We start from the raw sequence: 72089 nt of genomic DNA, 5'->3' as shown, positions 1-72089 counted from the left end.
TGCCATTTGCCCCTAGGGTAACAAAATCTGCCCTGCACCACACACCCCGCCACCACAGTACTAAACTGGGCTAGTTGAATTGTGGTATTTTCTCACTGCAATGTGCCGTATCCATCAGTTATATATCAGGGTAGTATACTACTATTTTTTGGTGCCTGAAAATTGAGAGGAACCTTTGTTTTTCCTCCTGGAAATGTAGAACTAAGGCAAAGTTCATATGGCTGTTCATGTTTGATTTTTTTTGCACCAAATAGAGCCTAAACAGGTTTAAAGCACAGCTGACACCGCTGGGTGCTGACTGATCCTCATGACTTAAATGGGGTCTGTCAGGTGTCCAGTATTTCACAGAATTTACAGCAGAGAAAATATAATAGGACATGCACTTTTTTCTCTTCTCAGCTCCCGTCCTTTTTGACCGAAGGAGCTTCCTTTACTGGAGCCCGCCAGCAGAGTGAACGATCCCATAATTGACATCTAGGGTTTATGGTTCTTTTTGTGCAATGAAGGGACACATTCCATTGAAGAGAATAATGGTAACATTAATAATACATTTGCAGAAGGAATAACAGACCAACATCACAATACAGAATAAAGAAAAAATGCTGTAAAGAAAAAGCAAGTACTGTATATGCTATACCAGACATGTTCAGGGACCCAGCAGATCCTTGATAACAGTGGCCTGTTAAAAAAAAAAAAAATAATAATAATATTTAACATTTTGTGCATTAAACAACACAATGTAAAACTAGGGAAAACATTTATATATGCATATATAAAGTCCAAATTGAAGCAGCACATCCAAAAGAGTAAAAAAAAATCAGAAACATAATGAAGAGGGGTGCACACATGCATAGGACTGCAGTTACCAAGTCCAACACAATAATAAATGGATAAATGCAGCACACCGAGTGGATGAAATAAAAAATTATGGTTCATTCCATGATGTAAGGACAATATTTCAGTAAAAAAAAAAGTATGTATATATATATATATATATATGTATATATATATATATATATATATATATATATATATATATACACAGTGGGGCAAAAAAGTATTTAGTCAGCCACCAATGTTCAAGTGTGCAAGTTCTCCCACTTAAAAAGATGAGAGGCCTGTAATTTTCATCATAAGTATACCTCAACTATGAGAGACAGAATGAGAAAAAAAATCCATAAAAGCACATTGTCTGATTTTATAAAGAATGTATTTGCAAATTATGGTGGAAAATAAGTATTTGGTCAATAACAAAAGTTTATCTCAATACTTTGTTATATACCCTTTGTTGGCAATGACAGAGGTCATTAGTTTTCTGTATCTTCGCAAGGTTTTTACACACTTTTTCTGGTATTTTGGACCATTCATCCATGCAGATCTCCTCTAGAGCAGTGATGTTTTGGGGCTGTCGCTGGGCAACACGGACTTTCATCTCCCTCAAAAGGTTTTCTATGGTGTTGAGTTCTGGAGACTAGCTAGGCCACTCCAGGACCTTGAAATGCTTCTTACGAAGCCACTCCTTCGTTGCCCGGGCGGTGTGTTTGGGATCATTGTAATGCTGAAAGACCCAGCCACATTCCATCTTCAATGTCCTTGCTGAGGAAGGAGGTCAAAATCTCACGATACATGGCCCCATTCATTCTTTCCTTTACACGGATCAGTTGTCCTGGTCCCTTTGCTGAAAAACAGCCCCAAAGCATGATGTTTCCACCCCCATGCTTCACAGTAGGTATGGTGTTCTTTGGATGCATAGTGTGTTACTGATGGTAGCCTTTGTTACTTTGGTCACAGCTCTCTGCAGGTCATTTACTAGATACCACCGTGTGGTTTTGGGATTTTTGCTCACCGTTCTTGCGATCATTTTGACACCACAGGGTGAGATCTTGCATGGAGCCCCAGATTGAGGGAGATTATCAGTGGTCTTGTATGTCTTCCATTTTCTAATAATTGCTCCCACATTTGATTTCTTCACACCATGCTGCTTGCCTATTGCAGATTCAGTCTTCCCAACCTGGTGTAGGTCTACAATTTTGTTTCTGGTGTCCTCCGACAACTCTTTGTTCTTGGCCATAGTGGAGTTTGGAGTGTGACTGTTTGAGGTTGTGGACAGGTGTCTTTTACACTGTTAAGTTCAAACAGGTGCCATTAATACAGGTAATGAGTGGAGGACAGAGGAGACTCTTAAAGAAGAAGTTACAGGTCTGTGAGAGACAGAAATCTTGCTTGTGAAAGTGTAAATTATGTAAATGAAATCTAGCTTTTGTTGACATTTTATAAGAATGTCTAATCTGTAATTTGATGCCTTTTGGAGATTTTTCCATCTTTCCTTGGCTTCTTTATGCACATTAATACAAATTTTTACCTGGAGTGCCCAAACTTTTGATCCCCACTGTATGCCCGGGCCTATTTTTGGTCCCAGTCCGGCCCTGTATATATTTACACAGTATATACATATATATTTGAAGTTCTCATAACAAACACTAGAGGGCAGTTGTACAATACTAAAGTTTAGCTTAGACAGCCGGAGTAGATCACAGCCCACACTGTCAAGTAACATTCGTGCTGTATATTGCGCACGAGAGACGAGGCTGTTGGCCTTTGGTAGTTTTGTAAATGTATTTGAAGCTTCTATCTTACAACTATTATAATTTGAAGGGAATATTTCTTCTTAGCACTGATCTTATCTTAGCATTATACTCACTGGTTGGATCTGTACTTAATAAAGTGTGGGTAGTTATATCCTGAAGCTGCCTCATCGCCTCTTCAAAATAATAATCTCGGGAAAGTAAAACAATATTGTCCCCCTTGAATTGAAAAAGTAACTAGAATAAAAAGAATTGTAAAAGAACTAAATTGTAAAAAAGAATTGTAAAAAGAACTAGTAAAAAGAATTGAAGAAGTAACTAGGGAAAAACTATTGTCCCATAATTTCTGCGAATTGGTTCATGTTAGAAAAAGATACAGATTTGAAGGACATCACATGCCAGAAACCAATTGTGACAGACGAAACAAAACTATAAAAGATAATTTGAAACATAACCGGAACCTGGCTTGTGGGGAATTTCTGTTGTGACTCCTGCTCTTTTTGCGAAATGAATGTGAAGACTAGCATTATAAAATTGGGGAGTTACACTGTATTTGTGAAGCAGCCGGTGACATGTAGCTCATCCTATGTGGTGTCCTGCATGATTTGTCCAGGCAAGTTCTTCTACATTGGAAAGACTAAGCGCCCTCTGTTTCACCGGATTAGGGAACATGTTAGATCTATTACAACCAAAAAAGGTTCCCAACGTTTCATTAATCATATGAGTACCTGTCATGGAGGTGAAATCACAGGGTTAAAATTTGGAGCCATTGAGAGGGTAGAGTACCCCAGCAGATGGAAGGATAGGCATCAAGTGTTATTACAGAAGGAATCCAGATGGATCCTAAGGTTGAACGCAACAGGACCGTTGGGTTTAAATGACAAAACCGAGTTTGGTGCCCTATTGTAACCCTTTTCCTCTTCTTTCTTTCTTTTCCTTCCTTTTCCCTTCCTTCCTGCTCTTTGTCCAAACCCCCCCCCCCCTTTTTCCTCTCTCCCCCTTCTTCTTTTTCTTTCCCCTCTCTCCCCCCACCCTCTTTTTTCCTTCCTTTTCCTTCTCTTTCTTTTTTTCTTCCCTTCTATCCCTAGCTCACAGTATTATGCTGGTTTGCATGAGCTTTGTTTTTAATACTCTTTTTTCGTATTTAGTGGGTTAATACTCACTGTTTATCCACTTTTCATGGTTTTTATTGTCACCGCAATGGTGGAAATGGGAAGAAGTATAAAGACAAGGAGGATGCATGATGACGTCTAAGCAGCCTGACGAAAGCCTAGGGGCGTGATACAGTCCGTGGCCCGACGTCTGAGACTCCCCCGTATCCAGCTTCCGCCTCCCTGCTTGAGACCGAATTGGTCCATGGGCCTAGTATCCTGTGCCTGATCTACCTTCCAAAGGGTGAGCGCTCCGTTTTTTTTCTCTTTTCGTGACAGTCAGTCACATTAACACAGTTCTTTACATGGGGGGGGAGTACTCTGTTAATGGTGGCAACAGCTGTAGACACACACCCGTATCCTGTTCGTAAGACGCCAAAAAGCTATGTGGTGAGCTTGTGGGGATGTAGGGTAGGTAGGGTGTAGCTGTGCAGTGATGAAATGGTGCTTGATTAACCCTTAACTGTCGTGAAGCCAGGGTGCGGGTTCTTCCTCAGTATATGTATATCCTACCGCCACCCGTCCCAGGAATGATGGGGAGGAATAAAGGATTGTCCACAGCCGGAGGTTTAGTAAACTGGAAATAACTTTACTGCAACTTTTCATGCAGGTTAACAGTAGTAACAGTCTATACAGAGGACCGGACTTTAGGTTCCTCACAGTTGGTTGGGACCTTGTAGGGAAATAAGCTCTGAATTTAGGGTTTGGTTTTAGGTTCAGTAGTCACGTAGATTTAGGATTGAGTTTAGTTGAACTCACGGTTTTGTATTCAGCAGAAGTTAGCAGGCTTCAGGCCTAGATTTGTCTTGAAGGTATACACGGAACTCCTCTCTCTCTGATAGTCCGGAACCCAAGAGAGCATGGGGAGAAGAGCGCGATCATTGAATACAGCGCCCTTATATAGCAAGGGGGCAGGCTCATAGCTTATTGGTTCCACCAACTGTCAGTCCTTTCACAAAGCATTGTGGTACATCATGTGACCCACTCACGTGACCTGGAAGGTCCTTAAAGGGGTTGTCCAGGAACAAACTTTTTTTTTATATTTCAACTGGCTCCAGAAAGTTAAACAAATTTGTAAATTACTTCAATTGAAAAATCTTAATCCTTTCAGTACTTATGAGCTTCTGAAGTTGAGTTGTTCTTTTCTGTCTAAGTTCTCTCTGATGACACGTGTCTCGGGAACCGCCCTGTTTAGAAGCAAATCCCCATAGCAAACCTCTTCTACTCTGTGCAGTTCCCGAGACAAGCAGAGATATCAGCAGAGAGCACTGTTGCCAGACAGAAAACAACAACTCAACTTCAGCAGCTGATAATTATTGGAAGGATTAAGATTTTTTAATAGAAGTAATTTACAAATCTGCTACATTCAACATAAGTCTATCACGCCCCCTTCCCATAGACTTATGTTGAGGGGGGCGGTCGTGAGGTCACAAGGGGGCAGCCGTGACATCACAAGGGGCGGCCCTGAACACGGAAGCCTGCACACAGCCGTTTGGAACAATATACTTCCGGACGCTGGGGAACGGAGCTCCAGAAGCAGGGCAGCAGAGTACCCCTTTACATGGGGTTTATGTTGGAAAAACTATAAGGCTAGGTTCACACTATGGAATTTCCGCCTGCAATTCCGCTTTGAAATTGCAGGCAGAAATTCCACTTACTAAAATGTATAGTGTAGTGAATGGGTTTCCGTTCACAAATTCACACTTCGGAATTTGTGAAGCGGAATTTGTGAACGGAAAATCCGCTTGGAAATTTCCGCCTGAAGAATTGGAGACTGCAGTGTCCCCGCGGTCCTAGTGCCGACTGATTCATCTGGCCGCACTCAGAATCTCCGGGCGGAAATTTTCTGCCCGGAGATTCCGTAGTCTGAACCTAGTCTAAGATCTTTAAATGTGAGATTTTCAGAACACATTCGATCAATCTCGACAGGAAAAGGGGCTCCTAGACTTATAAAACATATCTGTGAGGTTCATGGTGGCGACACTTCTGTTTTGTCATTTTCGGGATTAATACAGATTGATTCGATCCCCGGAGGGGGATATATTAATATGGTGCTGTTACAAAAAGAAACATCCATTATATTAAAAATGGAAGCTCTGGGCCAGCTGAGACTGAATGATCATAAGGACATCCACATATTCTCTAGTTGATGTATCTGTTTCAATTGTGTTTCTCCTTTACACGCCACCAAGGACTTGTACATATGCACGATGCTGATATGATTTTTGTAAATTTTATTAATAATTTGTACATACGGAAACGCATAATGTGTATGGGCTGTTGCAACACATCTATTTGCACCTGCTCATTGTGATGTGAGGGTTAACCGCCCTAGTGAACAGGTGTAATGATCATGTGATGTTAAAAGGTATGGAGGAAGTAGAAGTGACGTAGGGACCAGCAGAAGTAGCGTGCAGCCGCGAAACGGTCGTCGTCCCGTCTCTTCTCCCCCTCCCGACATGTGAACTTACCTCTTGTGGGAATTGTATGGATGAAGCATGAACATCGAGTGCCGTGAGTTTTTCTTCAAGTCTCTATGCAAGTTTTTTTTTATTATATGTTGTAGTACTTATGTACTACAACATATTTCTAATATAGATTCATTATTATTATTATTATATTTTATTAAAACAGTGTATTTTACATTTGAAAACCGACCTCTAGGGGTCTCCCTCCTAGTGGCCGGCTGCAGCCTGCCGTGACGTCACGACTGAATTAGGACCGATGCTGGCCGGGCAATCGGTCCTAATTCAGTCACCCTGCACCCGCTCCCTTCCTGTCAATCAGACAGGCGGGAGCGAGCGCTGTGAACGCCGGGTCTGCACTCATTGGCTGCCTGGCCTCACAGCTGCCTCATTGGCTACCTGCCCCTGGCCTGTACAGTCTGGAGCAGGGCTGGCCTTAGGTGTTCAGGCGCCCTGTGCGAGCCTATTACCCCATAAACATACACAGAAAGGATAAAAATCTTTGTAACAAATATTTTTTTTTAATTACAGATAATTTAAGTGCAAGTGCAAACAAGTACAATAATAAATAACTGGATTGACTGGTAACAATCATGTATATCAATGTATACATAAGTTATACATAAGTTTATGTATTGTAGAAACAAGAGCTATGTTGTCAGAACACTATATCTAACTATTTTACAACACTAAGCATAGACTTTCCCTCATTTCTTCAACCATTGTTTTAGTTTGGCACCCTCTAGACAATTTGAAGCACACAATGTGCCACCTTCATTCCCATCACCAAAACCCTTTCAATAAAACACTTGCCTCCCCTTAATCAGTCCCCTGCCCCCCTTCACCAGTCCCCTGTCCCCCTTAATCAGTCCCCTGTCCCTTTAATCATTCCCCTGTCCCCCCTTAATCAGTCCCCTGCCCCCTTAATCAGTCCCATGTCCCCCTTCATCAGTCCCCTGTCCCCTTAATCAGTCCCCTGTCCCCCTTAATCAGACCCCTGCCCCCTGTCCCCCTTAATCAGTCCCCTGCCCCCTTAATCAGTCCCATGTCCCCCTTAATCAGTCCCCTGTCCCTTTAATTAGTCCCATGTCCCCCTTAATCAGTCCCCTGTCCCCCTTAATCAGTCCCCTGCCCCCTTAATCAGTCCCCTGCCCCCTTAATCAGTCCCATGTCCCCCTTCATCAGTCCCCTGTCCCCTTAATCAGTCCCCTGCCCCCTTAATCAGTCCCCTGCCCCTGTCCCCCTTAATCAGTCCCCTGTCCCCCTTCACAGTCCACTTCTCTGTCCCCATTAATCAGACCCTCTCTCTTTATTCCATAATTAAACGGACGGACCCTAGGAAGGGGGTTCATATATCCTATGCCCTGTTTAAAAAATAAATTAATTAAAAAAGCACAAAATAAAACAATTATTTAGAACAGCCAGGTACTTACTTTTGAAGGCTGCTGCGCTGCTCCCTGGAATCAGCTTGTAGAGCACCGGCCATCACCTTCACACTGCACACAGGGATCCTTCCGTGGCTCTCTGTGAAGGCGCACGCAGCACTTGGACGCGGCCCGCGCCCCCAAGCTCCTCCTCCATGCTCCGGACCTTGCTTCCTGCTTCAAAGCAGCTGCAGCCTGCAGCTTGCTTCTCCCCATCTTCGGCCGGCCTGTTACACTGCGAGCCCGGCGCCCCTGTTGCTATGGCGCCCTGTGCGGCCGCATAGCTCGCACACCCCAAAAGCCGTCCCTGGTCTTTAGGCAGCGTGGCACTGAATCTCAGTGCTGCGCTGAAGCTCCAGGACTGTACATGTCCTGTACGGGTAAATGAGGTCTTATTTCACTTACCTGTACTTTGTTTCGGTCCTGGGTCTCGGCGGTAAGCACGGCAGGTGGGCGATGCTCCTATTCTCCTCCTCCCTGGATAACACTACACTGCTAAACAGGGAGGAGGAGACCCCGGAGCAGCCTGCCGTGCTATTGGCTGCTCATCTATGCGCGCTCCTGACAGGCGTGCAGCATAGATGAGGTGAGGGCGGAAGTCGGCACCCAGCAGGTGTCAGTGATGTTGCGCCTGCTGGGGAAGTCGGCTTCCGGCAGAGGTAAAGCTACGAGCAGAAGATGAGCCATTTGTAAGGTAGAAAACATTTTTTTAAAAGGCAGGGAGGGGGTTAGGGATAGATCAGCAATAGGTAGGGGCAGAAAAAAATACAGATGGTGGGAGCTACTCTTTAACACTCTGCATAAGACTCAGTGTAATACATTGGAACGCCAAAAAAAAACCACTTATAGGCCTCAACATTATATTATTAGGCCTCAACATTATAGGCCTCAACATTTTAGGCAAGGACTTTTGACTGTCCAGCACTACAGCTACACGAACTAAGTTCAGCAAAGCAATGGGTGCAGCTGAGCTGTGCTACCACACTACCATTAAAAGGGGTACTCCGCCCCTACACATGTTATCCCCTATCCAAAGGATAGGGGATAAGATGTCTGATCGCGGGGGTCCCGCTGCTGGGGACCCCCGTGATCTTTTGCTGCGGCACCCCGCTGTCATTACTGCACAGAGCGAGATCGCTCTGCACGTAATGACGGGCGATACAGGGGCCGGAGCATCGTGACGTTATGGCACTCCCCCTCCCATAGACTTGCATTAAGGGGGCGGAGCTGTGACGTCACGATGCTCCAGCTCCTGTATCACCCGTCATTAAGCACAGAGCGAGTTTGCTCTGTACAGTGATGACAGCGGGGTGCCACAGCCGAGATCACGGGGGTACCCAGTGGCGGGACCCCTACGATCAGACATCTTATCCCCTATCCTCTGGATAGGGGATAAGATGTCTAGGGCCGGAATACCCCTTTATGCCAAAAAACACCACAAAAGGTGGGAAAAAACACTTTAAAAATAAAACCGGCACGTGGGTCTGGCACTTCATTCTGGATGTGAATAAAGATGAAAACATTATATCACAACAATATCAAGGTCTGATCTTGAGAAGTTATGCAAATAATTTTTAAACATTCTATTTGTGAAGCCTGAGATGTGTTGTAAGATGTTATAAAAAGTGAACTTCCCCTTTAACCTTATGTTGTGTTTTATTTTTTTTAAGCTTCCTATAGTTTTTCCATTGCAGCTGCAAATGAGAGAGAATTCTAAGTAGAAATGCTGACATTTCACCAGGAAGGCATTTGTCTGGGTTGGTACTTCCAGGCAGGACGTGTCTGTTATATGTCAGCGTTGGCATTTACAATCTATCTCAGTGTTTCCCAACCAGCGTGCCTCCAGCTGTTGCAAAACTACAACTTCTAGCATGCCTGGACAGCCTTCGGCTGTCCGGGCATGCTGGAAGTTGTAGTTTTGCAACAGCTGGAGGCACACTGGTTGGGAAACACTGATCTATCTTCATCTTCATACTCTGCTGTGAGTCATTACCTTCCAAATGGTCCTCTCCTGCCACCACCATCATTTTGACTCGTTTTGACAATGATATATTAAAGGGGGTATTCGCTTGATTTCTATTTGTTAGCAGGGTATAAATGAAGCATTTAAAAGCACCCTTTAAAGGGGTATATCAACTGGCTTCAGAAAGTTAAACAAATTTGTAAATTACTTCTATGCATTTTTTTATCCTACCAGTACTTATCAGCTGCTGAAGTTGTTCTTTTTTGTCTGACAACAGTGCTCTCTGCTGACACCTCTGTCTGTCTCAGGAACTGTACAGAACAGGAGAGGGATGGGGATTTGCTTGTACTCTGGACAGTTCCTGAGACAGACAGAGGTGTCAGCAGAGAGGACTGTTGTCAGACAGAAAAGAACAACTCAACTTTAGCAGCTGATAAATACTCGAAGGACTAAGATTTTTTTATTAGAAGTAATTTACAAATCTGTTTAACTTTCTGGAGCCAGTTGATATATATATATATATATATATATATATATATATATATATATATCACGTTTTTTCATGAAATATACCTTTAACCCCTTAACCTCTTAAGGACTCAGGGCGTACCTGTACGGCCTGAGCCCTGTGTTTAAAACCGGGTCGGTCCTGGCTGCTATTCATAGCCGGGACCCTGGGCTAACAGCGCTGATCGTTGTGCCGCGCGCTATTAACCCTTCAGAAGCGGCGACCAAAGTTGACCGCCGCGTCTGAAAGTGAAAGTAAACGCTTCCCGGCAACTCAGTCGGGCTGATCGTCCCGATCCGTTAGGACGCGAGTGGAGACCCCCCCATGTCGGCGATCAATTCAGACTGCTGAGACACAATTAGCTCCTAGCAGGCTATAACTACCCCTCCCCCTTATTACAATAATTAATTAAATAATAACTGATACAACAACAATTTAACTTTTCCGTGGGTGGGAATCGGCCACAGCTTTATTTATAAAATTACTTATATAAATAACAATTTAACTGTAACAAAGACACCGATTGGCTTCTTACCAACCCGAGAGGTGCTGCCACACTGTCCTGTGTGGAGGTCTACCCCGGGTTGACCCCGCTTTCACCGTCTTCTTACCGCCACGGAGGAGACCAGTTAGCCCTACACTGGGCTCCGACCCCCACCCAAGAGAAACTGGATAGCCAACACCTGGGGCCACCTCAGCCCCCCGGCACACCCAAAACATTTCCTCTCCAGGAAATCCGCCCAACACATTTCCTCTCCAGGAAATCCGCTCAACACATTTCCTCTCCAGGAAATCCGCCCAACACATTTCCTCTCCAGGAAATCCGCTCAACACATTTCCTCTCCAGGAAATCCGAGGTACCTGCCACCAGGACCATTTTTTTAATTTTTAATTTTTTTAATTTTTTTTTTATTTTTAATTTTAAATAACCCGTGTGAACTTCTCTCTCAGACTCGCCCATACACCGAAGAGTGCTGCAGCACTCGCACCACCTTGCGGAAAGCCGCTCTTAAAACAAAAACACACATGGGAAAGATCAAACTGGGCGAAAATAGCAACATAACATGCAGAACGCCCGCGCCCCACGTGCAGCGCTACCCTCTCCGGAAACCCCATCCACCTCCGCCGGCCCCGATACAAAAAGAGAGCAAACCCCGAACTCACAAAACAGTCATGGAGCACGAGCTGCGTCTCCCGGATCGCCTAAACAGTCTCGGACCGACGGGCCTTTTTTTTTTTTTTTTTTATTTTAAACTTTTTCCATGAAACGCAAAAAATAGGCACCCAAAAACACGGACACCCAAGTCCCATGGAAGGAGACGAGGAGAAAGAAAAAGTGCCCCAACCACATAGCCCTGAAAAAAGCTAGCGCAAAATCTCGGATCAGAAAAATTACGCAAAACGAAAACCAAAAACCCGACCCGCAGCCGCCACCAAGCGACCCAAAAATGATAGGAGAAAACCGGTCGCCGACAGCAAGGCCACCCACTCGTGGGCCCAGCCCCTAGGTATACACCACCTGCAAAGCAGAAAGAAAATCACCCCCTGCCATGTGCCGTGCGCCAACCGCACCCCACTGGATCGCAGCACAGCGGGAAAGCCAACCAACTTTTTTATTTTTTTAATTTTTTAATTTTTTTATTTATTTATTTATTTTTTTTTTTTTTTTTTTTTATAGGTGATTCACATTAACAGGTGAAGATCCCAGCATCACATACTCAGAATGTTATTTGGATACACTGAGAACACTGCCCAAATCTCGAAACTCCTAGGAGAGGTGACACAGCAGATAACTTCCGTTATCACATCCTATTAAAACGAAACAGTAAATCAAACATCAGAGCCTTACAAGGTTACATCAAGGGGCATTCCAGGTATGGAAACCAAAATTTTTAATTTTTTTTATTTTTTTTAAGTTTTTATCCGCCGTCCACAGACCCTCTGGAACCTCCGGGACCCTCCTCGACTGTAGACATCCCTGCCTCCACACCAACACTAACCACTCGCAAGCGCCGTACCGTGAGTGCGACCAAACCGCAGGAGCCACCAAAGCGGACCAAGAATTACACCACTCTCCCCAAGGACCCACGGGCCGGCCGCACAAGCAAACCTCCGGAACTACAGCCAGAGAAAACGGGACAAAACGTCAACACCCAATACCGACCCCAGGGAGCGTAGCCCTGAAAGAAATCGTAACTCCAAACAGCGAAGCACTAGATGCAACAGGCAGAGCACAGGAAGAAGACACGCCCCCTGATCACTCAAATCACACACCAGAAAAGAAGAAAAGCATCACAAAAGTAGCGCGCAACCAAGCACAGGGGCCATGCCAACCCACACAGTAACGTTACAAGTCTAAAACATGAGCTGCCGAAGCAAGCACCCAAAGTCCCACAACCAACACCAAGGGAAAAGCTCAAACAAAACCCCAAGCATGGCAGAAACCCACCGCAGCACCACTGGAAAACCAAACACCACACCAACAACCGACCCAACCAGCCACAACAGAGAACAGAGCGAGCTCCCCGTGCGCTGCAATGGGGAACTGAAAGCAGGCCAGTCCACTGCCCAACTCCTGAAAAAACCCCAACCAACCGAAATGTCAGCCCATAGCGTACCAGGGGCACATATGCGGGGGCACAAATACCAGACACCCTCGGTGGCCAGAGACAACCTGCAGGAAAAAACTCCGCCCAGAACCATAATCCATGCGGAACATACAGTAAACCAGCAAGGACCGGAACAGGGGCACCTAGCGAGCCCCGAGGAAACCAAAACAGAGAACATGCAAACACTCCCCGTACACAGGAAAACTGCAGACCAACGCCACACGGCATGCGGAAGACTACAACAAACCACACCCCAACAAGCGTAGAGCACAGGAGAATCCCCCTCTGGAAAAACCACCACAAACAGAAGAACCCACAAGGAAAGACAAACTGAAACCCAAGCAAAACCTACCCACCGCCACATCAGCTAAAGCACCCAGCACGACATACAGGAGTCCCATGCCTACCAGAGATCGGGAGCAAAACAGGAGAAAACATCAGACAATACACTAGGACAAACAGAGCAGCGGAGAGGGACTACAACTAGTGACGGAGAGAAACACCAAACCAAGGGGGGAGAAAACCAAAAGAAACAAAACCGTAACTGGGTGCCACCGATTCAGGATAAGGAACAAGCCTCAGGAGCTAAGTCCACAAAACCCGGTCATCCAGCCACACCAAAGCACCCCGTCAAGAAGAGACGTACCCAACTCACAACCAGAGACCAACATAGACATACACCTATATCCGAGACCCAAACCCACCAAACACACAAGAACAAAAGGCGGATACTACCCTGAACAGCCATAAGCACACTAACCAGGGAAGGAGAGGGCACCAACCCAGCCTAGCCAGCTGAAGACAACTGGCCTGCCAAAACCCCAAGAGCAGGCACGAAAATAGAGCCACCACTGCCCCCCGCAACAGAACGCTCACTAAGTCCAGAAGATGGAGAAGGCACAAAAGATGGAGGAACCACTTCACCACCGCAGGCGCGGGACAAGGCACGCTGGAGACCACCTGGTTGCGGGTACTCTGCCGCCACCCGGAATGGCGCCGGGAAACCAGCAGCAGAGGAGAGGTGATGGAGGGTTTGGGGTGCAGTGGCTGCAAGAACCATGCGCCGTGATCTGAAGTTTACAGCGGTACCATTGTCGTGTCAATTAGAGTTGTGATTATTTATTCTTTTTTTTTTTTTTATTTTTTTTTTTTTATGTATAAAAAGCGACCAAAATACGCTATATGGAACTGTAGAATATATATATGTAATTATTAATTTGCGCTTACACCGCAAACCATGCAATCAAATGAGGATGTATAACTTGATAGTTCGGACATTGACGCACGTGGCCTTTGATACCACATGCGTATGTGCATTGAAATCTATATAGTTTGTACTTTTTCATATCATTGTAATTTATTATTTATAATTTTTTATTTATGTATTTATTTATACATTTTTTTTTTTTTTTTTTAATTCATTTATTTATTCATGAATTTTTATTTATTTATTTATTTATTTTTTTTTTTTTTTTGGCGCGTACGCCATTGAAGGAGTACTGCAATCGAAGATATATTTAAATAGTACGGACATGTACGCAAGCAGCGATACCGTATAGGTGTATATGCTTGATGTAATACAGATATTTATATTTTATTTAATCATTTTATTTTATTTATTCAGTTATTTAGTAATTTATTTATTTATTCATTTTTATATTATTTATTTATTTATTTTTTATTTATTTTTTATGTACGGGGGGGGGGGGGGAGTAGTGATCCAACGTTTAATGGCAAGGGTTAAATTGATCTTCATAATTTTTTTTTTTTTTTTTTTTGTGTGTGTGTGTGCAATGCTATAGCTCCCATAGGGAGCCACAACACTGCACACACAGTACCTAACACAGATCACTTGCCATGTGTTAACATGGCAATGATCTGGGTCATCGGTGATTGATTGCTCAAGCCTGAATTTCAGGCTTGGAGCAATCAATCCACGAGCGGACGCGCAGGAGGCAGGTAAGTGACCCTCCTGCTGCGTTCCAGCTGATCGGGACATCGCGATTAATCGCGATGGTCCCGATCAGCCCGACTGAGCAGCCGGGACTCCCATACACACATTCAGATGCGGCGATCAACTTTGATCGCCGCATCCAAAAAGGTAATGCCGGACATCTGCCCGATCGGCGATGTCCGGCATTAGCATGGGTCCTGGTTGCTAATAGCAACCGGGACCCCGCGGCTATGATGCGCGCTCAACTTGTGATCGCGCATAATAGCTAGGGACACGCAAATGGACGTTAATAAACGTCCATTTGCGCAAGCCCGCAAAAAAACAGCAGCAGCCACCCAGGGGGCCGCCACTGCAGCGGAGGGGACTGTAACGGGGGAAAGAGGCAAAGCGCGCTCAAAAGGAGCACGCATGGGAAGGGGGCTCAGGGCCAGGTAAGAGGACTGAAGGAACGGGCAGAGAAAAGGATGAAAGGAAGGGACAGGAGATTAACGGAACGGGCAGGAGATTAACGGAACGGGCAGGAGATTAACGGAACGGGCAGGAGATGAAAGGAACGGGACAGGGAAGGGGATTAAAGGAACGGGCAGGACAGGGGGAAGGAGAGCGGGACTGTGAGAGGTCCGCCAGCCTCCCGAACCCAACGCCAGGGTGCAACAGCCAGGGTGCAACAGGAGGGGAGGCCAGCTCAGCCACAAGGGAGCATGCCAGCCCTCACCCTCCTGCTCCATCCAGGCCATAAATAAGGGGAAGCCACATACCAGCCAGCAGTCAAAACTCCGGGTCCTGGGCAGATTGAGGGGGGAAGGGAGGCACCACAGCTATAAATACCCAGGGGAGGGCCTCTGAAAGCCCGGGAAACTATTTAAACCCCTGATTGGTGCACTCCTTCCCCCCTACCCATGGGACATACCACTGTAGCCACTGGGAAGTTTTACAGGCGGGGGAGGGGGCTAAAAAACTTTGCCTGTACATTTCTTAACCCCTTAACTGCTCACCAGTCAGGGGGCAAGCTAGTTATGCACAGCTTGCCCCTCCAGACCAACGATTTGTGGCTTTTCCGGGTCAATCCGGTCTCTGGTGACCCGGTGATCCGGAACAAAAGGGTGAATGGGGCTGTCCGAGACAACCCCATTCACCCTTACCCAGCAGGGTGCCGCCTCACGATCACGTGATTGATCGGTCGGAACAACCGACCAATCACGACCCTGGTGGGCGGCCATCGGGACGGCGAAGATGGCGGAGATCGGCGCCGGCGGGGGTCTCCTACCTTGCCCTGGTCAGGTGGGGCTCCCCTCAGGATTGGTGGCGGCGTCAGGAGCAGCAGAATCAGCAGCAGCAGCGGCAGGATACAGCAGGATGTGAGGCCTGTTCACCTCCTGCTGTTGCATAGAAACAACTTGCAGCATGCACAGCCAAAGGGCATGCTGGGAGTTGTAGTTTTGCAACAGCTGGAGTTCCAACTACAACTCCCAGCATGCCCTTTGGCAGTTGTAGTTATGCAACAGCTGGAAAAAGTGTGCAGCCAGCTGTTGCACAACTACAACTCCCAGCATGCACAGACTACCAAAGGGCATGCTGGGAGTTGTAGCAGTGTGCCTCCAGCTGTTGCAAAACTACAACTCCCAGCATGCCCATTCGACTGTCAATGCATGCTGATTGTTGCAGTTTTGCAACAGCTGGAGACACATTGGTTGTGAAACCGAGTTTGTTACCTAACTCAGTGTTTCGCAACCAGTGTGCCTCCAGCTGTTGCAAAAATACAACTCCCAGCATGCACTGAGAGACTGTACGTACTGGGAGTTCTAGTTTTGCAACAGCTGGAGGCACACTGGTTGCGAAACACTGAGATAAGTAACAAACTCTGTGTTTCGCAACCAATGTGCCTCCAGCTGTTGCATAACTACAACTCCCAGCATGTATGGTCTGTCAGTGCATGCTGGGAGTTGTAGTTTTGCAACAGCTGGAGGTTTGCCCCCCCCATTTGAATGTACAGGGTACATTCACACGGGCGGGTTTACAGTGAGTTCTGCTGCAAGTTTTAGATGCAGCAAATTTTCAGCTGCAGCTCAAACTCCCAGCGAGAAACTCATTGTAAACCTCCTCCCGTATGAATGTACCCTAAAAACACTACACTTCACTACATTAAGACATAATAAAGGGTAAATCACTACATATACACATACCCCTACACATTCCCCCCCCCCCCCCTCCAATAAAAAATACAAAAAAACGTATTGTATGGCTGTTTCCAAAACGGAGCCTCCAGCTGTTGAAAAACAACAACTCACAGTATTGTCGGACAGCCACTGACGGTCAAGGCATGCCGAGAGTTGTGCAACAGCTGGAGACACTGCCGTATTTTTGTGGCGGATTCAAATCCCCAATTTAGTCCTCAAATACGCATGGTGCTCTATCACTTCGGAGCCCTGTCGTATTTCGAGGAAACAGTTTAGGGCCACATATGCGATATCTCCGTACTTGGGAGAAATTGCATTACAAATTTTGGGGGGCATTTTCTCCTTTTACCCCTTCTAAACCAGCATGTTAGTGTAAAAAAAAAAAATTTTTACACTAACATGCTGGTGTTGCCCCATACTTTTAATTTTCACAAGCGATAAAAGGAAAAAAAGACCCCTAAAATGTGTAATGCAATTTCTCCTGAGTACAGAACTACCCCATTTGTGGGCGTAAAGTGCTCTGCGGGCGCACAACAAGGCTCAGGAGTGAGAGAGCGCCATGTACATTTGAGGTCTAAATTGGTAATTTGCACAGGGGTGGCTGATTTTACAGCGGTTCTGACATAAACGCAAAACAATAAATACCAAGATGTGACCCCATTTTGGAAACTACACCCCTCACGGAATGTAACAAGGGGTAAAGTGAGCCTTAACACCCCACAGGTGTTTGACAAACTTCCATTAAAGTTGGATGTGAAAATGAAAAAAAAAAATTTTCACTAAAATGCTGGTCTTACCCTACATTTTTCCTTTTCACAAGGGAAAATAGGAAAAAAAAGCCCCCCAAAATGTGTAGCCCAATTCCTCTGAGTAAGAACATAGCCCGATATGTGGATGTAAAGTGCTCTGCGGGCGAACTACAATGCTCAGAAGAGAAGGAGCATCATTGGGCTTCTGGAGAGAGAATGTGTCCGAAATTGAAGGCCATGTGTGTTTACAAAGCCCCCATAGTGGCAGAAAAGTGAACCCTCCCACATGTGACCCCATTGTGGAAACTACACCCCTCTTGTAATATAAGGGGTACAGTGAGCATTTACACCACACAGGTGTCTGACAGATTTTTGGAACAGTGGTCCGTGAAAATGAAAAATTTAATTTTTCATTTGCACAGCCCACTGTTCCAAAGATCTGTCAAACGCTAGTGGGGTGTAAATGTTCACTGCACCCATTATTAAATTCTGTGAGGGGTGCAGTTTCCAAAATGGGGTCACATGTGGAGGGGTCCACTGTTCAGGCACCACGGGGGGCTTTGTAAACGTACATGGCCCCTGACTTCCATTCCAAACAAATTCTCTCGCGATAAGCTCAATGGCGCTCCTTCTCTTCTGAGCACTGTAGTTTGCCTGCAGAACACTTTAGATCCATATATGGGGTATTTCCATACTCAGAAGAAATGGGGTTACAAATTTTGGGAGGCTTTTCCTCCAATTACCCCTGGTGAAAATGAAAAATTTGGGGTAAAAACAGCATTTTAGTGAAGAAAAATCAAATTTTTGATTTTCACGTCCAACTTTAGTGGAAATGTGTCAAGCACCTGTGAGGTGTTAAGGCTCACTGTACCCCTTGTTACGTTCCTTGAGGGGTGTAGTTTCCAAAATAGTATGCCATGTGTTTTTTTTTTTTTTTGCTGTTCTGGCACCATAGGGGCTTCCTAAATGCGACATGCCCCCCAAAAACCATGGGATGGGGATACAAATCTTGGGGGGCATTTTCTCCTATAACCCCTTGTAAAAATGTAAAATTTTGGGGGAAAAACAGCATTTTAGTAAAAAAATGAATTAATAAATTTACACATCCAACTTTAACGAGAAGTTGTCAAACACCTGTGGGGTGTTAAGGCTCAGCTGAGCCCTTGTTACGTTCCTTGAGGGGTGTAGTTTCCAAAATGGTATGCCATTTTTTTTTATTATTTTTTTTTTTGCTGTTCTGGCACCACAGGGGCTTCCTAAATGGGACATGCCCCCCCAAAAAGCCATTTCAGAAAAACTCACTCTCCAAAATCCCATTGTCCCTCCTTCCCTTCTGAGGCCTCTAGTGCACCCACAGAGCACTTGACATACACATATGAGGTATTTCCTTACTCGAGAGAAATTGGGTTACGCATTTTGGGGGGCTTTTTCTTCTTTTACCCCTTGTAAAATTTCAAAAATTGGGTCTACAAGTGTAAAAAATGAAGATTTTGATTTTTCTCCTTCACCTTGCTGCTATTCCTAAAGGGTTAACACACTTTCTGAATGTCATTTTGAATACTTGGGGGGGGGGGGGGGTGCAATTTTTATAATGGGGTCATTTATGGGGTATTTCTAATACGAATACCCCTCAAATCCATTTAAAAACTGAACTGGTCCCTGAAAAATTCCGATTTTGAAAATTTTGTGAAAAATTGGAGAATTGCTGCTGAACTTTGAAGCACTCTGGTGTCTTCCAAATGTAGAAACATGTCAACTTTATGATGCAAAAATAAAGTAGACATATTGTACATGTGAATCAATATATAATTTATTTGGAATATCCATTTTCCTTTCAAGCAGAGAGTTTCAAAGTTAGAAAAATGCTAAATTTTCTAAATTTTCATGAAATTTGGGGATTTTTCACCAAGAAAGGATGCAATTTACCACTATGTTAAAGTAGAATAAAAAAAAATCTCGGAATCAGAATAATTGGTAAAAGCATCCCAGAGTTATTAATGCATAAAGTGACAGTGGTAAGAATTGCAAAAAAGGGCTCAGTCCTTAAGGGGTTAAAATCACAGAGCTGTCCATACAATTCAGTGATGTGCCAGGTCCTATAGAGAAGTGTTTCTCAACCTGCTTTTACCCCGACTACAATGATACAGTCTATTTCAAGCCCTCTCCACAAACCTTCGCCCAATTCTTTGGCCCAGAAAGCTTATTGCTGGATGCACTGACCTGAGAGCTGACATGACTACAGAGTAGGAATGCCAGTCTGCTCACCCCAGGATGCCTGCTTCCCTTGTGCTGTGCCAATCCTGCCTGCTACCACTTCTGTAAGTCTCCTGCCACCATCATGATCCTCCTCCACTACACGTCGACCACATTGTTACACTTAGGGGTTCTACTTGTGGACTGTATGCAGGCGTGTTCTGGTCTGGGGCCTGGGGGGGGGGGGGTAGAGGTAGAATATGGTCCTGCAAACTTTGATAAACTGATGGGTACCATGTGGGGGGATATGTAATCCATACACCAGTGAGAAGAATTTTGTATTTTTAAGGGACCATAGAAACATAGAATGTGCGAAGATGTAGAAACTTAGAATATGTTGGCAGATAAGAACCATTGGGCCAATCTAGTCTGCCCAATATTCTGAATACTATGAATTCTGAATACTAGTCCCTATCCCTATCTTATATGAAGGATAACCTTATACCTATCTCTATCTTATATGAAGGATAGCCTTATACCTATCTCTATCTTATATGAAGGATAGCCTTATACCTATCTCTTTCTTATATGAAGGATAGCCTTATACCTATCTTTATCTTATATGAAGGATAGCCTTATCCCTATCTCTATCTTATATGAAGGATAACCTTATACCTATCTCTATCTTATATGAAGGATAGCCTTATACCTATCTCTATCTTATATGAAGGATAGCCTTATACCTATCCCTATCTTATATGATGGATAGCCTTATACCTATCTCTATCTTATATGAAGGATAGCCTTATACCTATCTCTATCTTATATGAAGGATAGCCTTATGTATATCCCTATCTTATATGAAGGATAGCCTTATGCCTATCTCTATCTTATATGATGGATAGCCTTATACCTATCTCTATCTTATATGAAGGATAGCCTTATGCCTATCCCTATCTTATATGAAGGATAGCCTTATACCTATCTCTATCTTATATGAAGGATAGCCTTATACCTATCTCTATCTTATATGAAGGATAGCCTTATGTATATCCCTATCTTATATGAAGGATAGCCTTATGCCTATCTCTATCTTATATGAAGGATAGCCTTATGTCTATCCTTATCTTATATGAAGGATAGCCTTATGCCTATCCCTATCTTATATGAAGGATAGCCTTATGCTTATCTCTATCTTAAATGAAGGGTAGCCTTATGCCTATCCCTATCTTATATGAAGGATAGCCTTATACCTATCTCTATCTTATATGAAGGATAGCCTTATGCCTATCTCTACTGCTAATACCTCTTCCTATACACCCATGAACACTTCCAACTTAACTGTCAATACCTCTCCCTATACACCCATGAGCTCTTCCCTCTACTGCTAATACCTCTCCCTATACATCCATGAGCACCTCCCTCTTAACTGCTAATATCTCTCCCTATACACCCATGAGCACTTCCCGGTCTACTGCTCTACTGCTAATTCCTCTCCCTAAACACCCATGAGCACTTCCCTCTTCTGCTAATACCTTTCCCTATACACCCATAAGCACCTCCCTCTCTACTGCTAATACCTCTTCCTATACATCCATGAGCACTTCCCTCTCTACCGCTTATATCTTGCCCCATACACCAAGCTTCCTGCTGCTCTATGGCATTGTCTGCCTACCATTAAGTCTTCTGAAAAAAGGACCTCTAAATCCTTTTCCTGAAATACTGAGGTTAGGACTGTATGACATAGAACATATTCTATACCTAGATTCCTAGTTGGAGTGAAACCCTGGCGTTAAAGGGGTTATCCACCTTAAGGTGATTTGAGTACGTACCTGGCAGGCAGTAATGGACATGCTTTGGAAGGATCTGTGCTTGTCTTGGGGCTAAATGGCTATGTTGTGAGATTACCATAACACTGTGGCTAGCTTTTTGTGAACTGGTATTTCCTGTTTGAGTTTTCTTCTTTTGCCTACAAACCCCATAATTCCATTTCCCTCCCTCCCACACATCAGCCACCCCACCCATTGAAACATAAATGAGCTGCATCCATTCAAAACACCTGTGGTTTTCAATCAGGGTGCCTCCAGCTGTTGCATTAGTTGGAGATTGATCTCTCTCCCACCAAGCGATCGCTCCACCCTTTGAAGCAGACAGGCTCCCTGTCATCAGCTGACTAGTGAGTCAGGTCTCGGCCGCACTGCAACCTGGGAAAAATCTGAGACAACAGTCATTTTGTATGCTGTTAAAAATAAATATTGTGGTGAAAATCACATAAAAATTTGTGAGAAAACCATCAAACACAGGTACAGACACTATATTATGAACTACACTAACTTTACAACCCCTGTAGCACAGTCAAATAAACAAAATTCCTGGAATACCCCTTTAAGGTTAGGCTACCAAAAAAATCCTTTCTTCCCAGAATTCCTGGTGAAGAATGAAGGCCAAAATTTGACATTGTCAGGGTGTGTCAGGGCCGGACTAGGACCAAAAATAGGCCAAGGAATTTTAGACTATTTCTAGACTTTGGTGGGGGTACGAGTGCTGGGACCCCCACCAATCACCTTGGTTCAAGTGGCTTTTAAGCTGTTGCAAAGCTACAACTCCCATCATTCCTGAAGAGCCTCAGGTATTATGGGAGTTGTAGTTTTTTAACAGCTGAAGAGCCACAGATTGGGGTACAGTTTCACCCATCATAACTGTAGAACTTACAAGTGACTACAGCAGTGATGGGACAGTAAGGCAGAATACACAATGCTATTAGTGACCTGAGTGATGTCTTCTCTGTTGTCATTTCTTTTCTTATTTTCTTCATCTGGTCCAGACAGGTCTTCTTCCAGCAACTTCCTCTGACACCCAGACATTATTGTTTCCTCACTTTGTCAGCAGATCCTTATCCTCTATATGAAGACAATAATTATTACCTTGCCAGACAATATGCCTTCTAAAAATAACCCTGCTCCACACATTGCCCCCTTAATATAACCCTGTCACATACTGTACCTCTGAATATAACCCTGCCACACATTGTGCCCTCTAAATATATCCCTGCAATACACTGTGCCCCCTAAATATAACCCTGCCATACACTGTACCTCTGAATGTAATCCTGCTACGCACTGTACCCTCTAAATATTATCCTGTCACACACACTGTCCGTAATAATAATAATAATAGTGACACATACTATTCCTTCTCAGTTCAATGGAATCCCACCCCTGCACAGTCTTCCTCCATACCCCTCTGTCCTCCTCCTCCAGACTCCTCTGTCCGCCTCCACCAGACCCCTCTATCCTCCAGACTCCTCTGTCCTCCTCTGTCTTCCTTCTTCAGACCCCTCTGTCCTACTCCTCCAGACTTTGCTGTCCTCCTCTTTCAGACTGCTCTGTCTGCCTCCTCCAGTCCCTTCTGTCCTCCTCCTCCTCCTGACTTCATTGCCCCCCCCCAACCCCTTAGTCTTCCTTCAGGCTTCTCTGTCCCCCTCTCAAAGACCTCTTAGTCTTCCTCCAGACTTCTCTGCCCCCTGTCCCCCCTCCTAGACCCTATATCCTCCTCCAGGCTCCTTTTCCCCTCCAGTGGTGAGAAATTTACCCCCTATCTGCAGGAAAGGGGATAAATGTCTGATCGCGGGGGGGGGGGGGGGGGGGTCCGACCACTGAGACCCCCGCAATCTCCCATACAGGGCTCCGGCTCGACCCCCGGCTCTGCTCCTGTAAATGACATTTCACACACAGCTGGTAAAAACAAGCCCCCTACATTCATCTCTATAAGAAAGGTCTAGAGACTTCCTGGGTCTCCACTTCTCCCATAGAGATGAATGGAGGGGGCGTGTTTTGCAAACCGGGGCTCCGTACGGGAGATCGGAAAGGGGATACATTTTTTAGCACTGGACATCTTCTTTAATTCATTATAAATTTTATGAAATCTATCAAAAATCTGCCAACAGGGGCTCTAGAATCTGAGTGAAGTCTTGTTTTAATATCTAGAATAGATCACTTCCTTTGGGGAGAATTCTGGCTTTAAAAAATTACAAATAACTTCTCGAAAGTCTTGTAGCCCTTTTTCTGCTCTTATTATAAAATAAGAGGATCCATCTCTATAATCTCAGACCACAGGTTCTCTAAACCAGGCGCCTTCTTCATGTATTGCATTCCTCGAAACAGATTATGCCATAAGAGAAGTTACATTGTTTTGCCTTCCAAGAAGTTAAAAGAGGACCTGGGGTATTTGAACACATACCTTTCTACCCTGTGTTGATTAGGTCTCGAAAAATGAGACTTTATATTTCCATCTGATGGACTGAGAAGTCCATCAGGTGGGCTGCAATCTAATTATAATACTGTGAAATGTCAAAGGTGTAGATGGGTTTACTGCAACTGGGGGCAACTGCAGTACCTGCAAAGTGGGCTTGTAGTCTGTATAGGGAAAGGCAACACAGATCATTGCTAGGAAGCAGGAGAGGCAGATGGTCCAGTGTTCTGCAGCAGGAGAGGCGAATGGTTCGGTATTCTGCAGCAGGAGAGGCAGATGGTCTGGTGTTCTGCAGTGAAAGCAGCGAATGAAGTTATGAAGTCCCCCTTGCCCTCCCTGTAAGTAGTCCCCTGGGAAGAAAGCTATACTTACCAGGTCTCGTCGCTCCAGCCATTGTGATGTCCCCTCAGCTTGATTGACGGCTCATGTCACCACTCTGCTCCGTCTGCTTAGGTTGCAGAGCGATGACGCGAACCGTCAATCAAGCCAAGGGGGCGTCACCACTGCTGGAGCCACAGGACCTGGTAAGTGTAACTCCCCGCCCAGGGGACTACTTACGGGGCAGCTGCGGGCAACTTTATAACTTCATATCCTCACCATCCCTGGGGACAGTAATGTCCCCCCGGGATGGTGTGGATAAAGATTTTACCATATATAACACGTTGCCAAGCATTATATGGTACAATCTGCTGCTTGGATCCCTTTAATGTTGAGTCCCCTCAAATAACTCAACACATAGCCATTAATGTCTAAACCTTGGCAGCAAAAATGGAAATGTCCAAACTGGGCCCAGAGTGTCAATATTTTCTGTGGCCACTATTATTTTTCAGCACTACCTTAAGACTCTTGGGCATAGAGTTCACCAGAACTTCACAGGTTGTCACTGGAGTCCTTTTCCACTCCTTCATGACAACATCACAGAGCCAGTGGATGTTAGAGACCTTGCGGCCCCCCACCTTCCATTTGAGAATGCCCCACAGATGCTCAGTAGGGTTTAGGTCTGGAGACATGCTTGGTCAGTCCATCACCTTTATTTACCCTCAGCTTCTTTAGCAAGGTAGTGGTCTTTTTTGAGGTGTGATGGGTGTCCTTACCATGTTGCAATACTGCCCTCTGGCCCAGTCTCTGAAGGGAGGAGATCATGGTCTGCTTCAGTATGTCCCAGTACATGTTGCCATTCATGATTCCCTCAATGATCTGTAGCTCCCCAGTGCCAGCAGCCCTCATGCAGCCACAGACTATGATAGTCCCACCACCATGCTTGACTGTAGGCAAGACACACACTCCTTTGTATTGTTTACCTCGTTGCTGCAACACAAACTTAACACCATCTGAATCAAATAAGTTTATCTTGGTCTCATTGGACCACAGGACATGGGTTTAGTGACCCATGTCCTTAGTTTGCTTGTCTTCAGGAAACTGTTTGCAGGCTTTCTTGGGCATCATCTTAAGAAGATGCTTTCTTCTGGGTCAACTGCCAGGCAGAACAATTTGATACAGTGTGCGGCATATGGTCTGAGCACTGACAGGCTGACCCCCACCCCTTCAACCTCTGCAGCAATGCTGGTAGCACTCATACATCTAGTTCCCAAAGTCAGCCTCTGGATATGAAGCTGAGCATGTACACTCAGCTTCTTTGATGGACCATGGGGAGGCCTGTTCTGAGTGGAACATGTCCTGTAAAACTGCTGTATGGTCTTGCTCCCCATTCACACCTGAGACCTTGAAACACTAATGAGTCACATGACATCGGGAAGGGAAAATGGCTAACTGGGCCCAATTTTGACATTTCCACTTTGGCGTGTACTTATTTTTGTTGCCAAGGTTTAAACATTTAATGGTTGAGGCTGTGGAGTTATTTTGAGGGGACACAACATTAAACACTGTTATACAGGCTGTGCACTCACTACTTTACATTGTAGCAGAGGGGCATTTGTTCAGTGTTGTCTCATGAAAAGATAAAATATTGACAAAAATGTGGAGAGTGTACTCACTTATGGGAAATACTGTATATTATAACTAATGCATGCACCTTGTACGACAAGTTCATTGATACGTTTCTTGCTTTGTATTATGAGTTCTTTGATACATCTCCTGTGTGGACGGCTTTATGATAAAACAATATATGACATCTACAGCCATAATAGTCAACTGTTGTACCAAACAGGGAATTCCTATCAATATCTATATCCTGTAGCACAGAACAATACAGCCCTCAGACAGGCACTGATGTCTCCCAGCCTCCAACTCTAAGTGCTGGACCTCACATCCAGAGGTTAGTGATCACAACAGGTGGGTCCGAAAATAGTAACAAGTGCGAGCTGTGGGCTGTGACGCACCATGATGTTAAGCACCGGCTATGTGAATGTACTCTTGTACTGTAGAGGATTGCTGATATAACAGTTCACAATATACTATTACTGGAATGTATGAGCAGGAGTGATCTGATAACAGGACAGCCTTATGGTAAGTCCTAATGTTGTGGCTGATGCGTGCAGACACAACCAAACCTGCATGTGGTAGCCACTGGGCGCGCAATGATGACTGGACTATAGACTTGAGGGGCTTTATAGATTAAAATAAAAAAAGAATATATACGACAACTCCAGGTTTCTGGTGCTTCCTCTGATGCGCTGTCCCAATTCCTCCTAGAAATTGACAGCATATCTGCCCAATGTGGACATACCTTAAAGTGTACCTGCCGTTAACAAAAAAATGTTTTATATAATGTAGATAATACCATTATACAGTATGTATATTTGTAATATACATTGATTAAAAAATGTGTATATTTTTTGGGTGAAAAGTTGCTGTCCCTGCAGCTATTGCTTGTGTGTCTCTATGAGGAGTCCAAATACAGGAAGTGAGGATGGGACAAAATACAGGAAGTGAGGGCAGGCCAAGTAGGTCTCTGCAGTCTCCTGGCTTTTCAATCAACCTGCTGTGTGAGCTGGTGTTAGGATTCGGCTAGCTGGATGTGGATCCTCTGTGTCAGCGAGGGATTGGCGTGGACCGTGTTGGTGGACCGGTTCTAGGTTGCTACTGGTTTTCACCAGAGCCCGCCGCAAAGCGGGATGGTCTTGCTGCGGCGGTAGCAACCAGGTCGTATCCACCGGCAACGGCTCAACCTAGCTGACTGCTGAGAAGGCGTGGGACAGAAGGACAAGGCAGAGGCAAGGTCAGACGTAGCAGAAGGTCGAGGCAGGCGGCAAGGTTCGTAGTCAATAGCAATAGCAGAAGGTCTGGAAACACAGGCTTTGGACAACACTAAACGCTTTCTCTGGCACAAGGCAACAAGATCCGGCAAGGAAGGAAAGGGGAAGTGAGGTTATATACACAGGGAGCAGGTGGAAGCTAATTAGACTGATTGGGCCAGGCACCAATCACTGGTGCACTGGCCCTTTAAATCTTAGAGAGCTGGCGCACGCGTGCCCTAGAGAGCGGAGCCGGGCGCGCCAGAACATGACAGCCGGGGACCGGGACGGGTAAGTGGCTTGGGATGCGATTCGCGAGCGGGCGCGTCCCGCTATGCGAATTGCATCCCGATCGTGAATGTCAGTGCAGCGCTCCCGGTCAGCGGGTCTGACCGGGGTGCTGCAGAAAGGAGAACGCCGCGAGCGCTCCGGGGAGGAGCAGGGACCCAGAGCGCTCGGCGTAACAGCTGGGAGCGTGTCACAGACCCTCACTACACAGAGCCCTGCTTGTCCTCAGTGTACAGAGCCCTGCCTGTCCACCCTCACTTCCTGTATTTGGACTCCTCACAAAGACACACAGACAATAGCTGCAGGGACAAAAATCTTAATCAATGTATATTACAAATATACATATAATGGTATTACCTACATTATATAAAACATTTTTTTTAATGTCAGATACACTTTAAGGCCGGGTTCACGTAATCTCCGGACAGACGAAATGCGGCCGGAGATTTTGAGAGCAGGCAGCGCCGACTAATTCAGTCCCCATAGACAGCAAAATCTGTGGAGCAGAGATCTGCCAGAACATTGAACCAGTTCAATGTTCTGGCGGAATTTTTCGAGGGTAGAAAGTTGGCCATGTGCCCTATGCAACTGAGTCCCATTGCCAGCAATGGGACTCTGCTGCATCGGAATTTCCAAGCGGACTCTCAAAAGGGAATTCCGTGAAGATATTTTGTGGTGGGAACCCAACCTTAAAGGGGTGCTCGGTGTAAAAAAATTTTTTTTTATATCAACTGGCTCGAGAAAGTTAAACAGATTTGTAAATTACTTCTATTAAAAAAAATCGTAATCCTTCCAGTACTTATCAGCTGCTGTATGCTCCACAGGAAGTTGTCTAGTTCTTTTCTATCTGACCACAGTGCTCTCTGCTGACACCTCTGTCCACATCAGTAACTGTTCAGAGTAGGAGAAAATCCCTATAGAAAACTTCTCCTGCTCCGGACAATTCCTGACATGGACAGAGGTGTCAGCAGAGAGCACTGTGGTCAGACTGGAAAGAACTACACAACTTCCTCTGGAGCATACAGCAGCTGCTAAGTACTTGAAGGATTAAGATATTTTTTTTTTATAGAAATAATTTACACATCTGTTAACTTTCTGGCACCAGATGATTTGAAAAATATTTTTTTCCACCGGATTACCCCTTTAAGGTAGTGTTTCCCAAACAGTGTGCCTCCAGCTGTTGCAAAACTACAACTCCTCGCATGCCTGGACAGCCAAAGGCCACTAACCGCCATATCACATGAACCTAGCATGAAACATTAGTAACATAATTACTCCTAAATGTTTATTGAGTGGAATTGTCTTGCATGCAATTCCCCATTCAGGTTTCAGGGTTCACACTTTAACGTAACTTGATCAGTGTAGGCCAGCGTTTTTCAACCAAGGTGCCCCCAGCTGTTGCAAAACGACAACTTCCAGCATGCCCGGACAGCCTTCGGCTGTCCGGGCATGCTGGAAGTTGTAGTTTTGCAACAGCTGGAGACACCCTGGCTGGGAAACACTGGTATGGGCTGAGTTGTAGTAGTCAAAGTGCAAAGAGTTAATAGTCTGTGTTGTATGGAGCAATCTGGGTGTGGAGCTCAGATAATAAATGTTTATTCATCCCAGCAACGTCCCTGCTCTTTGGTGGCAGCAAAACACAACTACTATTCCCAGCGCCTCCTCCTCCTCTCCAGGGCTGAATAACTAGGGAAAGGCTGTGAGGGGGAGGAATAGACAGGAAAGCAACAGTCACTGCAAGAGCAAAGTGTCAGCTGCACTCACACTGGGTACTGCAATGTAACACACCTACAGCCACCACTCATACTCGCTGCTGCCAGGATCACCGCCGCAAGTCATGGTAAGTAACAGCTGCATGCCAGTCTCCCTGGCACTGCTTCCCTGAACTCATGCCCATTAGCCACTATATATACCCACCTAAACTTTTTTTCCTGCTAGTTTCATTTTCGAGTAGTAAGGAAGAAGGAAGAATCATGGACTCATTCTTGGGAGTTAGTAGAACTTACTGCCCAACACAGGGGTACAATAGACTAAGCTGGCACCCCACACAGGGGTACAATAGACTAAGCTGGCACCCCACACAGGGGTACAATAGACTAAGCTGGCACCCCACACAGGGGTACAATAGACTAAGCTGGCACCCCACACAGGGGTACAATAGACTAAGCTGGCACCCCACACAGGGGTACAATAGACTAAGCTGGCACCCCACACAGGGGTACAATAGACCAAGCTGGCACCCCACACAGGGGTACAATAGATCAAGCTGGCACCCCACACAGGGGTACAATAGATCAAGCTGGCACCCCACACAGGGGTACAATAGAGCAAGCTGGCACCCCACACAGGGGTACAATAGAGCAAGCTGGCACCCCACACAGGGGTACAATAGACCAAGCTGGCACCCCACACAGGGGTACAATAGACCAAGCTGGCACCCCACACATGGGTAAAATAGACAAAGCTGGCACTCCACACAGGGGTACAATAGACCAAGCTGGCACCCCACACAGGGGAACAATAGACCAAGCTGGCCTTCCACACAGGGGTACAATAGAGCAAGCTGGCATCCCACACAGGGGTACAGTAGACCAAGCTGGCACCCCACACATGGGTACAATAGACCAAGCTGGCACCCCACACATGGGTACAGTAGACCAAGCTGGCACCCCACACAGGGGTACAATAAACCAAGATGGCACCTCACACAGGGGTACAATCCAAGCTGGCATCCCACACAGGGGTACAATAGACCAAGCTGGCACCCCACACAGTGGTACAGTAGACCAAGCTGGCACCCCACACAGGGGTACAGTAGACCAAGCTGGCACCCCACACAGGGGTACAATAGACCAAGCTGGAACCCCACACAGGGGTACAATAGACCAAGCTGGCCCCCCCACCTGCCTTCCATATCGTCAGTGTGTTCCTCCAGTATTCGTATATATTTGCTTATATTGTGTGGCAGTGTTATTTCTCTCTCTTTCTCAGAAATATTTACTTTAGCATAAGAACAAACGCAGAGTTCAGGCTAGAACTAGAGAGCGTCTCCTATTTGGTGACTCCCCTGGGGCGAGAACGTCACACAAGCTGAGATGTGGGAAATGAGGTTTGCTTTTTGTTTATCCTCCATATAAGTCAACAGAAAGGTCGTTCTTCATTGTCACACGAGGGTAGATTTCCGTTGACTTGTATGGGATGTGACTGTTGTGCTATCATTTTGGATTCTATTAAAGTTGGCACCGGCTACATGGGTGCAGGCAGCAGTCGCATGACAAGTGTTAGTGAATCTGACGTCCCTATGTGCCCCATTGGTATAGTCAATTTGGCACCACAGGCATTTGGTAATAGAAGGGTTGTTGAATGACCCAAGAAATGCCCGGCACGGGACTGTTTTCTTGATCCCGCTCCCAATGAACTTCTGACCATTACAGCCCATTCCCGAAATGTGTGTGGTCCACCCTGCCTGCTCCTGCAACACAAATGTTAGGGCTCTACTAAATATTTTCTCTGCAGTCAGTATATGGTGTGGTCTGATAGGAACTAAGGTGGCTGTGTAAAACTATGAGGGAGATTTATCAAAACCTGTCCAGAGGAAAAGTTGCTGAGTTGCCCATAGCAACCAATCAGATCGCTCCTTTCATTTCTGAAAAGGTCTCTGCAAAATAAAAGAAGCGATCTGATTGGTTGCTATGGGCAACTGGGCAACCTTTTCTCTGGACAGGTTTTGATAAATCTCCCCCTATGTAGTGTAATTGTATTGTATTACTATGTATCGTCTAGTGAGGGACCTCCAGGGCAGGCTCCTAGTGCCGACTAAAGTGTACGCCTGTGACCATTGTATGTAGTACGAGTACGAAGTACAAAGTACGTAACGTACCACCTCAGTGCTGCACTAGTACCACCAAATGGCTGACGGCGGGGGGAGGAGAGAGCAATGCAGGACAGTGCGCATATACACAACATGACATTGGGTGAGCTCAGCTGGGCCTCGGGAGTCTGAGAGGGTGGGACATATACAGTGGTCCCTCAACATACAATGGTAATCCGTTCCAAATGGGCCATCGTTTGTTGAAACCATCGTATGTTGAGGGATCCGTGCAATGTAAAGTATAGGGCAGTGGTTTACAACCTGCGGACCTCCAGATGTTGCAAAACTACAACACCCAGCATGCCCGGACAGCCAACGGCTGTCCGGGCATACTGGGTGTTGTAGTTTTGCAACATCTGGAGGTCCGCAGGTTGAAGACCACTGGTAGAGGAAGTTGTACTCACCTGTCCCCGCCGCTCCGGACCGTCACCGCTCGTCACCGCTGCCCGGGATGTCGCCGTCCATCGCTGTCGCCGCGTCCCCGAGGTGTCCTCGATGCTCCAGCAAGGCCTCTGCTTCCCCGGCATCCTCGCTCTCCGTCGCCGCCATCACGTCGCTACGCACGCCGCTCCTATTGGATGACGGGACGGCGTGCGCAGCGACGTGATGACGATGATGGAGAGCGCCAGTGATGGAGGGGATCCCGAAGAGGACGCGCCGGAGCCCCGAGGACAGGTAAGTGATCGTCAGCGGACCACACGGGGCACCGTAAACGGCTATCCGGCGGCAGCTGAAGCAGTCTGCGCTGCCGGATAGCCATTCATGCGATGGCCCGACATACAAAAGCATCGTATGTTGATGCTGCCTTCAACATGTGATGGTCTCTGAGAGGCCATCATATGTTGAAATGATTGTATGTCGGGGCCATCGTAGGTCGGGGCGTCACTGTAATGGATAGAGGCGGGGTCTGCTTTGCGGTGCGGGACTGTACAGGATTTACAGGACCCACAGGTATAGTGCATGACCGCCTGCTCCTACCCTACAACCTCATTACAGCCTGCAAGTTTTTTACTGGGTCCCATGGGATCCCAATCCTGATGCAGGGCTCTAGACCCAAGTCCTAGGCCCATATCGAGCGTCTGTAACATGGTCGAATATTAGAGTCCATTTTACATCTACTCTACTTATGCAATTCTATAGGGTTCTATAGTGATCGGTTCGGTTCCATAGAACTGAGCCAGTCTGGATGGTGCTGTACAGACCCCAATAGGTGGCTAGTTATGAGTTAAGTTTGGTGCAGTAAGTACACACGTGGTCTTTGTGTTGCAGCCACAATAGGGAACCTAATATGCACCCTTGTGTAGGTACAAAGAATGCAAAATGTGTATTCTTGATGGGGGTTGTGGTCCTGCTGAAAAATACTGAGACCAGGGCAAACCAATACAACAGTTGAGTGGTCCTGGCTCCATAGCTTTACCAGGCTACAACTGATGCTGCTGTGTATCCATTGTCTTCTACTTACCTGCATATATCTATATGTACACACATATATGTTTGCACTGTTTATATATTGATTTATGTACATTCACACGAATACAAGCACACAATGAGAATCCATTATTAAATCTTAGAATGGACGCTTGTGTGGAGAGCTGGTGGTATGCAGTTGGTAAAACAATGGTCCGAAGTGGTCCAAGGGGGTGGGGTGTGGGGGGCATAAGCAATAGCTTCACTCAAGGCTCACTGATGTGTGTCTGGTTCATGAAGGCCCCAACTTGTAACTTACAGAACATACAGGATCTCTTGCTAATGTTTTGGTGGCAGATACCACAGGACACCCCCAGAGATCGAGAGGGATCCATGCCTGAATGAGTAAGAACTGTTTTGGAGGCATGAGTGGGACCTGCAGGATTACATGGTGTTTGTAATAATAAGAAGGTGTATTAGTAATGCTGAGGATTAGGGTCAAGCTCTGTATTTTGCATAAACTGTGGCTTGTTAAACCGGTTTTATGAGCTTCACAGAAGTAAATGTTGAATCTCCAGGGAGGTATCTTTTGTGATGTCATTCATGGATGTCAGAAGATCACATCAATGCAGGTTTGGAAATAGGTCCAGGTGATACATGGATGGCCGCCTCTCCACTGGAAATTATGGGAACACTAGTCCTTGTATCTTCATGATCCTCCATGGTTACGTTTTGGCATTTTATACAGAGGCTCTTGTCGCCAGAATTATGGAAGCTTTAGATGTCTCTACAGTTTTGCTTAGAATCTAGTCTATTATAGAAGCCACTATAAAGTGCCACATATGTTATATCACAGTGCAACATTTCGGTCCACAATCTGGACCTTTTCCAAGCATGCTTGAAAAAGGTCCAGATTATGGACCCAATTGTTGCATTTTGTATTGATGGGTGAATAAAAGACCGTTTGGATTGAATCCTTTTGAAGTGCCGCTTCATTCTCTTCTGCATTTGTATCTTCTGGGACGTTGAGTCTAGCCCCCTGGAGCTGTGCACCCTCCTGGGACTTATAGTCCTTTACAGTGCCTTATGTACTTCTTCCTTTCCGTTATATCATAGATACCACTGGTGCCCAACAGATCCCTATTGGCTTTCAGTGGGATCAATTTAAGTTCTATCAATCTGATGGCTGCTGCATACTGCATTAGGGTACGTTCACACGAGCGGATCCCCAGCGCGTATTACACTGCGGATCTGCCGCTGAAGGACCGCTGTATGCTGCCTTTATAGCAGACACACTGAGATTTGCCTCGCACATGTGCAGTATACTCGCACATCGCGGCAGCTCTCGGCCTAGCTCATAGAGCAGGGGGAGCGGCCGCGATGTGTGCGAGTACACAGCGCATGCGCAGCGACTTCCACATCGCTTCAGTGTGTCTGCTTGTAGCGCCGTATTGCCCCTCCAGCAGGCACCTTTAAAGGCAGCATACTGCGGTCCTTCAGCGGTGGATCCGCAACATAATACGTGCTGGGGATCCGCTTGTGTGAACGTACCCTTATTCTCTCTGTCAAATTGGATAGAACTGGCAATAGAGACTTTGAACTAAGCCTGAATTATGTTATTCATACAAAGGTACAGCTGACAGCTACACTCAATGGCCACTTTATTAGGTACCCCTTGCTAGTACTGGGTTGGACCACCCTTTGTCTTTATTCTTCAAGGCATTGTTCCTACAAGGTGTTGGAAACACTCCTAGGAGATTTTAGTCCCTATGGACATGATCATGGACATGTCACACAATTCCTCCAAATAAACATGATGACATCACACAGTTGCTGCAGCTTTGACATCTGCACATCCATGATGAATCTCCTGTTCTAGCACATCCCAAAGATGATCTATTGGATTGAGATCTGGTGACTGTGGAGGCCATTAGAGTCCGGTGACCTCATTGTCGTGTATGAGATGATGTCTGCTTTGTGACATGGTACATTATCCTGCTGGAAGTATCATCTGAAGATGGATACACTGAGGTAATACAGGGATGGATATGACCAGCAACAATACTGAAGTAGGCTGTCACATTTATACTATGCTCAGTTGGTACTAAAGAGCCCAAAGTGTGCCAAGAAAATGTTCCCCACACTATAACACTGTGGTGACCCACGGTGTATGGCGGGACCACGGGGTGTAGCAGTGTAGGTGGTGGGGCCAGATGGTTAAGACAGATGGAATTATCTTCACAGCTAGGCCAGATTCCCAGAGAGGTGGCCAGGAACCCAGAAGGACCTCACAGCTTGCTGGGACCAATTATACTTGTAATAGACTTTAGAGATTTACCTTGAGGCTTAACTATAGACTGGACTTGACTATTTGTAGTGACAGCAGACATAGACTTTTGACTTACTGGAATGACTGTAGCTTTGTGGCCTTCCAGATCCTGATCACTAGCACTGAGACATCTGTACTGGCTGGAAGAGAGAGAGTTGTAATGGATGCCCCCTTATATAGAGGGGGGCTGAGCCAAAGCCCATTGGTCAAGCTGTGGGTCATAGGTTAAGCTGGGGCTCTCTGGGTAACATCATATGACAACATAACATAACATGTGACATTCCACAGGTCCTTTAGACAACATCTCACAGCAACTCACAGGCCCTTTACACTAACTATACATTAGGACACTGACTATAATCCTATGACAATAAATTACATTATAGTAACAGCAAGGGAGACACTGTAGGAGAGCCCCCAGGACACTGAGGGACTCAACCTGACAGGCTCTGGAGTAAGAGAGCACCAGCTTAACCTATGACCCACATGACCCACACCCACAGCAGGACCATGTCCTGTACTGGGACATTACAACACCACCAGACTGAACTGTTGATACTAGGTAGGATAGATCCATGCTTTCATGACCCTGCCATCTAAATGTCACAGCTGGAATCAGACCAGGCAATGCTCTTTCAGTCTTCCATTGTCCATGTTTGGTGCCTGTGTGAACTGTAGCTTCAGTTTCCTGTTAGCTGACACGAGTGGCAACCGGTGTGGTCTTCTGCTGCTGTAGCCCAACTGCTTCATAGTTTGATGTGTTGTGCGTACAAAGATGGTATTGATCCACCTCACTGGATATTTTCTTTTTTTTTAAACCATTCTCTGTAAACCATAGAGATAGTTGTGTGTGAAAATCCCAGCAGATGAGCAATTTCTGAAATAGTCAGACTGTCCTGTCTGGCACCAACAACCATGCCACCTCCAAAAGTCACTTAAATGGGGACTCCGCCCCTCGACATCTTATCCTCTATTCAAAGGATAGGGATAAGATGTCTGATCGCGGGGGTCCCACCGCTGGGGACCCCTGCGGTCTCGGCTGCAGCACCCCAGACATCCGGTGCAAGGAGCGAACTTCGCTCCGTGCCGAATGACTGGCGATGCGGAGGCTCGTGACTTCATGATCACGCCCCGCTCGAGACGTCACAGCCATGCCCCCTCAATGCAAGTCTATGGGAGGGGGTGTGATGGCCGTTACGCCCACTCACATAGACTTGCATTGAGGGGACGTGGCCATGACTTCACAAGCCTCCGGCTCAGCACCCGACGCTCTAAATGAATGTCGGGTGCAGTAGGGAGATCGCAGAGGTCCCCAACTGGGGGCCTCCCACAATCAGACATCTTATCCCCTATACTTTGGATAGGGGATAAGGTGTCTATTGGCGGAGTACCCCTTTAAATCCCCTTTCTTCCCTATTCTGATGCTCAGTTTGAACTTCAGCAAGTTGTCTTGACTTCATTTACATGCCTAATGCATTGAGTTGCTGCCATGTGATTGGCTGATTAGCTATAAGTTTTAAAGGAGTACTCCGGCGTGCACTTTTTCCTTTTATCCTGTCCGGGCTGCAAAATAAAAGAAAACACACTTTCTCTTACCTGCCAACGAGCCCCTGGAGCTCCGGTACACTCCGGTACAGGTGTTCGGTCCCCGGGCTGTATTCTTCTTACTTCCTATTAGCCCGGCACGTCACACGGAGCTTCAGCCCATCACCGGACGAGGTGGGACATCGCTGCGGCCGGTGATAGGCTGAAGCTCCGTGTGACGTGCCGGGCTAATAGAAAGTAAGAAGAATACAGCCCGGGGACCGAACACCTGTACCGGAGCACCAGGGGAGCGTATGCAGGTAAGAGAAAGTGTGTTTTCTTTTATTTTGCAGCCCGGACGGGATAAAAGGAAAAAAGTGCGCGCCGGACTACTCCTTTAAGAAGCAATGAACAGGTGTACGTAATAAAGTGGCCAGTGAGTGTACATTGCCACATTCTCTTCAGTAGATACCCCACTAAATGTTTGGTAGAAAAAAAAAAGTGAAAACAGGAACCCTTGGTATGGGTGTCGGGGGAAGTTTGGGTGTGTAATTTAGCCACATCCGGAAATTGCTGCAATGTTTGAGGCTAGAGTGGTAAACAAGCCATCATGTGATCAAATATAAATGGTAATTTCCTAATGACTCCAGGTAATGTGCATTCATGTGTATAAATGAGGTGTTTCACACCATTAATATACCTTACAGAGATTGGGAGGATGTTGTTAAATATCTGAGACCTATTAAAGGGGTACTCCGGTGGAATTTTTTTTTTTTTTAATCAACTGGTGCCAGAAAGTTCAACAGATTTGTAAATGACTTCTATTAAACATTTGTCCTTCCAGTACTTCTTAGCAGCTGTATGCTACAGAGGAAATGCTTTTCTTTTTGAATTTCTTTTTTGTCTTGTCCACAGTGCTCTCTGCTGACACCTGATACACGTATAAGGAACTGTCCAGAGTAGGAGAAAATCCCCATAGCAAATCCCTCTCCTGCTCTGGACAGTTCCTGACACGGACAGAGGTGTCAGCAGAGAGCAATGTGGACAAGACAAAAAAGAAATTCAAAAAGAAAAGATTTTCTTCTGTAGCATACAGTTGCTAATAAGTACTGAAAAGTAATTTACAAATCTGTTTAACTTTCTGGTACCAGTTCATTTAAAACAAAAAGTTTTCCACCGGAGTACCCCTTTAAGGGCCATGTTCAATATCAGTGTTTCCCCACCAGGGTGCCGCCAGCTATTGCAAAACTGGCTGGTGGGAGTTGTAGTTTTGCAACAGCTGGAGGCACCCGGGTTGAAACAATGTTCTATATGAATAATGCTTCTTGGTTTGCAGTGTATAACTTTTTATGGTGTTTTCCTCCCTATACCAAACCAAAGCCATAGAAACTCACCTAGATCTTTCAAGCAGGCATTAAAGGGGTAGTGCGGGGAACTAAACTTATCCCCTATCCACAGGATAGGGAATAAGTCCCTGATCACCATCGGAAACCCAGGATCTCCTGTACAGGGCCCCCCGATCGCAATACTTACAAAACTCCTCAGCACTCCAACCCCCACCCTCGGAGACATGCTTAAAGGAGTACTTTGGCGACAATTAAATTATCCCCCATACACAGTATAGGGGATAAGTAGCTGATCGTGGGGGGTCCAACCGACGGGACCCCGGCGCTCTCAGTGAGGAGTGCGTATCATCTACCGGTAGACGGCATGCTCTGTACTCAGGCCTTTTAGGCCCTCCATTCATTTCTATGGGAGCACCTAAAAGACCTGAGTACACTGAGTGCCGGGTCCCATCCTAATGATCGTGGGGGGCCCCAGCGGTCAGAACCACCGTGATCTGCTACTTATCCCTTATCCTGGGGATAAGTACATTTTTGCCGGTGATCTCCTTTAAGGGACGGCCCGCTCAGCCAGTCAATTGTGGATATGGAATAAATTTAGCTCCTCGGACTACCCCTTTGATAAGATATAGAGAAGACTTGAAGAAGGTCAGTGTACTCTGACAGGTTAGAAGGTTGACAGGCTCTGTCGACCATGTAATGTGTATGGGTTGTTTCGACTCAGTCTCGTTGATAGAAGATGGGGAAGAGAACTGTCTGTCACGTTGGATTTCAAGATGCCAATTCGCTTTGTTTTTGAGGATATATATATAGTTCATAGGTTCATAGTTTGGAGAACACTGGTTTATTGGAAATATATGGTATTGAAGCTCTGGCATACTTTCTTCAATTGGAATGACCTTAGACATGACCCATGGACAAGAATGGCGCTTTTCTGCGGGAAAAAATAGACCTTTTTCTAGGGCAAAAACCACTTTAATAGGACATATAGAAAGTGATGGCCCAAAGAGGGCGCTCCACTGTACTGTATATACCCATAGGCAGAAAGAGAGAGGCATAGCTTGGCTTTCTCTTTCCAAAAGTTTTGGATATTTTTGGGCAATTTCCCCTAACCCTGTATTTAAATAACCCAGCCAAGACAAATTGGATTTTTGGTACCACCCTGGGAGTCAGCACCCGACCCACCTAAATCCCTACCCGTAGGTATTCAGCTTTTAGTACCCATGTAGAGTGCCACACAGTACCGTCAGTATAAGAGGCCATGTGAATACAGCAAAGTATGATTTCTCATGAGCAGCTGCAGTGAAAATGATGTCAGCCCATAGAAACCTGGTTTTCTCCTAAAAGGGGATGTTGGTTTAGCCCTGGAGACAATAATCCAATTGTCTGGTTGCACACGTTGTAATATTGAGCAGTGAGTCTGTTACTTCCTAAAAAATAAAAGCTAGATAGTGCTCTATTGTCGAGAATGGATGATCGTTGTAAGTAGGCAAATATTCATCTCTGCTATTGTAAGTGGATCCAAGGGTGTTGGTAGACTCTTGGGACACCATGATGCACTAAAGAAAAAAAAAAAAAAGAAATAACATCCACAAGGTAGAAAAGACGGAGCACTCACCAAATGTAGATTCATAAACAAAGTCTTCTTTATTTCATACCAGGTACAGTGTAGGACAGATGGACAAAACAAACAGTGGGGGTGTTCCGAGGCAACGCCTCGGAACACCCCCACTGTTTGTTTTGTCCGTCTCTCCTTCACTGTACCGAGTATAATATAAAGAAGACTTTGTTTATGACTCTACATAATGTGAGTGCTCCGTCTTTTCTACCTTGTGGATGTTGTTTCTTTAAGTGAACTGTTGCTTATCAGACGTTGAGCACCGAAGATGTTTGGTTTGACCAGGACTGCATGCATAATGTGAACTGTGCCATAAGTAAGCCACCTAAATTGACGGAAGCTATGCCGAGATCTGTTGCATTGTTCTACAAGAAAAAAAAAAAAAAGATCTGCCTCCTTTGTCCAATAGGAACTCTGAAAGAATATATCGGACTCATAGTTTCTAGTCCAGTATATTCACGAGGAGAGCGCTCCCAGCACCCCTCTCTAAAAAAAAGCTGCTGTGTACATGATCACCAACCTAAAGCCCTCCCCTACTTATTATGCAATAAATGCCCACAAGTCAACAATCCATGGATTACAGGGGAAATGCAGATCCTGAAGGGGCTCTACACATCAGATGGGTCAAAATTATTTTCCTTTATTTCAAATAGACAACACATTTCCAGGCCGATCTCTGGCTTCTTCCTCAAGTACCGGCTGCTGTAATAATGTGCTGGATACCCACATCACTGCCACTCACTGGCCTTTGAGAAAAAAAAACAAAAATGCAAAAATAAAAATTAGCTGTGTCCTCAAGGCCAAAATAGGCTGTGTCCTTTAAAGGAGTTATCCAGTATCTATAAACTTATTGTTACGCCTAGCGCTCCGGGTCCCCGCTCCTCCCCGGAGCGCGTACGGCGTCTCTCTCTCCGCAGCGCCCCGGTCGGTCCCGCTGACCGGGAGCGCTGCACTGTCATGGCCGTCGGGGATGCGATTCGCACAGCGGGACGCGCCCGCTCGCGAATCGCATCCCAGGTCACTTACCCGTCCCGGTCCCCTGCTGTCATGTGCTGGCGCGCGCGGCTCCGCTCTCTAGGGCGCGCGCGCGCCAGCTCCCTGAGACTTAAAGGGCCAGTGCACCAATGATTGGTGCCTGGCCCAATTAGCTTAATTGGCTTCCACCTGCTCCCAGACTATATCTGATCTGTTCCCCTTCACTCCCTCGCCGGATCTTGTTGCCTTAGAGCCTAGTGAAAGCGTTACTGTGTTTGTCCATACTGTGTACTTGACCTCCTGCTATTGCCTTATTGACTACGATTCTTGCTGCCTGCCCCGACCTTCTGCTACGTCCGACCTTGCTTCTGTCTACTCCCTTGTACCGCGCCTATCTTCAGCAGTCAGAGAGGTTGAGCCGTTGCTAGTGGATACGACCTGGTCACTACCGCCGCAGCAAGACCATCCCGCTTTGCGGCGGGCTCTGGTGAACACCAGTAGTGACTTAGAACCGGTCCACTAGCACGGTCCACGCCAATCCCTCTCTGGCACAGAGGATCCACCTCCAGCCAGCCGGCATCGTGACACTTATCCCCTATCCATTGGATCTCCAGCACGGCACCCCGGCTCTGTGCATGAATGGAGTGTGTCGACCATGGTACGAAGCTATGGCCCACCCCCCCACCCCCCCACCTCCCCCTTTATGCATCTTTATGGCAGAGCCGGAGATACCAATACATTGTATCACCGGCTCTCCCATAGCGATACATGGAGGGGGAGTGTCAACCACCACTTCGGGTGGGTGTCAACATGCCTCCATTCATAAGGAGAGCAGGGTGCCGTACAGGACATCGCAGGAAGTCCCAGCAGTCGGTTGTGACACTTATCCCCTATCCTATGGATAAACAATACATTTTTAGATACTAAATAACCTCTTTGATGTGTTATGTTGACAGTATAGCTTGCTTCCTTATTTTATCACAATCCCAACAGGTGGCCCAATTTTTTTTTTATATAACTTTATGCAACTTTTATATAAAATGTACGTAGATCGGCTTTAGGTGCATAAAATAGCAATAATTTGTTGCACCGTCATAGGTAATGTCAATATCTTTTTAGTAACACAATAGGTATAAATTGCTATTTTTGTCCAGAGAACCAATCCCTAAGCTGCACGAATCAGTCACCCAGCCTTTGTATGTGCCAACACAAAATGAAAGGGTTTAGTGTTGCAAAAGGGCAGTGAAGATGTTGAGTGAAGGAATATCTGTGACCAGGTCAGGCTGTGTGTGTGCCGTGGGCTGTGATTACAGCTATTACAAAATTAGGTGATGTAAATCTCCTTAGTGTAACTGTCATTTAAAAAGAATCAAAAACAAAACAACTTTTGGCATATTAGTGAGGCAATTCAAAAATTTTGATCGGTCAGGGTCTCACCACCCCATCAGGAGAATGAATAGGGAGAAGCTTGCAGCAGCGTGCTTCACTCCCTGGCTCACAGCGATTTCCATACTGCGACTCAATTATAAGTCTATGAGGCCGTCCAGAGAAGCAGGGCGTAAATTGTTGCAAGGAAGTGAAGTGTACTGCCTTGCGCTTTTCCCCACTTATTCTTCTAATCGTTGAGACCCTGAACGATCAAAAATTTTGACATGTCTCTGTGACATGTCAACAGTGACAGGTATGTTTTAAAAAAAAGAAATGGGTAAATAATGTATGCTGAATGTTAGGAACTTGTCTAATGGTCAGAGGGAAGAAGTTCCATTGGGCTGATCCAGCGCATGAGAAGTTCTGAAGAGTAGAAACAATGTAAGAGATGATACATGTTGGTCATTTCTTGAACAAAATCTATGGGTTGGTACAATGAGATGAGATATACTGTAAAATATATATGTATTAATGTAGCTTTGTAGAAAGCTTTAAAAGATAAGTACGAGGGCCCTTTAAGGGGTACTCCGGTGGAAATTTTTTTTTTTAAATCAACTGGTGCCAAAAAGTAAAAATCTTATTCTTTCCTGTACTTATCAGCTGCTGTATGCTCCAGAGGAAGTTGTGAATTTCTTTCCAGTCTGACCACAGTGCTCTCTGTTGACACCTCTGTCTATCTCAGGAACTGTCCAGAGCAGGAATAAATCCCCATAGCAAACCTATCCTGCTCTAGACAGTTCCTGACATGGACAGAGGTGTCAGCAGAGAGCACTGTGGTCAGACTGGAAAGAACTATACAAGCACTATACAACCTCTGGAGTATACAGCAGCTGATAAGTACTGGAAGAATTATGATTTTTAAAAAGAAGTAATTTACACATCTGTTAAACTTTCTGGCACCAGTTGATGTGACAAAATGTTTTTTCCACCGGAGTACCCCTTTAAACCTAGAAGAGACAGGTAACTTAACTGCAGTGAATCAGCATTACCAGTACAGTATACTAATGATCAAACTAAAAAACATTCTAGTTTTTAAAAATGCTTTTCTCTTTCAACTCCAGGCATCCCAGAAGCTACAGGAGTGTCAGCGCAATGCTGATGAGGTGAAGGTATTGATGAAAGACAATGTGGAAAAGATATTTGAGAGAGAAGGAAAGCTGGAAAATCTAGAGGTTCGTGCAACTGAACTGAAAGAAAAGGTATGTCCTTTACTATCGACAACACAGATAGAAAATAGATCAGCCATAACTACTATACTTCATAGTAGAGAACTACATACCTTATGAACTCCTGTTGGTACTCTATTTTTTGAGGTGCTAAATCCAGGTAAATCCAGTAAATACAATGTCCAATATAGAAGTAACCAGATGGCACTCACCACTGTAGAAGCACCTGCAGGTGCGCAAAACAGTCTGTCGACCATCTTTGTATTGTATCCATGATCAATAAGTGTTCAATAAGTCTCTTTGATTCTACAGTGGTGAGTGCCATCTGATTATTTATATATTGGAAAACTATATATCAGTCTACTCTATACTATGCTGCAGATGAGACTGCTTTTTTAACATTCACTTTAAAGGAAATCTGTCATCAGTGTCACCTGCATTAACCTGTCGGTAAAGACAGGTAGTGTAGGTGACACTGATGACAATGGTACTTACCTTGTCCAATTCCGTGTTGTGGTCCTCCGGCAATACTCTTCTGTATCTTCAGCTTGGGACCTGACTTAGAGCATTTGCGGAGCTTAGTGATGTGATGTCACCGCTGCTGTTCTCTGCTGGGTCCTGCTGCTAGCAAACAGCAGCGGTGACATCACTAAGCCCCGCCCATGCTCCAAGTAAGGCCAAGGTAAGTACCATTGTCATCAGTGTCACCTGCAGTACCTATCTGTACTGATAGGTTAGTGCAGGTGACACTGATGACAGATTTCCTTTAATCTATCTATACATATTTGATTTGCCAGCAGATCTACAGTTTTTGCCAGAAATCTGCCATCTTAAACAATTCCCCTAAAGTTTTACCTATCAGATTAAGCCAATGAGGAAATCCTCCACTGCCTTCTATTTGACTATTTGGAAAGACATGCACAGGAATAAGCAAAGGACTACTGGAAGACAGTGGGAGATCTCCTTATTGACCGTGACCAATTCGAAATTTAAAGCTCATAGTTTCTTTTTAAATATATGCTTAAATGGTCATTGTCATTTTAAATTATTTAGCTCCATGCGATATCCTATGTCTCATGTAACATATTTGTAGATCACCTCATTTGCCCCAAATTACTCCTGACCCCAGAAAAAAAGCTCTAAAGTCGTGGCGACTAGGTGTTTTACTTCGCTGCTAAATGCTGTTTACTTCCTGTTTGGGGAATTCTGGCTCCATCAGTAAAGAGACAGGACATTGAAAGTGAGGGCAGGGCTTAGCTGGTGCTATGCTGAGGAAAACCTGGACTGTTGGCATTCAAGCAGAGCCTTTTTGCATCTTATCCCCTATCACTCATAAAATTCTGGGCAGCTGTCTCTTTTGTAAACTTGGGTTCTTACTGTGTACACAGAGGTGCCTCCTGAACGTAATCATCAGTAAAAGTTTATTGCTTACACCAGTTTTCCCCCCTTTCTTGCTGTCATCCTGCAGGGATTTCTTTTATTTTTCTCACTTAGCACCTTGCAGACCCAGTGCATCCGTAACCCCTTCTATTCTCCACATGCAATCCGTACTGTAAATCATTCCCCTAAGTATAGTCCACTACACTTTCTCCAGCACTATTTCATGCCATTGCAGAGATAAGTAGGTGCTGTCCTGTGATTGTTGAGAGAAGTAAGGGAAAGGAAGTCCATGGGTGTGCACTGCTGGCTAGGTCTGATCTCGCCCCCTGAAATGGAGAAGATGAGAAGTAGCTGGGCACCATGGTGGTTACTGTCTTGCATTTAATAAAAGCAGTAAAATCCCCACTCTGTAGGGATATTGTAAAATAACAATGATAGTTTTTTTTAAATCTTTTACAAGTACAACTACACTTTAACTGCAAGCCAAGACAAGTCTATTGATGTTATCACTCTCATCAGGCAGGTTCTTTTTCTAATTATTAACAGTAATGTGTGATTTTATTTAGGCTGCAATGGTTTAGCTGCATGTCTGCTTTTCTCCTCTGTGAATTCTCTGGACAGAGGCTTTTAGTTTGGATTCCAACCAATCAAAGATGTCAGGGTAGAGTTAAGTCCCAAAGCAGCAGTTCCATTATATAAGTTTTCTTCTTTCTTCTAAGAGTTCTCTGGCCAGAATTCAATATACCTTCCCACCAGCCAGTCAGGGGAACCGGAGGATAGTTATACTAGTGTAGCCCCTAGATAGCTTTCATGATGGGGTAGGATACGCCATGAACTCTTCTTATCTGACCTACAGCAGGATTACTAGTTGACTGCCGAGCCAGCGTCTTCCAGCTCGGCCCGGTACTCTCTGCCCACACCACAGGAATACAATTCCAGACAACTCTTTCCTTCCAGTTTCCATCCCCGCAGATACCCAACTTTCTTCTCACTTGTCTACTTAGCCTAGCCGGCACATTTCGCCCCTTGAGGCATGTAATCCTTAGGGGGTGAAGGTGGCAGGCGGAAAAGGGGAGGCAGGGCGCGGCTGATCATCCTTTTAATAGCACTGTGCTCTCCTATGTGGAAGAGTTTATACTGATAAAATCATTAACTATGTATTTCCACCTACAGGCCTGCAACTTCCAGAAGACAGCCAGAACTGTGGAACGTAAAACGCGCTGGGAGAAATGGCGCTGGTACATTATTTCTGCAATAGTAGTTTTTGTGCTTCTATTTATTATAATTGCTATTATTCTCAGTCAGGTGAGTTGGAGTGAAGCTCCATCATCATCATCGTCATCATCAACAACAGCAATAGAGGACGGCAACTAAACTGCTTCAGAGGAATGGTTGACTCTCGTAAGTTTTCAACGCATGGGATACTATAAAGAGACAAGGACAAAGAAAAGATGGAAGCCTTGCCTAATAACACCTATGTACTGAATACTCTCCTCCCATGATTGACAATCTAATCTGAATATAGATCATTGCTCTACCATAAACCACTTGTGCTTAGACTTCACTACTGCCAATGAGTTTGAAGGTCTCGGATGACTCTCGGACCACTTTGTACACGTGACATGGTATGGAGTCTTACACAGCACTGAGGAACATGTGGAGACCTCGAGTTTTTGTCTGCCGTCCTACAGAAAGTGGTTGCCTATATAGGCAATGGGAGCTATCAAAGCCTGTGGACAATGCCCCTGTTGTTTATCTTTTCACTTAAAAGCACAGTAAACCTAAAGTCTAAAGTCTATATTCCCACCATGCACTAGTTAACTAGAAACTACTACCTGCTATTGGCTTTTTCAGGTTGGTGAGAGACATTCAATGCGCTTACAGCAGTGTTTTCCAACCTGGGTGCCTCCAGCTGTTGCAAAACTACAACTCCCAGCATGCCCGGACAGCCAACGGCTGTCCGGGCATGCTGGGAATTGTAGTTTTGCAACAGCTGGAGGTACACTGGTTGGGAAATACTGGCTTAAAGGGCAACTGCAGCGGCATTACACTTATCCCCTATCCACAGAATAGGGGATAAGTGTTTGATCGCGGGGGGTCCGACCACTGGGCCCCCCCCCCCGATCTCCCTAACGGGGCGCCGCCATAAGCGCTCATGGTGAGCACTAAGGCGCGTAGCGTCGACCTAGAGGTCGACGGTGACGCCTCATCTCCTCCCCGTCCCCATACAGTTCTATGGGGGATGCGGGAAGGCACGAATGCTGCCTCTCCCATAGAGATGTATGGAGGAGGCGTGCCGGCCGCAACGTCATGCTGCGGCTGGCACGTCCCCTGCACGGGAGAGCCGCGGCCCCGTACAGGAGATCGCCGGGGGCCGCAGCGTTCGGACCCCCCGCGATCAAACACTTATCCCCTATCTTGAGGATAGGGGATAAGTGTTTGTAACGCTGCAGATGTCCTTTAAGACATAGAGGGGAATTCATCAATTATTGTCTACTTTTTTAGTCATGAAAAGTCGCCTTGTTTTTTAACACCCTGTGCCAAATTCATGAAAAGTCGCACGCCCCCTGATGAATTTGGCGCTCGGGAGAATTACTGTAAATTTACCTCCCAGTTCTCCTACATTTCCCACCTGTTCAGGCATAGTAAGTAATTCTATGATCATCTATGATCATCTGTATTGTGTGGGGATTGAACCCAGAACCTTATGGGATCAGCTGGTCAAAAACACAGTACATCTACCCATGCACCACTGCTCCTTACTTTGATATGTCCAGAAATAACTCTGTTAAAATAAAAACCAGTGGTGCAGAGTGTAAGTACACTGTCTTTTGAGAAGCTGATCCCATAAGGTTCTGGGTTTAAATGGGCACTGTCAGATACAAAAACTTTTGATATGTTGTAAAGCATGTATAACCAATAGGTTTTGCAATTGCTTTCATTAGAAAATTTTCAGTATTTCATATTGAAAAAGCCAATCAAACAACTGCCCCCCCCCCTGCCTGCTTGGACACATACTAGTCCTGCTGTATCCATGCATCATCACCTATGTCATGGACACACTTCCTTGATTGACAGCTGTGAGTGCAGGGCTCTTGGCTGGAGGAAATATCCTCCCACTGTCAGCTTGTGTCCCGCTACTGTCAGTGAGGACAAGCTGGGAGTTGTAGTTTTGCTAATGCTAGGGGAGATGTGAGCAAACAGCATACTGAGGGAGGGGGCGGAGACCTGCACAGTGAGGCCACACCCCCTCCCTTTGAGAGGAATTCAGACTAGTGAGCTAAATTAAAATTGTAATAAAAAATAAAATAAAGGTGCTGGACACATACAAATTAGATGTACATGGTCGGGATTAGGTATTGAGTGATCTATTTAAAAAAAATAAAAAAATTTTGTTGGATCTGACGGGTACGCTTTAATCCCCAGACAAGACAGATAGTGATAGTTATAGAGATACATTTTTTTTTTTTAAAGGAGGGGTTTGGCGGCATTGCGGGGGCGGCCGGCGGCATTGCGCTAATACAATACTTTACACATAGCGCTGTGGGGGCATAAATATATAGAGAAGCGCTGCGGGGGGCATAAATATATAAAAGCGCTGCGGGGTATATATATATATGTATATATATATATATATATATATATATATATATATGCACTGTACAGGCCAAATATATAGGGGGCATCCGGCACACGCACGGGGGTGGGGGGGTGTAGCGCTTAGAATACTTGCGCTAATACAATACTTTACACATAGCGCTGTGGGGGCATAAATATATAGAAGTGCTGCACAGGCCAAATATATAGGGGGCATCCGGCACACGCACGGGGGTGGGGGTTGGGGTGTAGCGCTTAGAGTAATTTTTAGGGCTGAAGTAAATTAGTGTGTAAAGGACAGGAGCTGCGACTTTTGTGCGACTTTCAGAGAAAAGCTTTCGATCACCACTGCATAGGACTAGCCTAAAGCAATGCACATGGTAGTTCACTTTCAGATACGATCTATAGCAAAAGTCGCAAAAGAAGTTACTGAGACTTTTTTTTAGATAGAAAAAAAACGGTCTAAAAAGCTTGATGTATTCCCTTCATAATGTCTAAAAAAAATTCTGCCCCCGTCACCACTACTCTATCTCACATCCTTTCTGGTCTGATGGCCTCCAGAAACATTTGCTCACATATGTGTGAAAGAGATTAGCAGCTGTTTAAATACACTTTATTATAATTTTTTTTTTTATAACGTTAGGTTCATTGGGGGATATTTATCAAAGTTGTCTATGTCCCGCATCAATATAGACCAAACTACAGAGGGTTAGTCTGGTCTATTGTGCACCTAATTTATCAAATGGCGCACAGCTCTTGATAAATTCTGTGCACAGACTGCATGATCTATGCTTTAGTCTATATCTAAACCTGCTCCAACATGGTCTGACATTTCGGCGTACTTTCAGCCTATGCGACTTGTCGCTGAAAAGTCGCTTTTGATAAATTCAGCACCAATGCATTTTTTTTCAATGCATTTCAGTCTAAAATAGACTTGCATGCATCATGTTCTAAAAATCCTCTGGAGCAAAAGTCGCAGAAAAGTCGCACAGATTTAGACTGCGACTTTCTGTGCGACAAATTTAGACAAGAAAAACCAGTTTAAATCCTTTGATAAATCTCCCCCAATGTTCCTATAAGATAATTTCTCTTGAACTGTATCACCTACCTAGACTGAAATGATATGCATGTAAACCTCAGTAACCATTTCTGTGCTGGGTCGTGAAACACCGGGAAGTGTATAGCCAGTGACTGAGGAATGATGTGTTGTAAATTCTTACTGGCATACTAGACTTTGTTTAAAACCTTCTTTTCTTATAAACTTGGTTTAGAAAGGACTTTTGATTTGTTCTTTGTGTATGGGGGATATGCTGAGGCATAATTATAGAAATCATTAAGACGTCACATTCAATAAAAAGGTGTACAAATTACATAATGAAGATGGACAATTCATCAACTAAAGGGGTTGTCTCATACGAACAACTACTACTATATGTCCTGTCATCAAAGGGAAATCGATTACTTGAGGATTGATAGCCAGAGCAATGAGGTGCTACAAAAAGTGTCTGCTGCTCTAGAGGTGACAATCCGTTGACCGCCAATTACTCCTCGTTTAGGGAAGGGGTAATCCAGGTATGACAACCCCTTTGGACATGTGTGTTAAACTTGGCTATTTGTCATAATATTTCTGTGGAGGTGTAATATACCTTTGACATTTGGCATTCCTCAAGGCCCTACCATCTATGACTTTCATGACACACTGATGGTCATAATTAAAGGGGTACTCTGGTGGAAAACTATTTTTTTAATCAGATCAACTGCTGCCAGAAAGTTAAACAGATTTGTAAATTACTTCTTTATATATATATATATATATATATATATATATATATATATATTTATATAAATGTATCCTTCCATTACTTATAAGCTGCTGTATGCTCCAGAGAAAGTTGTATAGTTCTTTTCTGTCTGAACACAGTGCTCTCTGCTGCCACCTCTGTCCATGTCAGGAACTGTCCAGAGCAGGAGAGATTTGCTCCAATTCTCTAATTTCTATGTATCAGACTAAAAACATTGAGCTGACTCTTATATTTTTTTTTAGTTACTTAGGCTTAGGTAGGTACACACAGCTTATTCTAGTTACATGTCCGTATTCTGTCAATAAAGGGATGCTGCCATATACCATGGCGCACAGCAGGGGTCTGTTCACTTTAACTGCTCAAATGTAGTTAGCTAGTGACTGTGTAGTCCTGCTCCTACCTACACCAGTGTTTACCAACCAGGGTGCCTCCAGCTGTTGCAAAACTACAATTCCCAGCATGCACGGACAGCCGAAGGCTGTCTGGGCATGCTGGGAGTTGTAGTTTTGCAACAGCTGGATGCACCCTAGTTGGAAAACAGTGTCTTAAAGGGGTACTCCGGTGAAAACCTTTTTTATTTTAAATCAACTGGTGGCAGAAAGTTAAACATATTTGTAAATGACTTCTATTATAAAATCTTAATCCTTCCAGTACTTATTAGCTGCTGAATGCTACAGAGGAAATTCCTTTCTTTTTGGAACACTGATGTCATCACGAGCACAGTGCTCTCTGCTGACATCTCTGTCCATTTTAGCAACCATGCAGAGCAGAAGTATGCCAAGGGCAGCATGGTGGCTCAGAGGTAAGCAGCGCTGGGGACTTGGGTTCAAATCCCACTAAGGATGACAATAAATAAAGCGTTATTATTATTATAATAACGTCAGCAGAGAGAACTGTGCTCGTGATGTCATCAGAGAGCATTCCAAAACGAAAAGAATTTCCTCTGTAGTATTCAGCAGCTAATAAGCACAGGAAGGATTAAGATTTTTTAATAGAAGTAATTTACAAATATGTTTAACTTTCTGCCACCAGTTGATTTAAAAGAAAAAAGGTTTTCACCGGAGTACCTCTTTAAAATGCTGCTACCTTGCTCTAAGCATAATTATTAATGACTTTTCAATATTACTACTCAATATTACTACTTTTAAATTGATTTAAATGTGTTTTTATTTTTTATTTTTTTATTAACCAATACTGGAACTGTAGCAAGGGCCCTGGTCAGATACCAGCTTTTTTTTGTATATTAATGTTATTTTATTCAAATAAATCACGTCATTTTTAGACATACCAGCTACATCTTATTTCTCTAGCTATATACCCACAAATTGGGACATATACCGTATTTTTCGCCGTATAAGACGCACTTTTTCTTCCCCAAAACTGGGGGGAAAAAGTCGGTGCGTCTTATACGGCGAATACACCCCTATCGCGGCGGTCCCTGCGGCCATCAACGGCCGGGACCCGCGGCTAATACAGGACATCACCGATCGCGGTGATGCCCTGTATTAACCCTTCAGACGCGGCGATCAAAGCTGACCGCCGCGTCTGAAGGGAAAGTGACACTAACCCGGCTGTTCAGTCGGGCTGTTCGGGACCGCCGCGATTTCACCGCGGCGGTCCCGAACAGCCCGACTGAATAGCCGGGTTAGTGCTTACAGGACACCGGGAGGGACCTTACCTGCCTCCTCGGTGTCTTCTCCGTTCAGAGATCCCCTGTATGGCCGGCGCTCTCCTTCCTCGGCATCACGTCGTCGCGTACGTGCGTCGGCGTGCGTAACGACGTGATGGCGGCGACGGAGAGCGAGGATACCCGGCCGGCAGCAGAGACATTCCGGAGCGGCGGGGACACGGCGACAGCGATGGAGCGACATCCAGGGCAGCGGTGACGGGTCCGGAGCGGCGGGGACACGTGAGTATTACCTCCTATGCAGTGGTCTTCAATCTGCGGACCTCCAGATGTTGCAAAACTACAACTCCCAGCATGCCCGGACAGCCAACGGCTGTCCGGGCATGCTGGGAGTTGTAGTTTTGCAACATCTGGAGGTCCGCAGGTTGAAGACCACTATTGGGTTCAAAATCTTAATTTTTTTAGATTTTGCCCCTAAATATTGGGTGCGTCTTATACGCCGGTGCGTCCTATAGGACGAAAGATACGGTACACTGCCAACCACTAGTCTGCTTATACCTTGAGATCTGATTTCATAATCTTTTATATATTTATTCTGGTGCACTGAGCAGTGCAGGAGATCAGGCCATTACAGCAAAGTAAGTGTGTAGAAGGTGGAAGACACCAGCTGACTACATTGGGGCCATTAGAGTTATCTGGCCATGCTATCGTGTGCCTTGGCATAAAAATGTATAGAAGACCCCAGGGTATAGAAAATATTACTGTAAATCATGTAAAACAACAAAACAGTGGTTGCCCTTCCTCTCTTCTCCCTCCGCTCTGGCTTTCTTCCTTTTCTTCTTTGTTTGTTCTTTGATCTTTTTTTCCCCTGGGGTCCCGTATTTCCGGAATATTACTGCGTGGCACTCTATGGGGACCGAGATGACATCTCTGCTGCCTTTGTTGTTATTGTTTTTACCTCACTGTATAAGGCAGTGTTTCCCTATCAGGGTGTGTCCCGATTGTTGTAAAAACTACAACTACCAGCATGCCCGTGCATGCTGGGAGTAGTAGTTTTGCAACAGCTGGAGGCACCCTGGTTGGGAAACACTTGGCTAGGGTTTATTGACCCTTTTACTGTGCCACAAAGTACTGTATGTCTCAGCGGCTGCTTCTTCACATGGATCCATTGCTATTACACTGCCCCAAAAAATAAAGGGAACACTTAAACAACACAATGTAACTCCAAGTCAATGACACTTCTGTGAAATCACACTGTCCACTCAGGAAGCAACACTGATTGACAATCAATTTCACATGATGTTTTGCAAATGGAACAGACAACAGGTGGAAATTATAGACAATTAGCAAGACACCCCCAATAAAGGAGTGGTTCTGCAGGTGGTGACCACAGACCACTACTCAGTTCTTATGCTTCCTGGCTGATGTTTTGGTCACTTTGGAATGCTGGTAGTGCTTTCACTCTAGTGGTAGCATGAGACGGAGTCTACAACCCACACAAGTGGCTCAGGTAGTGCAGCTCATGCAGGATGGCACATCAATGCGAGCTGTGGCAAGAAGGTTTGTTGTGTCTTTCAGCGTAGTGTCCAGAACATGGAGGTGCTACCAGGAGACAGGCCAGTACATCAGGAGATGTGGAGGAGGCCGTAGGAGGGCAACAACCCAGCAGCAGGACCGCTACCTCCACGTTTGTACAAGGAGGAGCAGGAGGAGCACTGCCAGAGCCCTGCAAAATGACCTCCAGCAGGCCACAAATGTGCATGTGTCCACTCAAACGGTCAGAAACAGACTCCATGAGGGTGGTATGAGGGCCCAATGTCCACAGGTGGGGGTTGTGCTTACAGCCCAACACCATGCAGGACATTTGGCATTTGCCAGAGAACACCAAGATTGGCAAGTTCGCCACTGGTGCCCTGTGCTCTTCACAGATGAAAGCAGGTTCACACTGAGCACATGTGACAGATGTGACAGAGTCTGAAGACACCGTGGAGAACGTTCTGCTGCCTGAAACATCCTCCAGCATGACTGGTGTGGCGGTGGGTCAGTAATGGTGTGGGGTGGCATTTCTTTGGGGGGGGGGGGCCGCACAGCCCTCCATGTTCTTGCCAGAGGTAGCCTGACTGCCATTAGGTACCGAGATGAGATCCTCAGACCCCTTGTGAGACCATATGCTGGTGCGGTTGGCCCTGGGTTCCTCCTAATGCAAAACAATGCTAGACCTCATGTGGCTGGAGTGTCTCAGCAGTTCCTGTAAGAGGAAGGCATTGATGCTATGGACTGGGCCGCCCGTTCTCCAGACCTGAATCCGATTGAGCACATCTGGGACATCATGTTTCTCTCCATCCACCAACGCCACGTTGCACCACAAACTGTCTAGGAGTTGGCGGATGCTTTAGTCCAGGTCTGGGAGGAGATCCCTCAGGAGACCATCCGCCACCTCATCAGGAGCATGCCCAGGCATTGTAGGGAGGTCATACGGGCACGTGGAGGCCACACACACTACTGAGCCTTATTCTGACTTGTTTTAAGGACATTACATAAAGTTGGATCAGCCTGTAGTGCGGTTTTCCACTTTGATTTTGAGTGTGACTCCATATCCAGACCTCCATGGGTTGATAAATTTGATTTCCATTGATAATTTTTGTGTGATTTTGTTGTCAGCACATTCAACTATGTAAAGAGGAAAGTATTTCATACGATTAGTTCATTCATTCAGATCTAGGATGTGTTATCTTAGTGTTCCCTTTATTTTTTTGAGCAGTGTATATATACCGGTTTCTTTTTCTATGTTTGGGACAGTCTATTGATATTGCCATATGGTATCCCTTCTCCCCTTTCTTCTGCTTTCTGTACTCCCTTGATTGTTTTATGTCCAGTTGCAGTAAACGTAGCATAGCGTATATTATAGAATCTAATATGTCACATGGCCGTTGTGACCTACATGACACAGCATGGAGAGAAAAAATTAATGTCTAAAATCCTACACATATTGGAGAAGATTTATTTAAACCTGTCCAGAGAAAAAGTTGCTGAGTTGTCCAAAGCAACCAATCAGATCCCTTCTTTCATTTTTGAAAAGGCCTCTGCAAAATGAAAGAAGTCATCTGATTGGTTGCTATGGGCAACTGGGCAACTTTTCCTCTGGACAGGTTTTAATAAATCTCCTCCATTATATCTTTCCATCTAGGCTTTAGTGGTGTCTTCAGAAGAAGGGAAGAAATATGTGAAATTCTATGAACTTGTGAGTCCTGGTGTCCACAGAATTTTTGAGTAAAATCTGGCAAGTGTATTGCCGCTACGAGCAGGCACATGTAAAGACAGCATAGAGCGGGCCTTCACCAGCGGATACGCAGCGAAATCCGCTGCGAAAATCCGCTCTTGGAGAACCCCTAAGGTTTTGTTCACACAACAAAAAATTTGCGGAATATCCATCCGGAAAACGAGGACGGTCATTCCGCAAATAGCGGGTGCTGGCTGGAACATGCCGGCACTAAGACCACTTGGTAATACGCCATATCCATAGACTGCAATGGATTTCCGAATAGATTCAGTCGAAAGAATTAGGCTAGGTTCAGACTACGGAATTTCCGTAAAATTTCCGTCAGAAATTCCGCTTGCTAAAATGTCTAGTGTAGTGAATGGTTTTCCGTTCCCAAATTCACACTTCGGAATTTGTGAAGCGGAAAATCCGCTTAGTAAATCCGCTTAGAAATTTCCGCCTGAAGAAAGGCGGTGCTCTTTCTTCAGGCGGAATTCCTCGCGGAACACATTGCAGTCTATGGGAGACTGCAGTGTCCGTGCGGTCCTAGCGCCGACTTATTCAGTCGGCGCAGGCGGAACTCAGAATTTTTCTGCCCGGAGATTCCGTAGTCTGAACCTAGCCTTAATGTTTGTTTATGTGGCGGACGCTGAAATCGAAGTTTCTGCAGTGGAAATTCCATTGTGTGCACAATGCAGCAGAATTCGATTGAAAACAATGGGACTCTGCTTCAACGGAATTCCTGAACAGAATTTTTCTGCTGGATTTCGCTCGGAAAATTCAGTCGTGCCAATATGGCCTTAAAAACCGCACCAAAGGTCAGTTTCTGGGCTTGAAAATGATGCAGCATATATATGAGAAATTGAAATCCATGTGCATTTACCCTAGACCAGTGTTTTCCAGCCAGGGTGCCTCCAGCTGTTGCAAAACTACAACTCCCAGCATGCCCGGACAGCCGTTGGCTGTCCGGGCATGCTGAGAGTTGTAGTTTTGCAACAGCTGGAGGCACCCTGGTTGTGAAAAACTTCCCTAGACAAAAAAATTAAAAAATAAAAGAATCAAGAGATTGAGAGTAGAGGCACTGTGATATGTTTCTACTGATGAAGATTACAGTTCTCAAAGCAAAATGTGTCAGGAGCCCTGTGGGAGCAAAGCAGTAAACAGGACTCTATAAATAAAAGGACTATGTAAATACTGTCTGAGAAACGTATTGTGCTGAAGTTATCAGGTATCCTGTTTTGTGACGCTCCAGCTTGGGGTCACATAAGTAAAACATGCTACACGTTTTGTTGTTATGCCTTAAGGCTCAATTTCCCAAGCTATTTCTGCCAGAAGAGATTCTACATCCTGTTTAATAGAACACATTCAACCCTTTACTTTGTTATTTTACAATATGCCACTACAAAAATAGCATAAGGGGCGCCTTCACATGTAGCTTGGATTTGATGTATGGTGCTGACTCCACACTGAAAATCTTCTAGGGTACCTCTCATCAAAAAAACTTTTGATATGTTATAGATTAATGTATGCAGAATAACTTTACAATTGCATGTTATTAAAAAATATGCTTCTTTCTATTTAATTTTCCACTTTGAAGAAATGACCACTAGGGGTCTCCCTACCAGTCCTGGCAGCAAGCATTTCAGACTCATGCTGGAGTCCTAAACACTACGAGCTGCCAGTCTGCTTTGTTCACAAAGGAGAACACTCAGAGCTGCCAGCCTGCTTTGTTCACAGCCTGTTTGGTTGTGAACAAAGCAGGCTGGCAGCTCTGAGTGTTTAGGACTCCAGCATGAGTCAGAAATGCTTGCTGACAGGACTGATCGGGAAAAATACAATAGAAAGAAGCCTATTTTTCATTAACATGCTATTGGAAAGTTATTCAACATTCATTAATCTAAAATATATCAAAAGTTTATTTGATGAGAGGTACCCTTGAAGTTTTTTTTTCTTCTAGTGTCTACAAATGAAAGGACGTGGACATATGGACAAGCGCCACAGCCTCTTTGCTCTAGTGAGAACCTGTTTCTGATTGAAAATAAGTTTATTCACAACCAGGCATCAAACAATACATACAATTCAATGTACTGCACAATCAGCACAGAATAAGTTAAAACAATCACTGTACAACATACAGCAGTGGGTCACTACATCATGCTACACTACAGCATACCACATGCTACACTACAGCATACCACATGCTACACTACATCATACCACATGCTACACTTACATTCCTACATGTTGTAAACCAGTCAGACAACAAAGCATTAAAGACTCTGATAGGCGGTGCAGGTTGGAAAAGAAAGTGGTAAAGAGGGGAGATCAGGTTTGAAGCATTATTGAATGACAAATCACATGAAGGTAAAAGGGGGATGGAGAGAGATGTTAATTTTCTTTTTCATAGGCGGCTGGACTGTTAAATATGGAATAGTGTCTGAGCAGGCTGTAGATCAGTCTGCAACAGTCCAGGAAGGATATGTTCTTCAAAAGGAGGCGATTCCTGGACAGTCATATAGCATCCTTAAAACAGTTCTTAAAGGGGTATTCCAGGAAAAAACAGAAAAATCAACTGGCTCTAGAAAGTTAAACAGATTTGTAAATTACTTCTATTAAAATTTTTTAATCCTTTCAATAATTATCAGCTGCTGAAGTTGAGTTGTTGTTTTCTGTCTGGCAACAGTGCTCTCTGCTGACATCTCTGCTTGTACCGGGAACTGCAAAGAGTAGAAGAGGTTTGCTATGGGGATTTGCTTCTAAACTTGGCGGTTCCCGAGACACGTGTCATCAGAGAGCACTTAGACAGAAAAGAACAACTCCACTTCATCAGCTCATAAGTACTGAAAGGATTAAGATTTTTTAATAGAAGTCATTTACAAATCTGTTTAACTTTCTGGAGCCAGTTGATATATAAAAAAAAAGTTTTTCCTGGAATGCCCCTTTAGGCGCCAGGCCTTCTTGACTGCATCAGCATCATGAACCCAAGGAAATAGTCAGTAAAGCACTGAATGGCATGATGTTCCTGGGCACAGCGTTCATGTTTCAGGGCAACCAACAAGCCCTGTTAAAATAGGCACTGTCAAAAGAGGTGCACAGATGTTCATCTATGAATGGGCAACTGGGGCATTAGCTTGTCTTGCACAGGTTGGGGGCATACATCAATGAACTCAAATTTAGTCCTCCCTGAATAACCATCCACAAAAAGTTCTTGTGCTCATTGGTTAATCTTACAGAAGCCACATTAGTCCACATAGTCTCTGTGGTGGCCGCAGGGAGCCCTGGAAGGATTTCCAAAGAGTCTTTACCTCTGATGAGTTGTGTGGGTCGTCTTAGGTTTCCGCAAGTCAGGCTTTAGTGAAAACCTATACCCTGCATCAGGGAAAAACAAATCATATGTGTAACCTGTGCAGCAACTTTCTGCTGTTATTTTATCCAGTGAATTGTATGGCTTTCAGTATTAATGGATTGCTCGAGATAAAAGGAGGTGCTTTATGACGAGGTATTGGAGAGGTAGGGGTTGTTATATGTTATTGTACAGGGGCTGTCTGCTATATCCCACTGCCCCCAATGATACTGTTTTCTGGGGGTGTCTATATCAGAAAATGTGAGGCAGAGTTTCTTTAAATTGCATGATTTTTTTGTGGAGTCTTAGGCTAGGTTCAATCAGCAGAATTTCCATGCCGGATTCCGTATTGGAGTAAGACACAGAGATTCCGCTGCAGCAAAGTCCTGTCAAATTCAACAGGATTTTACTGCGCTGTGCACACGGTGGAATTTCTGTGCCAGATGTTTCCAGCATAGAAATTCCATTTTCCGTGTCCGCACATAGAATGAACACATCATTTTTTGTGCGGAGGCTGCACGGAATGCATAGCTGTCTATGAGACGGCGCATTACGGTGCGGTCCTAGCGCGGTCCTAGCGCCGGCAGATTATGTTGCGCCCTGCAGTGTACGGAATATTCCGTAGTTTGAACATAGTCTTATGTTATCTGTTGTTGAGTATGAGAAAAGTATAACAACCCTGTGTCGCAGTATACGGCATAGCATGTAGAACTTCCTGTGATCACACCTCTGCATGTACCTTGAGTGGTTGTCCACACAGGAAGAGGATATGCAAATGTGACCTAGCTGAAAACTTCAAGGAGATGATGCGTTGCAGCACAACTGCCATGAAAAATCACTTTCATTTAAGCCTTATCTTACATTTACAAGGGTCATTTGAAGACTTTTATTCTTGAGATTGTCAAACCTCCAGTGATCATACATATTATCACCAATCCTGTAAACTGTGTTCCTTGCTGCGCCATTTTCTCAATCTCTTGACATCTGCCCGACCCCTCTTTTACCACTTTACCATCTATCACTACTATTTTGGAGTAGCCAGCAGGTTAGAGCTAGGAAGATGAGACCATGAGGAAGATGAGAGCTGACAGAGCCACAGTTATTCTTTGCTGGGGAAGAAGGGAAGGGGGTGATGGACAAGGAGCAGCCTATTGAGACCATTGGCCAAGATGACAGCAGAGTGATGAAGCAGGTTTAGGCAGTGCTTAGAGGGATGGGATACAGGAGAGAGGCACAAAGACCTCCTGTCTGCAAAGACCTTCGAAGGTAATGACGTAGAATCCGAACCTACATACAACAGCTAGAGGAGGACAGTGTATGGAGAGAAAAGCTAGACAGTTGCTGGGCTGGGAAGTTCTAAGGGCTGAGCTCAAAAGAATTGAAGCCTTACATACAATGATGAGGAGAAGCATCAGACAGAACATTGTACAAAGGAATGTGTAGATAAATCAGTCATAATCATGGCATCAGATGGAACACTACCACCCATCATTTATAAATTAATCAGATGTTTCCGCAGCCAAGACCTGTGTAGATCAACATTTAGGATCCGTGGTACAGATCTACCAGAAAAAAAGGGTAAGAACTCATCAAGGTGGTTGGTACAGGAAAGGGTGTATAAGCCTAAGCAACTGCAGAACCTGTAGATTGGTAACTGCCCAAGGACTTTGTGGTTCTTTGGCAGCCGGAGTGACTAGGCCTAAGCATGACATGCCACCCAACTGGAACAAGAAGACTGACCATTGGAGTCAGATGCAAAAGAAACTGGTGTACATTACCTCAATGAGCCAAAAGACCTAGGAGCACCTGCGCCCGATGCGCTAGGGTTGAGTCTGTTTCCCCTGATAGTGGACGTCCTGTGGTGAGAAGCTTATTTTTTCACAGTCAATACTGTGCCTGACTCCTGGAGCCTTGTTAGCTTTGACCATATATGTGCTGTCACCCTCTATTGTAGTGAACATATGAAACAGAGACAGCTAAGTACTATTGGTCAGCATGGTGGCTCAGGGGTTAGAACTGCTGCCTGAAGCATTGAGGTGGTGGGTGCCATTCGTTTTCGGGATCAGAGGGGGTCTCGGAAGTCAGGTCCCCAATATTCATTATGGTATGCCATAGATCCTACAATCTATGACATGAATACCCCTTCATGCCATTTAGAAGATGCCCTACTTCAGAAGAAGAAGCCTTTGAATGTACAGACGCATATTGTTGTAATTATGTATGTATTCTATGATAAAAGTCTGAGTCATAGACATAAGCAGCTATGGCTGGTGTTAGTATCCTGAAGTGGGCCTGGGTTGACATTTACTGTAAGTTTTTCTTCCTGCTCTCATGCCTGTCTGCTCTAGTTTCCTTCAATAGCAGAACTCTCATCATGCGTCACGCTCTTGTCCGTCTGAACCTTTATTGTTCCCAACGTCCCTCTGGCTTTGTATGGATCATGTGCCCATTGCCCTGTATAGAGAAAGACACCTTTGTGTGAGCGCCAGTGACTCATGAGAAAGAAGCAGATGACAATGGGTGAAATTGGGAGAAAGAAGTGGTCAGAATATAGAAAAGGGAAGAAATCACAAGGACTTTTATGAGAAAATATAAGTTGGGTGAAGTGTAGGCGCAGAAGAGACATGAATAAACGCAAATAATTCTCAAGCTGAATTCACATGGTGTAAATTAGAGGCAGAAATTCACTTGTATTTTAAGGCAGAAATGCTCCTAACATTGCTTGTTTTTCATGTATATATTGGAGGCATGTTTTAATTTGGAAGTATACTTTGAAACTTATTTCAGCCATTTTTTTTTTAGCATTTTGTGTGTGTATTGTACATGTTATTAAACATATACAAGTCTGACATAACTGTTTTATTATTCAGCAATTTAGGAGCAGGGGATGTGTTAGTGCACAACCAGACAGATTTTCCATTAAGGAGCCTAGAAAAGCTGAATGGCATCTTATGTCGTATCTGTAATGGCTGCTTTTGCAAAAACAAGAATTCCCACATGGAGTTATTCAGAGCAGAATACTGTTTGCACACTTATTTCACTTAAGGGGCGACCGATTGTGTCGGGTATAGGAAGTTTGGCGCACAATGTCGGAATATATACAGTAGGGATCAAAAGTTTGGGCACCCCAGGTAAAGTGTGCCGCTGGCTGCAATACAACCCCAAAGCATGATTGATCCACCCCCATGCTTAACAGTTGGACAGAGGTTCTTTTTATTAAATTCTGTTCCCCTTCTTCTCCAAACGTACCTTTGCTCATTCCGGCCAAAAAGTTCAATTTTAACCTCATCGGTCCACAGAACTTGTTTCCAAAATGCATCAACCTTGTCTATATGTTCATTTGCAAAGTTCAAAGCTGATTTTTGTGGTGAGGATGTAGAAGAGGTTTTCTTCTGATGACTCTTCCATGAAGACCATATTTGTACAAGTATCTCTTTATAGTGGAATAGTGAACCACAACTCCAGTGTCTGCCAGATCTTTCTGGAGGGATTGTGCAGTCAAACGTGGGGTTTGAATTGTTTTTCTCACAATCCTGCGAGCTGTTCTGTCTGATATTTTTCTTGGTCTTTCAGATCTTGCTTTAACTTCCACTGTTCCTGATGACTGCCATTTCTTAATTACATTCCAAACAGAGGATATTGATATCTGAAAACGCTTTGCTATCTTCTTATAGCCTTCTCCAGCTTTGTGAGTGTCAACTATTTTCAGTTTCAGATTTCTAGACAACTGCTTAGAACAGTGATGGCGAACCTATGGCACGCGTGCCACAGGTGGCACGCCGAGCCCCCTCTGTGGGCACGCGGCCATAGTTCGCCATGGATGTCTTTCAGGGCACACCGGATGGCCGGGGCGTCTGGGGAATGTGTAAAAAAGCATTTTTAATTTTTTTTTTATTTGTGGCTCCAGCCGCTCTATCCCCCGTCCTCCAGCCGCTCTATCCCCCCTTCCTCTGGGCAACTCTTTCCCCCTTCCTCCGGGCCGCTCCTCCCCCCTTCCCCGGCCGTGCACACTGCTGAGCTAACTGCAGGCGCAGGGGCTGCCCCACAGCTGTGCACGTGTCCTTCCACCTCCTGAGATGCTCCTGGCCGCAACTCCTGGCACCGAGTGTCCATTCCTCGGCATGAGGAAGAAGTGGGCGATGGTGCAAAGTGTGCAGCAGATGGGAGTGGACGCGCCCGGCCTCTGACCCCAACATGGCTGCCTCAGGTGAGAAAAGTGCACAGACCGAGGACGGGAGGGGGGTGGAATGTATGTATGTATGATGTGTGTAATATGTATGTATGGTGTGTGTAATATGTATGTATGTATGTATGATGTGTGTAATATGTATGTATGGTGTGTGTAATATGTATGTATGTATGGTGTGTGTAATATGTATGTATGTATGATGTGTGTAATATGTATGTATGTATGATGTGTGTAATATGTATGTATGTATGATGTGTGTAATATGTATGATGTGTAATATGTATGTATGGTGTGTGTAATATGTATGTATGATGTGTGTAATATGTATGTATGATGTGTGTAATATGTATGTATGATGTGTGTAATATGTATGTATGATGTGTAATATGTATGTATGGTGTGTGTAATATGTATGTATGGTGTGTGTAATGTGTATGTATGATGTGTGTAATATGTATGTATGGTGTGTGTAATATGTATGTATGGTGTGTGTAATATGTATGTATGGTGTGTGTAATATGTATGTATGATTTGTGCAATATGTATGTATGATGTGTGCAATATGTATGTATGGTGTGTGTAATATGTATGTATGATGTGTGTATTATGTATGTATGATGTGTGCAATATGTATGTATGGTGTGTGTAATATGTATGTATGGTGTGTAATATGTATGCATGATGTGTGTAATATGTATGTATGATGTGTGTAATATGTATGTATGTATGATGTGTGTAATATGTATGTATGATGTGTGTAATATGTATGTATGGTGTATTATATGTATGTATGGTGTGTGTAATATGTATGTATGTATGGTGTGTGTAATATGTATGTATGTATGATGTGTGTAATATGTATGTATGTATGATGTGTGTAATATGTATGTTCCTGATGACTGCCATTTCTTAATTACATTCCAAACAGAGGATATTGATATCTGAAAACGCTTTGCTATCTTCTTATAGCCTTCTCCAGCTTTGTGAGTGTCAACTATTTTCAGTTTCAGATTTCTAGACAACTGCTTAGAACAGTGATGGCGAACCTATGGCACGCGTGCCACAGGTGGCACGCCGAGCCCCCTCTGTGGGCACGCGGCCATAGTTCGCCATGGATGTCTTTCAGGGCACACCGGATGGCCGGGGCGTCTGGGGAATGTGTAAAAAAGCATTTTTTATTTTTTTTTTATTTGTGGCTCCAGCCGCTCTATCCCCCGTCCTCCAGCCGCTCTATCCCCCCTTCCTCTGGGCAACTCTTTCCCCCTTCCTCCGGGCCGCTCCTCCCCCCTTCCCCGGCCGTGCACACTGCTGAGCTAACTGCAGGCGCAGGGGCTGCCCCACAGCTGTGCACGTGTCCTTCCACCTCCTGAGATGCTCCTGGCCGCAACTCCTGGCACCGAGTGTCCATTCCTCGGCATGAGGAAGAAGTGGGCGATGGTGCAAAGTGTGCAGCAGATGGGAGTGGACGCGCCCGGCCTCTGACCCCAACATGGCTGCCTCAGGTGAGAAAAGTGCACAGACCGAGGACGGGAGGGGGGTGGAATGTATGTATGTATGATGTGTGTAATATGTATGTATGGTGTGTGTAATATGTATGTATGTATGTATGATGTGTGTAATATGTATGTATGGTGTGTGTAATATGTATGTATGTATGGTGTGTGTAATATGTATGTATGTATGGTGTGTGTAATATATATGTATGTATGATGTGTGTAATATGTATGTATGTATGATGTGTGTAATATGTATGTATGAATGATGTGTAATATGTATGTATGATGTGTGTAATATGTATGTATGGTGTGTGTAATATGTATGTATGTATGGTGTGTGTAATATGTATGTATGTATGGTGTGTGTAATATATATGTATGTATGATGTGTGTAATATGTATGTATGTATGATGTGTGTAATATGTATGTATGAATGATGTGTAATATGTATGTATGATGTGTGTAATATGTATGTATGGTGTGTGTAATATGTATGTATGTATGTATGATGTGTGTAATATGTATGTATGGTGTGTGTAATATGTATGTATGTATGGTGTGTGTAATATATATGTATGTATGATGTGTGTAATATGTATGTATGAATGATGTGTAATATGTATGTATGATGTGTGTAATATGTATGTATGATGTGTGTAATATGTATGGTGTGTGTAATATGTATGGTGTGTGTAATATGTATGTATGGTGTGTGTAATATGTATGATGTGTGTAATATGTATGTATGGTGTGTGTAATATGTATGTATGTATGTATGTATGGTGTGTGTAATATGTATGTATGTATGATGTGTGTAATATGTATGTATGTATGATGTGTGTAATATGTATGTATGATGTGTAATATGTATGTATGGTGTGTGTAATATGTATGTATGATGTGTGTAATATGTATGTATGGTGTGTGTAATATGTATGTATGTATGTATGGTGTGTGTAATATGTATGTATGTATGATGTGTGTAATATGTATGTATGTATGATGTGTGTAATATGTATGTATGGTGTGTGTAATATGTATGTATGATGTGTGTAATATGTATGGTGTGTGTAATATGTATGTATGGTGTGTGTAATATGTATGTATGATGTGTGTAATATGTATGTATGATGTGTAATATGTATGTATGGTGTGTGTAATATGTATGTATGGTGTGTGTAATATGTATGTATGATGTGTGTAATATGTATGTATGATGTGTGTAATATGTATGTATGATGTGTGTAATATGTATGTATGATGTGTAATATGTATGTATGGTGTGTGTAATATGTATGTATGGTGTGTGTAATGTGTATGTATGATGTGTGTAATATGTATGTATGATGTGTGTAATATGTATGTATGGTGTGTGTAATATGTATGTATGGTGTGTGTAATATGTATGTATGATTTGTGCAATATGTATGTATGATGTGTGCAATATGTATGTATGGTGTGTGTAATATGTATGTATGATGTGTGTAATATGTATGTATGATGTGTGCAATATGTATGTATGGTGTGTGTAATATGTATGTATGGTGTGTAATATGTATGCATGATGTGTGTAATATGTATGTATGATGTGTGTAATATGTATGTATGTATGTATGATGTGTGTAATATGTATGTATGATGTGTGTAATATGTATGTATGGTGTATTATATGTATGTATGGTGTGTGTAATATGTATGTATGTATGGTGTGTGTAATATGTATGTATGTATGATGTGTGTAATATGTATGTATGTATGATGTGTGTAATATGTATGTATGATGTGTAATATGTATGTATGGTGTGTGTAATATGTATGTATGATGTGTGTAATATGTATGTATGATGTGTGTAATATGTATGGTGTGTGTAATATGTATGTATGGTGTGTGTAATATGTATGTATGATGTGTAATATGTATGTATGGTGTGTGTAATATGTATGTATGGTGTGTGTAATATGTATGTATGATGTGTGTAATATGTATGTATGATGTGTGTAATATGTATGTATGATGTGTGTAATATGTATGTATGATGTGTAATATGTATGTATGGTGTGTGTAATATGTATGTATGGTGTGTGTAATATGTATGTATGGTGTGTGTAATATGTATGTATGGTGTGTGTAATATGTATGTATGATGTGTGTAATATGTATGTATGGTGTGTGTAATATGTATGTATGGTGTGTGTAATATGTATGTATGATGTGTGCAATATGTATGTATGGTGTGTGTAATATGTATGTATGGTGTGTGTAATATGTATGTATGGTGTGTAATATGTATGCATGATGTGTGTAATATGTATGTATGATGTGTGTAATATGTATGTATGTATGATGTGTGTAATATGTATGTATGATGTGTGTAATATGTATGTATGGTGTATTATATGTATGTATGGTGTGTGTAATATGTATGTATGATGTGTGCAATATGTATGTATGGTGTGTAATATGTATGCATGATGTGTGTAATATGTATGTATGATGTGTGTAATATGTATGTATGTATGATGTGTGTAATATGTATGTATGATGTGTGTAATATGTATGTATGGTGTATTATATGTATGTATGGTGTGTGTAATATGTATGTATGGTGTGTGCAATATGTATGTATGGTGTGTGTAATATGTATGTATGATGTGTGTAATATGTATGTATGGTGTGTGTAATATGTATGTATGGTGTGTGTAATATGTATGTATGATGTGTGTAATATGTATGTATGGTGTGTGTAATATGTATGTATGGTGTGTAGTATGTATGTATGGTGTGTGTAGTATGTATGTATGGTGTGTGTAATATGTATGTATGGTGTGTGTAATATGTATGTATGGTGTATTATATGTATGTATGGTGTGTGCAATATGTATGTATGATGTGTGCAATATGTATGTATGGTGTGTGTAATATGTATGTATGATGTGTGTAATATGTATGTATGATGTGTGTAATATGTATGTATGGTGTGTAATATGTATGTATGGTGTGTGTAATATGTATGTATGGTGTGTGTAATATGTATGTATTGTGTGTAATATGTATGTATGATGTATGTATGTATGTATGTATGGTGTGTGTAATATGTATGTATGGTGTGTAATATGTATATATGGTGTGTGTAATATGTATGTATTGTGTGTAATATGTATGTATGATGTGTGTAATATGTATGTATGGTGTGTAATATGTATGTATGATGTGTGTAATATGTATATATGGTGTGTGTAATATGTATGTATGATGTGTGTAATATGTATGATGTGTGTAATGTGTATGTATGATGTGTGTAATATGTATGTATGATGTGTGTAATATGTATGTATGATGTGTGTAATATGTATGTATGGTGTGTGTAATATGTATGTATTGTGTGTATTATGTATGTATGATGTGTGTAATATGTATGTATGGTGTGTGTAATATATATGTATGGTGTGTGTATTATGTATGTATGATGTGTGTAATATGTATGTATGGTGTGTGTATTATGTATGTATGATGTGTGTAATATGTATGTATGATGTGTGTAATATGTATGTATGATGTGTGTAATATGTATGTATGGTGTGTGTAATATGTATGTATTGTGTGTATTATGTATGTATGGTGTGTGTATTATGTATGTATTATGGATGTATGATGTGTGCATGTGTATATTATGTATGTACGTATTATATATGTATGATGTTTGTATTTATGCATTATGTATGTATAATATATATATATATATATACATAATGCATAAATACATACATATATAATACATACATCATACATACATATGCACACATACATAATACATACACAAATCCATATATATATGTTATGTATGTACTGTATGTATGATGTATTTATGTATGATGTGTATATGTATATATTATGGATTTGTGTATGTATTATGTATGGTGTGCATATGTATATATGATGTATGTATTATATATGCATGATGTGTGTGTAGGTTATGCATGTATGATGTGTGTGTGTGTATATATATATATATATATATATGTATGTGTGTGTGTGTAGGTTATGCATGTATGATGTGTGTGTGTGTGTGTGTGTATATATATATATATATATGTGTGTAGGTTATGCATGTATGATGTGTGTATGACGTATGTATATATGTATTATGAATCAGAACAAAAGAAAAAAGAAAGTTGCCTCCAGCTCTTCCAAGGATAACGGTGCATAATTCACAGGCGAAGGAGATAAGATTGGGAGGCTTTCTTGTTAATGTTAAACAATATATAACATGCAGCTCGACCCATGTGGTTTATTGCTTAAAGTGTACTTGCGGATATTTTTATATCGGCAAAACCATTAGACCTCTTTTTCATAGAATAAGAGAACATTGGCGATCACTAAAAACCAAAAAAGGCTCCGTGCGTTTTATAGATCATATGCATGATACACACGATGGTGATCCAGGAGCGTTACAGTTTGCTGCCCTGGAACGTGTGGAACATGCACATGATATGAATAAGACATTATTGATGAAGGAGGCACGTTGGATCTTACGTACAGAAGCTACAGGTATTTTAGGTCTTAATGACCATAACGAAATGAATGTACTACTATAAATACTGATACGGTTACTACTGATTCACATACAAAGGGATTGCTTTTAACCTAGTTTCCATTATATCCTCATGTTTCTTTGTATGCAATTGTTCGTTACCCCCGGACGTGCACACCTAGGTCTGAAGAAGCGCATGCGCGCAATACGGCCCGTTACCTGAGTCTCCAGCACCCCTCTGCTCCCCCGCACGCCATGTATTCGTGGAAGATGGAATAAAAGACACCTGCCAAAATTTAACTTTTGTTGACATATTATAAGAATGTCTAATCTGTAATTTAATGCCTTTTGGAGATTTTTCCATCTTTCCTTGGCTTCTTTATGCACATTAATACAATTTTTTACCTGGGGTGCCCAAACTTTTGATCCCCACTGTATAGACAGGGTATTAAGAAACTTTGTTCTGTCAGGGTATTAAGAAACGTTGTTCTTTCCTTGTCCTCACATACCAGGGATACCATGGACCTTCTGGGTAAAATAGAGGGTCTTTTCCTAGATTTCCAGACGATCTTGACAAGCGTAGACGTGGAGGCGCTTTATTCCTCTAGCCCACACCATGTAGGATTACATGAGGTTGAGTACTATTAATCCACTAGAGGGGTACACTTCCACAAACACAATGGTCTTATTTACTAGAATACTTTCTCTTTGATGGCTGTTCTTTCAACCAGCTCAGGGGCACCACGATGAGGAGCCCATGTTCTCCCACACACAAATCTGCTCCTGGGCTGGTGGGAAGCGACACAGGTGTTCACTGATGATGAGGAATGCTTTGCGGACTACACCCTAATGTTGTCCCGCTATATAGAGAATTATGCCACATTTGTTGCCTCGTTGAACATCAATTCTGTTGGGTTACACTTTACTTTTGAGACTGATACATCTTCTTTGCCGTTTTTAGGCATTCTAACTACAAAGGACCACACGGGCAATTTACACACCACTATCTATCGGAAAAAGACAGTCACCAATATCCTCTTGAAGTGGGAGAGCTGCCATCTGGCCCTCCTTAAGCAGGAGATACCAAAGCGGTAGTATCTCCGCCTAAGGAGAAACTGTTCAGAGATTGTCAAATATTGTAGACAGGCAGAAAAATTGAGACAACACATTACTAATCAGGGGTACTGTTACTGAGCTAGATGTGGATCCTCTAACCTGTGTGGCTGATGACTCGGACCGTATAAGGGAGCGGAGTCTAAGGTGCCGCTGGTCTTCACAAGAGCCCAACGCAAGGCAGGATGGGCTTGCTGCGGCAGGCGACACCCAGGTCTTTACCCCCGACACGGCTCGACCACACAGGTAGCTGGGCAAGGTGAGATACCAAAGGATAAGGCAGTAGCGTAGTCAAAAGTAGCAGAAGGTCAAGGCTGGCGGAAAAGGTGCGAAGTCAACTAACGTAGCGTGAAGGTCTGGGATTCGCATGTGGGTTCGTCCCGCAATGCAAATCCCAGCCCCGCCGGCAGCTGGGGACACAGGAACAATGCTCTAGCAGCCGGAGCGCGAAGCGTGACAGGTACCCAAGATATACATTAGTAAAAGCCCATAAGAAGACTTTGGGTACTCAGAGGGAACAATTGCTAATCCCTAAGAAAAAAGGGGTTGTTCTAGGATGATAGGCACTTATGACCAAAGAGCCCCGCACAGTCAGTCAATCTTACAAAAATATTGCCATGTTTCATTGATGAATGATGACCTGAAGGATGCAATTGAGACTTATAACAAAACTTAGGTGACAAGCTAGCACAAAGCTATTCAATACCCTCACAGACAGCCGTCCCAACATGGTTAGGGAAGACTGTACAGAAAGGGAATTTTAGCTGTGGTCACTGCAAAGCGTGTGGGTTCATGACCAAAACCAAGACCTTCTGTAACCCACACACTGGCAAAAATAATGTCATTCAGGATTTCATAAACTGCTGCATGAAAGGGGGGGATGTACTTAGCAAACTGCTTTTGTGGCTTGCAGTATGTGGGAAAGACCATCAGGGAATTGAGGAAACAGGTATTGGAACATATTGAGGAGATCAGAAATAAACATGATAAACCATTGTAGAAACATGTGAATACCTTCCATAGAGGAGATACCAAGGCGTTAACCTTTTGTGGCATTAAAATAATATTAATTTGTCCCCTAGAGGTGGAGACCTTGATAAAACCCTTTTACTTAGGGAAAACACTAGGTATTTTATCTGGACAGCATGGCGCCAGAGGGACTTAATGAAAAAATTAAAGTATATATGTTTTATCTGATGCTCCCCAATATGTCTCTCCTGTTTTCTGTGGTTTTCCCATCTCATCTATAGACCTTGCCTAGTGGGGTCTATTACATCCACACACATTTTAATAGTGTAACTGTATAACCATACACAAACCATCAGCTAGGTAGTAAGGGAGAACCTTGTGTGGTCAAGCAAATGGTCAGATCAGCGGTTTAGGGTCTGGTGGAACCTGACCAAATTTCTTGGTTTGCTAATACTCAAGTTCCCTTATTACCTTTTACTCCCCTGATAACGTCATACTTGTCAATAATAGGGAGTGGTGACAAAAACGTGTTTGAACTATGAATAAAATTTATGTTTTATGCACTTCAAGTATAGGATTTGTATATTGAAGCATTGTAGTGTATCTGATTTGGGTTGTGAGATTACCTATACAGGTTTCTCAGTCTATTGGTATATTAAGGAGATCTTTTTTTTTTATTATTATTATTTTTTTTTTTAGTAAGGATAATGTTTACAAAGGATAAAGTTTTTGAATATGACAGTGACCATTTAACCCCTTCAGGACGGAGCCCATTTTGGCCTTAAGGACCGGAGCGTTTTTTGCACATCTGACCACTGTCACTTTAAACATTAATAACTCTGGAATGCTTTTACCTATCATTCTGATTCCGAGAATGTTTTTTCGTGACATATTCTACTTTAACATAGTGGTAAATTTTTGTCGATACTTGCATCCTTTCTTGGTGAAAAATCCGTAAATTTGATGAAAAATTTGAAAATTTTGCATTTTTCTAACTTTGAAGCTCTCTGCTTGTAAGGAAAATGGATATTACGAATACATTTTTTTTTGGTTCACATATACAATATGTCTACTTTATGTTTGCATCATAAAATTGACGTGTTTTTACTTTTGGAAGACACCAGAGGGCTTCAACGGTCAGCAGCAATTTTCCGATTTTTCACAAAATTTTCAAACTCGGTATTTTTCAGGGACCAGTTCAGGTTTGAAGTGGATTTGAAGGGTCTTCATATTAGAAATACCCCATAAATGACCCCATTATAAAAACTACACCCCCCAAAGTATTCAAAATGACATTCAGTCAGCGTTTTAACCCTTTAGGTGTTTCACACGAATAGCAGCAAAGTGAAGGAGAAAATTCACAATCTTCATTTTAACACTCACATGTTCTTGTAGACCCAATTTTTGAATTTTTACAAGGGGTAAAAGGAGAAAATTTATACTTATATTTGTAGCCCAATTTCTCTCGAGTAAGCACATACCTCATATGTCTATGTAAAGTGTTCGGCAGGCGCAGTAGAGGACTCAGAATGGAAGGAGCGACAAGGGGATTTTGGAGAGTACGTTTTTCTGAAATGGTTTTTGGGGGGCATGTTGCATTTAAGAAGCC

At 43.9% G+C, this 72089-nt stretch overlaps 1 protein-coding gene across 2 annotated transcripts; it reads left to right on the top strand.

The window, feature by feature from the left end:
• Window positions 1-29206: 29206 nt before the first annotated feature.
• Window positions 29207-48194, top strand: LOC130368065 (vesicle-associated membrane protein 5-like). 2 transcript variants are annotated; one of them, XM_056571306.1, is made up of 4 exons: window positions 29207-29351; window positions 43068-43205; window positions 45726-45790; window positions 45854-48194. In XM_056571306.1, exons 1-4 carry the CDS (start codon window positions 29349-29351, stop codon window positions 45924-45926), a joined length of 279 nt encoding a protein of 92 aa, XP_056427281.1. In that variant the 5' UTR covers window positions 29207-29348; the 3' UTR covers window positions 45927-48194. The 2 variants fall into 2 exon arrangements, with proteins under 2 accessions (XP_056427281.1, XP_056427280.1); XM_056571305.1 differs by having other exon boundaries at window positions 45726-48189.
• The last annotated feature ends 23895 nt before the right edge of the window (window positions 48195-72089 follow it).

The sequence above is a fragment of the Hyla sarda genome, chromosome 4, assembly GCF_029499605.1.
Source record: "Hyla sarda isolate aHylSar1 chromosome 4, aHylSar1.hap1, whole genome shotgun sequence".
NCBI classification, from domain to species: domain Eukaryota; kingdom Metazoa; phylum Chordata; class Amphibia; order Anura; family Hylidae; genus Hyla; species Hyla sarda.
Note: the sequence above shows the minus strand (reverse complement) of the source record. Positions and strands in the feature narration are given on the sequence as shown.

Coding starts and splice junctions, on each gene's coding strand:
- LOC130368065 (XM_056571305.1), top strand. Junction 43,206..45,725: donor CAACTGAACTGAAAGAAAAG/GTATGTCCTTTA, acceptor TTCCACCTACAG/GCCTGCAACTTCCAGAAGAC.